The 72,089-nt window shown below is 32.8% G+C and overlaps 3 protein-coding genes across 11 annotated transcripts; 2 read left to right on the top strand and 1 right to left on the bottom strand.

Moving 5' to 3' along the window:
- The first annotated feature begins 2,993 nt into the window (after positions 1 to 2,993).
- On the top strand, positions 2,994 to 18,818 carry LOC112721349 (uncharacterized). 3 transcript variants are annotated; one of them, XR_003812834.2, is made up of 7 exons: positions 2,994 to 3,316; positions 12,977 to 13,334; positions 13,429 to 14,080; positions 14,629 to 14,828; positions 15,348 to 15,589; positions 16,555 to 18,105; positions 18,272 to 18,818. XR_003812834.2 is itself a non-coding variant. In XM_029291294.2 (6 exons), exons 2-6 carry the CDS (start codon positions 13,063 to 13,065, stop codon positions 17,733 to 17,735), a joined length of 2,547 nt encoding a protein of 848 aa, XP_029147127.1. In that variant the 5' UTR covers positions 11,150 to 11,568; positions 12,977 to 13,062; the 3' UTR covers positions 17,736 to 18,244. The 3 variants fall into 3 exon arrangements, 1 of the variants encoding a protein (XP_029147127.1); XR_003812833.2 differs by lacking the exon at positions 2,994 to 3,316 and adding an exon at positions 11,150 to 11,568; XM_029291294.2 differs by lacking the exons at positions 2,994 to 3,316; positions 18,272 to 18,818 and adding an exon at positions 11,150 to 11,568 and having other exon boundaries at positions 16,555 to 18,244.
- Positions 18,819 to 22,173: 3,355 nt separating this feature from the next.
- Positions 22,174 to 25,640, bottom strand: LOC112736497 (APO protein 3, mitochondrial). The gene is made up of 2 exons (XM_025785984.3): positions 24,608 to 25,640; positions 22,174 to 24,074 (listed from the first exon to the last, which is right to left on the bottom strand). Exons 1-2 carry the CDS (start codon positions 24,997 to 24,999, stop codon positions 23,183 to 23,185), a joined length of 1,284 nt encoding a protein of 427 aa, XP_025641769.1. The 5' UTR covers positions 25,000 to 25,640; the 3' UTR covers positions 22,174 to 23,182.
- A 23,918-nt stretch (positions 25,641 to 49,558) lies between these two features.
- LOC112736466 (uncharacterized) lies at positions 49,559 to 71,072 on the top strand. Of its 7 annotated transcripts, none has more exons than XM_029291292.2 (12): positions 49,559 to 49,770; positions 50,219 to 50,278; positions 54,891 to 57,938; positions 58,553 to 58,792; positions 62,082 to 62,840; positions 63,251 to 64,111; positions 64,305 to 65,009; positions 65,116 to 65,949; positions 66,529 to 67,275; positions 68,097 to 68,965; positions 70,111 to 70,219; positions 70,719 to 71,072. In XM_029291292.2, the coding sequence occupies exons 3-12, from the start codon at positions 54,930 to 54,932 to the stop codon at positions 70,752 to 70,754; spliced, it is 8,169 nt and encodes a 2,722-aa protein (XP_029147125.1). In that variant the 5' UTR covers positions 49,559 to 49,770; positions 50,219 to 50,278; positions 54,891 to 54,929; the 3' UTR covers positions 70,755 to 71,072. The 7 variants fall into 7 exon arrangements, with proteins under 7 accessions (XP_029147125.1, XP_029147123.1, XP_029147121.1 ...); XM_029291290.2 differs by having other exon boundaries at positions 70,713 to 71,072; XM_029291288.2 differs by having other exon boundaries at positions 70,111 to 70,228.
- The last annotated feature ends 1,017 nt before the right edge of the window (positions 71,073 to 72,089 follow it).

The following is a 72,089-nucleotide window of genomic DNA, read 5'->3' as shown; positions in this document are numbered from 1 at the left end:
TTACAAAAGCATCACTACCTTCAGTCTCAGATTTCATAAGATAACAACAAAGACAAAAAACAACATCTTTTGATATACTATACTCTAACATATTGCCATAATCATCAAACTAATTAGGATTAAATCTTCGAAAAGAAGAACCACAAGCAGTTTGCGGAAAAATCACGAGTCTTTGGTTGACAATGACCTTTTTGCAAATATGCACATCTAACTTTATCTCTGTCATTCGGATGATAACTTGAAATCTTTGGTCGTTGTCCTGGATTTGCTATGAGACTCTCTACTTTGAATTCTAAAAACCTTCTCTTATTAGAAGAAGTCGATGAATTGTTTTGGGATCCAATCTCCAATGATGAAATTCTTTTGAAATATTTCTCCATTACTAATAGAATAAAATTATAAACCTAAATTAATTAATTAATAAAATTAATTCACAATTCTACACAAATTGAAAAGTTTAGCATAAAATTATAAATACAAAATTGATCAATTAATAAAATTAATTTCTACCAGGCAACCGCAGCAAGCCAGCAACTAATAAACTGACAAATTTCTAATTCAAAATATCTCAATATATAAAAATAATTAACAAACAACTAATGAAATTAAAGTATTAATTACATCATCACAACAAATTTAATCACAAATTCACAGTTCCTAAACCAATCATATCAAATTATCAATTATCAAACAATGAAGCAAATGAGCAAAAACCTGAATGAAATAACTAACTATATGAACTATGTGCTAACTAAGTAACTATTTATTATTATTTAGTCACATAAAAATATAATACTCCAGTTGTCCAACAGCTTGAATCTCATTATCTCAATGAATATAATGAATTTGGCTAGTTGCTCATAATTTCTTGTTTTAACTTAACAAGAAAACCAATACAATACCACCTAACCAATGCCATGTTACACAAAGTCACAAAGACACAAATTATTCCTTTATTCTGAATCTTCATGACCCCATCCCAAAAGCTTATTTATTTATAATGTACATATGCTATAATTAATTGGTTACAGGTAGACTTGAGAATTGTTTAATATTTACCACTCCTGAAAGGTTAATTTGGGTTTTCAAATCCCAATTATGTACCAAAAGGCAAAGTCTAAGATTGAACTCCAGGACCAGGAGGACGACTCAGTAGCGGTACAGCGGCAGGAACAATAGAAAAGAGGATCGTACCCCAAGAAAGAAGAACCAGAAGTCCAAAAGAGATTGATGTTTGCTGAAGAAGAAGGTAGAACCGCAGAACCAGACGTCGAACTGTCGAGTGTCGAAGGAAGGAACGCAGAAGAGGAAGAGCGACAGAACCACACAAATCACAAGCAGTGACGCAGAAGAAGGCAAAACCTGAGAACCATCAGACGCGGCGCAGCGGCGATGCAAGTAGGAACCGACGGACTGGCAGAGACGCGGAGTAGTGGGCTGGCGCCTGGCGGCAGTAACTCTGAAGCCTGGAGGGTGGAGGTTGGAGGCTTGGAGCAAGGGATTTCCAATTTGGAGAGAAATGGAGAAGAAGAAGAGTTAGGGATTTGGGACTTTGGAATGGGGACAAAATTAATTATATAGTGGGACAATTATGGTATTTCATTAAGAACTACTCCCTATTTTTTAAAATCTCACTAGGGCAGTTACCCCCACTAGCTTATAAATAAATCCGTCCCTGCGAAGGAGTGAAGGATAGAAGGGATGTGGCAATATTGGTGAGTGGTGATGAACGACAGTAGTAAAAAAGGTTCAGATCTGAGGGTTGAGGGTGAAATATTCTAAGTTAAAAAAACAGACAATAACTAGTATTTTAGGAAGAGAAAACTGGGGGTAATTAAAGAGAAGAGTTTTCTTTAAAATTTTGTATTAATTTTAATAAATAAAAATACTTAATCATAATTAATTATATATAATTAAGGTATATACGTATTTATATTTATACACAAATAATATTTAATATACTTTTGAAATACATTAAATTTTAATTTTTTAAATTATTTAATTATTAATTAACTGAAATTAATGATACCACGTGTTTATATTATATTAATTCACATAAACAGGATATGAATTCTATCACAAATTTTAAAGTATGGGAGCAATCACCTTATTTTAACCCACGAAAGAATTATTATTCGTTTGTTTAAATTTTGTCTAAATGCACTTCACACTTCTTAAGTTCTTATTTCTTAGATGAATTTTAAAGTAATCATATTTGGTAGAAGCTTGTCAAGTTATGGCCGAAATTCCTGAACTACATTGTCACTTTCATCAGAAACGGATTTACAACCAACTTCTGACAGGATAGATGGGTGAAAAGAGTTGGAGTCCTTCAAAACCACGCAACTCACACTATTTTAGATAACAGGAGTGTAGTCAAAGAGGAGTTAAATTCTAAAATGATCTTTGGGATTGGTGTGGTACACTAAAATCATTTTTTAAATTTTAATTGTAATAATTACGTTTTTAAAATTGATAAAAGTGTACTATGTTAATCTCTGATCTATTTTTCATTAACGACGTGATGACATGATTTGATGACGTAAATTCTTAGTGACACGTGTCACTCTATAGTTTAACCATGTGTAATGGTATGATGATGTGTTGACTGGTGACACGTGACATGCTGATGTGGATAGTTGTGCCATGTGTCATAATGCTATTTGGCCACGTGTCACAACAGTATTCATCCACATGTCATCTATTATGTCATTATTATATATGCACCAAATTAATTCCTCATTTTTTATTAAGTGACTCATTTTAGTCTCTAAAATTAAATGTTGTACATCAAATTAGTCTCTTTCACTAGTTTTTTCTCTTTTTTTAAGAAAAAATAAATTTTTATAATATTTTGGATGCACAATTTTCAATTCTATTTTTTCATATATAGTTTAAATACAAGTGCTTTTATAAAGAGATATATGAAAATACTAAAATTCTCCCATTATATATATAACATACATGACAATGAGATTGAGTTAACCCTAGCCATCAGTGACAAAATTCAAAAACTTCAGAGTTCAGCCTCTCCTCTCCTCTCCTCAAACCCTCAGCCTCTCCTCTCCTGACTCATGAATGAAGCATGCACGGCCATCATCGCCGATTGTCACCTCCTACCCCCTCGGTCCTTCAGTGCCATCTCCCATCCCCTTAGTCTCTCACCGTACCTCTCGAGCTCACCGTCACACTCACCTTGCCATCTTGCAGTGCTCGTGTCATCGTCGGTCGTTGCATTTTTGTCGTTTTGTCACGTCTTCGCCGGTCTTCGCAGATAAATTGCCAGTCTTCATTGGTCTGCTCCTTTTTTTGTCGGGTAAGTCAATTCTGTAAAATGTGAATTCGGAAATTTTCATTATTTACTTTGATTAATTTATTATAATGTCTAGAGTTAGGTTAATTATAATTTATATTTTTTATGCTGCTTCTGATTTTTAGGGCATTTGTGATTCAATCTCTGTGGATTCTATTATTTATGTGTTTATGTTATAATTGTTTATTCTGATTCTTTGTTAATTACAGTAGCAATGTTATAATTTCTGTGAGTTAGATTAATTAAAATTATAATTATAATTTATATTTGTTAATTTATATTTATCTGTGATTTATGTGTAGTTTTTGTGATGTCTGTGATTTAATTTTTGTGATTTTCTATGAATTGTTCTCTATAATTTGATTTATGTGATTTATTGTGGATATTTGTGTGTATGTGATTATAGTTTTATTGTTCTGTAATTTTATAAAATGTTTTTCTTTGATGCATTGAGTAATACTCTTGAAAAAAGCACTCCATCGATTTATTTTTTTCATATTATTGACTTATTTTTCATATTATTGACTTATTCTTAATTTTAACCTTTAATTGTATTCTTCTTTTTGATATAAGATTCAAACAAATCGAAATTTACCATCACTACCATTACATGGTGAAGAAAGGCTTGAGAATTCTACAATGTAATAAATTATGCTTTGTTGTTTTTAGATATGTTTAGTACTTTGATAGTTTTATGGATATATTTGATATTAAATATTTGTTGTTGTTAATGTCTTTGGGGACTATGAATATAATGTTTGATATGGTTTTTCATTTTTTTTAATTTTTTTTCCAGTTTTTTAATTTTTTAAAAATTTGTGAATATCCGTGGAGTCCCTAGTGTTCAGCGAATACGGGGTCTCCTTTACTAGTTACGGGAACGGGGACTGAATATGGGGATGGAGGCAGGGGATGTCCTCGCCCCCGTGGATATTCGTTGTCATGCTTAGTTGGATGTTTATTTTATTAGGTATGTAGATGGTTATTTTTATTCTAAAAATCGACTTTCTTGATGGAGAGGAAGTTCGAGTTACCGAGACTAGTTGGTGAGGGAGGGACTCATAGCACAACAAAAGTTTGGGAAGGAGTATGTAGCAATAAAAGAGTTAGAAGGTGGACGATTAAAATATAAAAAATAAAAGTATAATTTTTGAGAGGATAATTTGTGATGGACTATTTTTTTTATCTTTTTATGAATTTAGAGTACATTTCATTATTAAAGCTCTTCATAATTTTCGTTGTTTATCTAATAAAACCTAAATATTATTTATTGTATTGGTGTTTATTCTACTTGATTATATTTGTGCTTCACTTATTACATAGGATAAATATGTAAAATCGTCTAGTGGATAGAATTAATAATCCTTGCTTAAGAAAATATAAGAGCAATGTCATTGAAGAAAAGACGTGTCTATGTTTTCTTGAGATTTGCAATTTTAAATTTGCCAATTTTATTTTGACCTACATTACCAAATTGTGAAACTAAAATTAAGTTATTAAATTTTTAATTTTTTTATCATATCAGCTGTGACTAGGATTGTTAAAATAGAATAAATTTATTGGACAAATCTGTTTATCTGTTTAAATGGACGAATTTTGTTTTTAAAATTAAGTTCATTTTAATTTTGAACTAAACGGATTAATTCTAATTAATTAAAAAAGAAATAATGAGTTAAACGAGTTAATTCACAGGTTAAATAGATGGTTTATTTTTTTATATATGTTTCAAAAAATAGTAATATTTTTTGCCAATATTTTTTTTTTGCAAAAATCTGATTTATCAATTTAAAAAATATTTGTTTAAGATTATTTTTATCTTAAATTGATATTTTTGTTAAAAAAAATTTTAGAAAAATAAAATAAACAGGTCAATTCATTTAACTAATCATACTAAACTATAAATAATTCAAACTGCAAAAATTATGGTCAATAAATAAATTAAATTTAAATGAACTAACCCGTTTAATTCGTCAACTTAAAATAAATTGAACCAAAATAAGTTGAGCAGATCAATTTAACAATTTTACCAAAATATTTATAAATAACTTGAATTTAAAAAGTACACTATACGAATCTATTAAAAAAAATAAAGAACATAACACATAATCTTCAACCATATGTATTTACTAGGTCAATATGCATTTTAGTTGAAAGAAAGTAGCAACAACAATAAATGAAGTTGTGTTCTATTTCATAAAATTAAATATTTTCATCTAATTACGTTTGAGTCATTTTAACTCGATCTAATTCAAAAAGTAAAATTTGGTTTAATAAAATTTTTTGAACACATAATTTATGCTTTTGGGTATAACTATAGTGCATAATCTTTTTCCTCATCATATGTTCTATCCTTTAATTCTTTGGTTTACTGAATTCAATTCTCGATGAAGTGAAATAAAATTATATTGTACCTTTTGAAAATTAATAATATTTTTTAAAATATTTTTTAAATTAATACCTATTTTATTAAAATAAAAAATTGAATATAATTTTATATATTAAAAAATATCTAACTTTATTATTACTGTGTTTTGTATATAGGGTAAAGTACTAATTTGGTTCCCTACGTTTGGGATGAATTCTGTTTTACTCTCCAACGTTTAAAGTGTTATATTTAAATCCAAAATAGTTTTGATTTGCATCAATCAGGTCCTACTGTTAAGTGGGTGTGAAATACTTAACGTCGTGTCCGACGTGGCAAATTGGGTATAGTGGCTACAGTTAACCGTTGGAAGCACAAAAAAAAGAAAAAGAAAATAAGGTCCAATAAATAAACCCTAATTTCCAAAATTGATGTTCTTCGTCTGTTGAGAATGGATCCTCAGTCATCTTCCCAAGGTTCGCGTAGCAGCACCAAGAGTCATGGGAGAAGGAGGACGTGCTTCTGTGGAGAGAGACCAGTGTTACGGACATCATCTACAGCGGAGAACCAGAAAGAATATTCTGGGGATGCGTTAAGTATCTAGTGAGTCTCCTTCTTTCTGTCTCTTGTTTCAAAATAGCGTTGGGTGTTAGTGTTTGGAGGATCTGAACTGTGTGGTGTCTTCGTTTTAGTTTGGTTGAGAACAGATAGGAGAAGGATGCGATTATTTTTCTTGGGTAGAGCCTAAAAGGCAAGATCCACAAATTCAAATACTGAAGAACAAAGTAAGTGTGTTGTAACAAGAACTGCAGAAAGCCGAAAGAAAATTTGCATCGGCACTTGCTGTTGGAATTCTTGGATGGACAACGACTGGGCTGCTGCTATATGTTCGACTTAATTGAGGTTTAGGGGGTTAGCAGTTATGTTTGTTTGCTTTGCCGTTGTTGTCGCTAGTTTGGAGGGAATGTTAAGTGTTTAGGGTATTGAAAAAATTGACAGACAGTTAGGGTGATAACAGTGATGTGTTAGTTGAACTTTTGGAAGTTGTATGTGTAAAGGCATTTGCTGTAAGCATGATCAAGTTTTTGAGTGAAATGAAAAGCTATGAGTTCCTGTATTTTGATATATATTATTTGGCCCTGTAAAAATTTAATTCAGTTTGATCTATCAATAAATAGAAGGCTTAATTTGCCAATTCACATAACTATGCTGCTGAAAATTCATTTAAATCATTAGATAATGGAGAAGTCTTAAAGAAGCTTCTCTTAAGCATTATAGTATCCAAACAAGCCTTAAATATAACCATGAAAAGATAACAACACAAAAGAGATCAACATGAAACTAGTAGTCTTAAAGTAGGCTATCTAAAGTATCACATAGACATCAGCCCTTGGTCATTGTCACTTTCATTACAAAACAGAAGGTAAACACTAAAATCTACTATAAATTCATCCCAATGCTTTCCAGGCCCTAGGTGGTATTTTTGCCATGAACTTCAGGGTCCTCCTTGATGGGCTAGTGACTGTTATTGTCGATGGATGGGGTTGACTGGCGCTGCTACTGCATCTAACTCTCTTATTAGAGGATGTTTATGACTCTTGGGTCCCTCCAACTTGTGTATTGCTCTTCCTCTTTGGCTGAAGTTTTGTTGCTGGTTTTGTTGTTGTCTTGGCTGGGTTCTTGCTGGGGTTTGGAGTCCTAGTTGTGTCAGCACTTTTCTTGGCTTATGGAGCTGCATTATGCTATAAACAGTAACAACAAACAGTGACATCAGGGGATTGGATTCAACAAATTGGGTTCATCAGACAGTAACAACAATCACATATAAGGAATTGTGTTCAAATTGACAACAACAACTTTACCTTTTTTGCTGAGGCCTCCACCTTACGTTTTCTAGGGCAGGTTTTTTTTTTTTGTGACCAAGTACAAAATAATAGGAGCATTTTTGTTGTTGTCCAGCCCTGGATAATTTAGCCAGTGTCCATTGTTGCGTGGCTCATCACCAGTCTTGTTTCTGCTTAGTTTTGGGTGCCCTATTGGTTTCCTAAACACTGGTGGCAGCACATCATCATTCTCAGTCTGAGCCTAGAGATTTGGTCCATTCATTGGGTAGATTACATGTTGATAGCAGTCCACGTAGGTCTCTTTCCTATAGCACTTGTTCACATAGTTCTTAACATCTAAACATATTTTCCTAATGCAACTCATGGCATGTTCACAAGGGTAACCTGTTAGTTGAAACTTTCTACAGGAGCACTCATGTAACTTTAAGTCCACAACAAATTTGTCTCTATTACCCTGACTGCTAGACACCTATACTTGTCCCTACCCGCATATATGGCTAACCACTCCCCACCTTTATCCAACTCTCTTTCAATTTTTTTTTGTTTATTTTTGGCAAAATTTCTCCAGCATATGTAACTATACTTTGTTTGTTGTCAGCCCACCTATTCATATAATATCTTCTAACATAGATACTATGGGTTTCTCTCTAAGCTCTACAATAACAGAGTTAAAACACTCATACATGTTGTTTACAAGTGTATCAACTCTAGAAAAATAATTAAACCTGGACTTGCTCCAATACTTGGCAGGGATCTCCATGAGATGATTATAAGCTCTTTAATCAACCAGTTGAATCTCCTTCATTCTTCTCTCCTACTCCTGGACATATGTTGCCTTTGCAGCCTTCCACATTATCATTTTTAGTTGAACACCTGGGAACCTTTTTCTGAAATTGCTATATAAGTGCCTGACACAAAACCTGCGATCTACGCCAGGCAGCAACTCATCAAAGGTAGGGATCAATCCTTTGGAAGTAGAATTTAAAAATAGCACAAGTCAATAAGAGCACAACATGAATTAAAGACAGAATCAATTACACAAGTTCAGGTGAGTACTGGTTAGATTGAGGGTTACCTTTTGTTGGTCGCTCATGAAAGTACATCATCTGATTTTATCAACTCCCAAATCATCACACAGATTCAACAAAAACCATCTCCACGCGTCTTTTGTCTCTACTTTAACAACAGCATAGGCAATTACCAAAATTTGATCGTTGGGACCCCCATATGGAGTCTTGATGAAGCAAGCATCCAACTAGATATAAATCCTCTCAAATCGTGGTCTCATGTCCTTACCAGGGATTGGTGTCTCTAATTGAAACTCAGGAGGTCTTTCCACTTGTATCTGAACAGTGGAACCCGGATTTGACCTCAGTAACTCAGCAGCATAGTCATAAATCCTCCTATATTGCTCTCCATAAGTACCATTAATCTCATCCAAGGCTTGCTGCTTCACTCTGGCAGCTTTGGTCTTTGTGAGATCAACATTCCACTTGCTATGAGCCTTTCTTATCAAAGTTCTCAACTTGATTTTAGGGTTCTCACAGATCTTCTTCATAAAAGCCTTACTCGGCCACTGAGAACTCATGATACCAATCTTGGTTGCCTTACTGTATGTGTGTTTTTTGTAGCAGCTGGTCATTGCCATGTATCCTCTCTCTTCATCTTATGGCAGTAAGCAAACCACTTGCAACCTTCTTTTCAAACAGCTTTGCACCTATGGCTATCACACTTTGAGAATCATATTCCTCTGCCACTGTGCACAGCATAGCTAGTTACACATTCCTTAAAAACATTTCTATCTACGTACATTGTCCCAACCTCCCATTTATACTCCTTCATATTCTTCAAACTCTTGTACAATGGGTACTTCCTCAACAAGGGATCCCATTCATCATCACTTACAGGGACATCCCACAACTCATCACTCTCATACCCAACATCTTCATCCCTAGTCCAGCAGCCACCACTTGCTCCTTTCCCTTATTAACACTGCCACTAAATTCTCCTTGTACTTTATCAGTTGGAACACTCTGTTTCATCTTTTACGAATCTTTCGTAGTTGTGATATCAACATCATACAATCCTCCATCACCATTCCAATCATCATCGCTGTCATCAAATGCAACCTCCAGATCACTATCTCCAAAGCCGTTTTCACTCTACTGTTCATCACTGTCTCCCTCATAATCATTTTCTGGCTGGTAGTCATCATCCTCAGATTCATCATCACCAGAAAAATCTGACCTCCCTGACCTCTCTTCATCATCATCCTCCAACATATCATTTTGGGCTTCTGTCACCAACTTGGGCTTCTTACCCACTTTGGCCTGAGCAGATGATTGGGCTTTGTGCAGTACAATTGGACCAAGTTCAATAGTCCCTGCAGTGGGTGCAGCAGCCTCACCACCATCTATGTCTTCAACTTCTTCAATGGTGCAGCCTTTCCTAGCAGTAGCACCCTCTTTGTGAACAACAAAAAGCTCCACCATGTTGTCCCTCATTCTAATTCTAGCCATGTCCATTGCATCCTTGTCTGTGTAAAGCATCCTCAGTCCTACATCTGTTTTATCTTTCGGAGACTTATACCACATTGCAGCGATGTTCTCTGCCACATATCCCTGTTCAACCACTATCTCTATGGCCTTGAACCTACTTCACCTATCTTCATCACAGTAGTCCACTATTGAAGTCTCACCCCCCACATAGTGTAAAGGTTCACCATCAAACCCAAACTTCCCCCCATAGTGTATCTTGATGCTAAAATAACTCATTCTTCGAACAATTTGTTAGACAAATATAATAGACTTCATAAAATTCGCAGATTGATCAATAACAACAGAAATGCATAAATGCAATCACTAGGGCAAAATAAAAACTTCCAAAACAAAACAAGAAACGAATATGAAAATATAAATCAAAACAATCAGATATCAACATGCATTAAGATGAAAACCAAATGGGTTAAGGAGATTTGATAGAGGGATACCTGATACGATCTTCTTCCGGAAAGGAAGGGTTTCAAACTAACTGCTTATGTGGACCTTTAACGTTACTGAAGGACAATGTCACCTCTCTAGTTGCGAATCGCAACTCTTGAGTGATGATCAGTAGGGTTTGTTGGTTTTCTTTACCATTCGTGCTTCACAAGAAGAAGAAGAAGAAGAAGAGTTAGGGTAAGCATGGGTTCTGTCCAAAGACAGGAACAATTACACGTCTATTAATCCGTGTCCCTTCTCCCTTGCCACGTCGGACACGGCATTAATTATTTCACACCCATTTAACGGTAGGACCTGATTGATGCAAATCAAAACTATTTTGGATTTAAATAGAACACTTTAAACGTTGGGGACTAAAACAGAATTCACCCCAAACGTAGGGGACCAAATTAGTACTTTACCTTTGTATCTATTATGAATTTCTATCTTTTAAATTTTGAATTTTTATTTTAGAGAGTAAAGTGTGATCTTTTACTCTTGAATGGTTTCTCTCTTATATTTTCTCTTAGTTCCACCTATGAAATAAATAGTAGAAAATTACATCTTACCTTCTAACATGAAATTCAAAATTTAGAGAATCTAAATCCATCTATTATAGTTATTTATTATAACTTTTTGAAGTTTCAAAAATATTTTAAAAATTATTATTATTTAATAATATTATGAAAGTGGCCATGTGAATATGTGAGTATCTGAGTAGGAGTAAACACTAAAACAGGGCAGCTACTTCCCTAACTGCCGAATTCCTCTTCTTCTTCTTCTTCTTCTTCAAACTTTCGAACGGCGGTCACTTCTTTCTCTTCACTGCGGCTTCTGCTATGTATTCTCTCTCCGTCGTCGCTATTGCTATGTAATCTCTCTCCACCGGAGCTGCAACCTTTCAGCTCGTCGCCGTCTGTTCTCCTGCTCTCTACTCACCCACTCTCTCTCGCTACCTCTCTACTTTCTCTCCCACCACCGCCGCTGTTCTATCCACTACCAGATTTCGCCGCCGCCTGCAAACTCTGCTGCCGGTACCGCAACGAACACCGCTTCCTTTTAGAAACTTAGGTATGCGTTCTCGTTCTTCATGTTCTATTAGTTGGCCTTTTCTCTTTCTGGAACTTAAATTTATCTCTTGTTTTATTTTATCCAAATATTTGTTACTTTTTTCCTCTTCCTCTGTAAATTGAATGTATTTATTTCAAACGATTGTACTTTGTATGGTGTTTTGTGTCATTTTCTGGAAGATAGAACTTTGGCTTTAGAATTTCCCTAATGGAATGGATATTGATGGTGTGTTGTGTTGTTGCTTTGATAAGTTGTGTTTCTTGTTCATGGGCTAGGTATTCATATATGCATTATTTCTATTTTCGACCCCTCAAAATTCCATACTTTTATTCCAAAAAAAAAAAGGGAGAAATTGTGATGGATAATGCGCTTGTCAGTATGTTTTTCTTTTGTTATTATGTTTTTTTAGTGAGACTTTTTGGTGATGGTGGTGGTGTGGTGTAAGATGTGCAATTTGCTGTTTGCTACCTATGAAGTCTGGTTTATTGATTGTTCTTGTTGGGGCTGGCTTAAGTGTGCAAGTGCCAGAGGTACTTTAGTTATTTCCCCTCTATATAAGTAGAGCATCACAGTTCACAAGGGTCACCAAGGTGGTGCTAACCATCATGACAACAACTTAAGCAATGCCTACAACAATGATATGACTTGCGTTAGTGAAGATTAACCTCAAACTTTTCTTAAGCATAAGGCATTTCTGTTGTATTATATCAACTCATTTGGTTCCTTAGGATAACATCATGTGCCCTGTATAATTTTTAGTTGTTTTATAAAATGTGAAACGTTTTTTTTTTCTTTTTTAATAAGAGGAGAGAAAATAAATAACACAAAAAGAGAAAACAATAGAAAAGCACAATAACTAGATGCTCAAGGCATCATCAAGAACAAGCTGACCACATAGTTGGAGGGATGGCTCATTGAAGCATGGTTTATGATGTGTTTGTAGATAGAGAATTTAAAAAAAATATTTTTATAAATTTGTAATAATGATTTTAAATTAAATTTGAATATTTTATCAATGTTCCTTCTGCTGCCCATTGCCCAGCTAAGAGATAGTCTTTGAGAAACTGAGCATTGAAATTCTGATTTTCTGCTTATTGTTATCTCATTTTCTGCATTTCTTTTTGCTATTGTTTTGGCCTGTTATTTTCTCTCATGCTGACTGATTGTTATGCTCTGCTGAAATTTTATTATTTGAACGAGCATGTGGCTGCTGATTGCTACTATTATTATTAAACTATTTAGACTTGTTTAATGCTGAAATTAATGTGTTTTCTATTTTATTATATAAAGTTTGTCAAATTTTTATAGAAACACACGCATACTTGTAGGTTGTACCCCACCGGTGATTGTTGCTGATATACACTTACATTATGATAATGCCTTTAACTGTGCTTCTAATTCTTTGCAGATTGGACAAAAATGTGAAGTCACTTGGTTGTGTCTTCCCAGTCTCATCTACATTTGTAGAAGCAAATTTGTTCGTGTTTGTTATTAATGGCCAGATGGGATGCAATTCTGTCGCTTCCCGTCCAAAATCCTCCCACATTGGAGATCTCTTCTGCTGACCTAGTATGGTCGAAAGTGGAAGGTTGGCATGATAAACTAGATAGAGTTGCCCTAATTCCATTTGCCAGAGTTGATGATTTTGTGAGAGGTGAATCAAATAATAAAGAATGTCCAACAAGATTTCATGTTGAAGCAAGGCGTCGACGTCGTCCATCAATGCCTCTCAAGCCGAAGGTTGATGGTATACTAGAGTATATACTGTAAGTTGTAAACACTTCATTTAGTGTCCACTATTTGTTGCTATTGCTTCCTGTATTTCACTGCAATGTGGATTTTTATACTATGTCAATGCAGGTATTGGTGTTCCTTTGGTCCCGATGACCACAGAAAAGGTGGTGTTGTACGGCCAAGTCGGACTACATATGTTCCAAAGAAGAAAAATGCTGGTCGGCCAAATACTAAGAGAGGTTGCACCTGTCACTTTATTGTGAAACGCCTCATAGCCGAACCTTCAGTTGCCTTGATCATATATAATGATGATAAACATATGGATAAAAAGGGTTTGCCATGCCATGGTCCACAGGACAAAAAGGCTGCTGGAACACGTGCAATGTATGCTCCATATATATCGGAAGATCTTCGACTTCGTGTTTTATCTCTCCTATATGTTGGGGTCTCTGTGGAGACTATTATGCAGAGGCACAATGAATCGGTTGAGAGACAGGGAGGTCCTAGTAACCGTGATGACCTTTTGACCCACCGATATGTTCGACGACAAGAGAGGGCGATCCGTCGATCTACATATGAACTAGATGATGATGATGCTGTTAGCATCAAGATGTGGGTTGAAAGCCACCAAAGTCACGTTTTCTTCTATGAAGATTTTTCTGATTCAAATCCATTTACTCTGGGGATTCAAACTGAGTGGCAATTGCAGCAAATGATTAGATTTGGGAATCGAGCTTTGCTTGCATCAGATTCAAGATTTGGTACAAACAAATTAAAGGTCTTTTTCTTTCCTTTTCCTTGATTTTAAATTACGGAGCACTGACACTTTGTTGAATTGCAGTATTTACACATGTCGGACGCATTTCAGACATGATACTTGTTTAACATTCGTCTAGCACGCGTGTCCAATCGTGTCTTAATAAGAATTAAAAGCTACTTCTTTGAACACACTTGAACACAGTCAAATATGATTACGTGTTAGCGTGTCCAACCTTATTCTTGACTATGTTTGAAATGAGTTTAGTAATACCAGATATTATTAATTATTAATGCAAAAGGTTATCTAAAATGACTTATATATTTAAAATGGGCATAAAAAAAATTTTAAAAAGTTAGTTTGTATTTTAATATCAATAAAATATCAAGATACTATTATAATCTCTGTGTGTGTGTGTGTGTGTGTGTGTGTCCTTGTTTACAAGGTTTGTTGTGTTGTGTCCCGTATTTGTGTACATGTTCGTGCATCATAGATTTTAAGTAACCGTGGAACATATTTGTTTGTTTCAACAAAAAGCTAATAGCAAACACATTGATTATTTTGTCCAGTACCCCATTCACAGTCTTCTTGTGTTTAACTGTGACAAGAAGGCCATTCCAGTGGCTTGGATAATAGCTCCAAGGTTTTCGAGCTTAGATGCACATCGATGGATGAGGGCTCTTTACAATCGAGTTCAAACAAAAGATCCTAACTGGAGATTGGCGGGCTTTATAGTAGATGATCCGCTTTATGATATCCTGGCAATCAGGTTAGTGCAATTTATCAATGAAGCTAATATTGTAAAATATGTAAGATTTATAAAGAATATTGTCCATTTCTACTACAATTTCAAGATTTTAAATTTCTATTGTCAAAAGTAGGATGGCTTCATTTATAATTGCCTTTATGTAGATATGAATTATTTGAAGTAATAATGTTTGAAATGTTTTTACAGAATGTACTGAATATTTTTTATATTGATGCTTCTTGGTTCACGTTTTCTATTGACATCTTCTTGTGTCTCTTTCCTTTGAAACCCAAGAATCCAAGAATAATACTATTATTTTTACTTGAGGATGATTATTTTTTTTAAAAAAATTGAATTTGATTTGTATATTAGGAGTCCTTTATCCATGTCATAAGATATGGACTGGTCCTTACAGGGTTTTAATATTTGAGCATGATGGCTCATTCAAATGTTTGATATAGAAATCTATTTTGCATTGTGAATCCAAACTACGAAACTATATTCTCAAATAATAATTATTATATTCTGTGTATTTGCCAGAGATGTTTTTCAGTGCTCAGTATTGATAAGTTTCTGGAGGGTTCGTCATCTATGGCATAAAAACATAGTGAGGAGTTTGGAGATTGACATGCAAATAAAGATATCCAAACAACTTGAGCTGATTGTGGATAATATTAGCCGCCTTCAAGGGACCATGTCACTCTTTGAAGATTTCATTGAAGACTTTATTGATGAATCCAATTTTATGGACTATTTCAAGGCTACTTGGTATCCTAGAATGGGTTAGTAGTATCTACCTATATCATGGAATGCTTGTATTTTTTATGAAATTGAGAAATAATATTATGCTCACCACCAGTTATCATTGTGCTTCATTTTTATTACCCCTATGGCTGCAGACTAGTAAAGATCAGCATCTATTTCAAACATAGTTTGCATACATAAGGCAAATGCTTGACACTGTCCAAAATTTTTCATGAATTTTTTAAAGACATTGTTTGGTACTTTTGCTAAGGGTATGGTGTGTTCAACAACATTAGGTCGGTTCCCATTGACAACTTTGTGGGTTTTGAGAAAAGAAAAGAAGCCAGACCTTTGTGGCAGTGTGTTTCTGCTAATTTTTAGTTTTTGTTACACGTGGTTTTGATACTCTTTTCTCATGTTCCTTTTCTTATAAAAGGGATATCTGTTTCTCCTATTTGTAATTTTTCCTTTTTATCCTGTAAAATGTTATAAAAAGATAACTCCACATATTTATCAGATGTTTTCTTTTAATTTGTAATTTGTAAATAAAAGTTGTTCTGTTTGTAATTTAGTAATATACTAATTTTCTTTCTATGAAAACAAAAAAGGAAAGTATTAACTCTTGATACTTTTTTCTCAATACATATAATAGTTTATTGAATAAATAAATAATTAAATTATGTTATGTGTCTTGGTTACAAATGTTCTTTAGAACGGTGCATAGATTGGGAGAGTGTATCTTCAATCAAGATGTTAATTTCTTCCCCCTCCTAAATAATAGCATTCATTATTATTCTGGTGAAGATTTGCCAACATAATAAGCCAATATATTGTCATGATGACTTACAATCACCGAATATAATAGTCTTGGAAGGCTATGTTGTTTTATCGAATGGGAAAAACATCTAATTATGATGGACTTGATACCTATTTGCGTTTGCTTTTTTATGGGCATTTATATATACGAGGTTGATGCTGTTGAAATTTTGTCCCGTTGATGTAGGAGCTTGGATCAATGCACTTAAAACTTTGCCTCTTGCTAGCCAGGAAACTTGTGCAGCAGTGGAATTTTATCACAACCAACTGAAGATCAGACTGTTCAATGAGAAGGACAACAGTGTTTTTCAGCGAGCTGATTGGTTGGTTGACAAGTTGGGTACGAAAGTCCATTCTTATTTCTGGCTTGATGAGTACTCTGGAAAAGATGATTTTGCTCGCTATTGGAAAAATGAATGGATAAGTGGTTTGACATCATGGCGCAAGGCGCTGAAAATTCCAGATACTGATGTCCTATTGGAAGATGGGTGTGCCATGGTTACTGATCAGGATAATCCAGAAAAAGCTTATGTTGTTCACAATCCCGGTTCAATGTTTAGCATATGTAATTGTAGTTGGGCACAAGGTGGGAACCTCTGCGAGCATGTCCTGAAAGTTATTAGCATCTATCAAAAGAGAAGGTCCCTTCCACCTTCTGTTGGCTTTTTTCAGTATCAGCAGGCTCTAAAGAACATTTTGCATTGCCCACCCTATGACTCTTTAATTCGCGATCATGCTGTCTCCTTGGCAGTTTCTGTTCAGCAACAGTTAAATACCCTGCTTGATAAAGAAAGTGTTGCAACTGTTATGGATCCTAATGAGAAAAGAGTAGTTGTTGATATCTGCTTAGAGACATCAAAAGTAGTCTCATGTAATCAAGATCCGAAGTTAGATAATAAACAGTTTATAATCAATGATGATATATCTCTTGATGGTGATGACTCTGATGATGGACTCAAAATTGCTGATCAAGTTGTAGATTGTCACAGGAATGAAAATGGCATCCCATCTGAGAGGGTTAGAGAAGACAGTCTATCTGCTGACATGGACGTTGATCTATCATCAATTTATATTTCCCCTCCTAGATTGTTGTCTACCGATGAGAATTTTTCAAGTAATGAGTTCCCAGATAAAGCTTTTGCTACTGAAGTGAATGAGGTTTTAGCTTCTGAGGATGGTGCTTCTAGCGATGCTAAGGATAAAGAACGCAATTTAGATAAAGACTCTAAAGAATATGCAATGGATGTTGATCCCCCACTCTTAGATGTCTCATTGGAAACAGCAACTCCGGAACACTGCGAAATCCATCCGAATGGGTTCAATGATGTTCCTGGAGTAATTTCTTGCAGAAAAGAAGCTGAGCTATAACATCCCTTTGATATATCCATGGATATTGACCTACAGGTTGCTGTCGAGAAACGAACTCTTGGTACAATTGAACCAAAAGTACAATCCAAGAGGATGCAAAATTGGGTTCAAATACGATGAAAAGAACATGAATTAAAATTCATCTATTCTTGACGGCTGTTAATGGTATGACCATATTTGAGGTTACCAGCCAGCCTGAAGTGTCAATAGCAATTAGTTATATTCACAAAACTGTATCAGGATTCAGGACGAATTGCTGATGTGATCGTATCGAGTGGTAGATAATAGTTACAACAGTTGCTATTAACTGATGGTGATTCGTAAATTGGGGATTTCTTCGGATTCTCTCCTTCCGAACAACTACTAGAGGGTAAGCATGAAACTGTATTTATTCTTCTTATTACCAAATAATAAGAGTTTGTTCTGTTTAACTTGGCTAATTTTTTTGTGGTGCTTCATATATACTGTAAATTTGAAGTCTGCTTATGTTATATGGAGTTCAGATCTAATTAACCAAGATATTCTGATCTGTCTAGGATGAAAAAGAAAAATCTCCGGATTGCTTCATTCTTTTGTTCCCTTAATTGTATGGAAGCAAAGATTTATAACCTTACTAATGTTGAGCGCATCCCATGGTTTAAATTGTAAATGTGGTGGCGGTCGTGGTTGTGGTTGTGGTGGTGGTTGCACTACGATGAAGGAATTGTGGGGAAATGTGCAACAGCCACACAATTGGCTCTATGATGCCCATATGGTGGACACTGCAGAAACATTGTAACAACTACTATAGTTTTTATTACCCTGTTATTTCTTAGGGTTTTTATTAGATCGGAGTATGTTAGATATTAAACATTCTCTCTCTTATAATCCTGATATAGTTGGTTACTTAGCATACTAGTGGATGTCTCGCATATGGTGAAAATTTAAGGACAGTTAACTTCATGTGAAGTTGACATGAAGTTGATAGCTGAAAGTTGGTAGATGATAATTTAGTCAAACTTATCAAATTATTTACCGGCTCTCAGCTATCAACTTCATATAAAATTAATTGTATCCAAGTTTCTACCATTGCATTGCACATACGTGTGGGTTGAGTGTTTAATCTTGTTTATTATACCGGTGTCTAATCTACTTTATTATATTTGTGCGTCACTTGTTACTTAAGATAAATATGTAAAATCGTTTAGTATATAGATAGAATTAATCATGCTTAAGAAAATATAATAGCAATGTCATTGAAGTAAAGACGTGTGTTTGTGTTTTCTTGAGATTTGCTACTTCAGATTTGCCAATTTTACTTTGACCTACATAATCAAATTATGAAACTAAAATTAGTTAATTGAATTTCCAATCTTTTTATCGTATCACCTCTAACACTTATAAATAACTTGGATTGTAAAAAAATACAATACACTAATCTATCAAAAAAAGTTGTTCGGTGACATCATAAAGAACATAACACAATCTTTAACAATATGTATTTTGCTAGGTTAATTTTCACTTTGGTTGAAAGAAAGTGGCAACCACATAAGCAAATAAATTAATTAAAATTTTTGTAGTTGTGTTATAATAGAGTATTTGCAAGAGGAAAAATTTTTTATACTCCAATAAAAAGTGAGGTTGTATTTGGTAAATCTTCAATGCATGGAAATTAACGTGTTTCAATTAGATTATTTTTAATTACAAAATTTTATTTTTGAATTATAAATAAATTTTATAAATTTTTTGGTATAGATAAAAAAGTGATATTACCTCCATTGAAAAAAATATTTAATTGTAATAAAATAAACTATTAAAATTTTGGCATCAATAATTTTGAAAAGAAATGTTCTCATTAAATGTGATTTCTTTTTTTTTTTTGGTTAAGTGAGATATAGAGAATGAAAAAAAGTTAAAATCTTAGAAAAATGATTAGGAGTCTTAACTTATCTTCTTGATTATTCTTCTAAGTTCATAAAAGAAAGTTTTGAATTTTTTTATTTTTTAATGCTTTCAAAAAATAACGTGTGTGTTACTAAAAATGTTTTTCATTTGTGTTTTCTTGCTTCTTTTTTTTTCTCATGTTCATCTTCTTTATAATCAAGTTAGATTTATATTTTATAATGAAATATTTATCGTGATTGAAATGCTAACGTTATATAACTACTTAAAAATAAATTTAACAATCTAGGGCGAAATTTCTATGCACTTTGCATAAAATCTAGGAACTAAGAACTTGTGTTTGATTGATCTTGTGATTGTGATTCATAATATATAATTTGAATCACATGAGTCCCATGTGCACTCAATGGGTTCCTCGTGTGTTCATGAGACATCAATTTATTTATCCAAGAATATATGTCCTTTGCAAATTTAGATATGTATAAAAATAGTATTCTCATTGTAAAATAGTATTCTCAATTTTATTAATAGCATCAATTTGAAGCAAAACATATTTTAATAGAATAAATATCTCAAAAAGAATTTTCTACATCAATCGATGACTAAAAAAGACTAAAGATCTTTCTGTCTTCTTGTATTTGTGTCTAATTACAAAGTCCATATTTACAATTTTTTTTCCTTTCTAAAGTATGCAAAACCTATGATTAACAACGGTCGCACATGCGAAGCTTATATCAATCTAGCAGTTAATTAAATTTTTCATCAATTCAATAAATAATGGTGGCACACTATTAAAACATAGAAAATATTAAAAAACAGTAATAAATAATTTACTCTTTGTATAAATGATAAGAACAGGTAAGTTCAAGTATCGAAAAATGCACACATATATATAGACAGGAAAAATAATCTTAAAGTAATAATTTTTCTAAAACTATAAGAGCAATAATGTTCCTCAGGATTTTATTTATTTATTAATATTATTTTTGAAATAAAAGAATTCAACACAATAGTGTGGAACAAACAGAACAATAAGATGGGAACTACTAAAAAACTCAGTTTCTAATAATTTCACTTTCACTTTCCAGAAGCTTTAGACATGTCATTCCTTCCACGAAACATTCAACAATTGTCAGTGTAACTACCAATATTGGAGATTGGTGTTTTTTTTTTTTTTTTTTTTACTTCTTTTCTTTTACAATAATAATAGCAATTAAAGAAAAAACAAACATAGAAATATAGAATAGCAGTCTACTAAGTTCCAAACACTCTTTTCACTCTTCAGTCTCATAATAAAAGGAGCTTATGTGACTTGAAGCAAGTTGGTTGGCTTATACTTGATCTATAAATCAACCATGATCTTGTATTGTTGTATCTCAATTCTGAGCCAAACAAAACATCTTCAATTTCAATATTATCAATCTAAAAGTGACATACTATTACACATACAGAACATATGTAAGATATTTTTGCTTTGGATAGAATATTTTAAAGAAGGAATATACTTTTTGAGAATTTTAATAATTTTTAAAAATATTATATTTGGATACTTAATTAGAAATATTTTCAAATGTCACAAAATTTTAAAAAGAACTTCAACTATTAAAAATAAGAAATTGTAATTAGGCTTGATTTTGTGTCTATAATAAAGAAATTTTAATTGTAATGATTATTGTTTTGTAGCTTAGCTTATATTTGTTGAATTTAATTATGTTACTTTTGAATTTCTAGAAGTTTTTATTTCTTTTATTTTGTTCAGTAATTCACTTTTCTGTTGGGATAGTTGTGAATTTATAATGATTCCAAAATAAAAATCCGATTCATATCCTAATTTTTTTTTGTCATAAATGTAAGCACGGTTTTTCATGCATTATTTAGTATTTTTAATAGAGTTCAATAAGCAAATATTGATTTATTCCAAACAAATATACAGAAATGTGCTTGATATGAACTCTTACTTGGGTGGATTTGCAGCTGCACTTGTTGATGATCCTGTTTGGATCATGAATGTTGTTCCTGTTGGGGGGGGGGGGGGGGGATGAGTGGTAATCAATTAGTAGGAATGTAGGATTAGTTTCATTTTATATTATTTTCTGCTAAAAATATTCCATCAAAATTTGTCCTCTATTGTAGACAAGAACCTGTTTTACAGATACACTTGATTCAGAATTAGTAATTTTATAGTAGTAAAATATGAGCCAATTCATCTTGTCATTAATATATTTTTTAGCACATGATAGTAGTTGAAATTAATTACTTACTACTCTTGTCTTCTCTTAGGTGTGAAGCCATGTCTGCCTACCCAAGAACATACGACTTCATTCATGGTGATTCCGTGTTTAGCCTCTGTCAAAACAGGTTATCTCATTGACTATGAAAAGGGAAAAACAAATGGGTGACAACATCTTCTGGTTTAGGTTAAGATTATTCTTGAAATTTCTGTAGCTTTATTCAATTTTTAGTTAGTTTTATATAATTTAATAATTTAAGTTTTCAATTAAATTATTATATTAAAACAAGGTTACAAAAACTTAATTTAAAAATGTACAAATTGACAAATTTGAACGGTACCTAAAATAAAACAAGGTTACAATTTACTACGGTGCCTATTCTCATACAGAATAAAATTGTGTAGATAATACAGAAGAGTAAAAATAAATGATCGTATATATGGATCTCATTACTCTTTTTAAATACAATATAATTTTACTATCAAATATGTCAACACTGTATTTTATGTATATATTTATTCTGTAGATGAGTATTGTCTTTTATAAAACCTTGTAAATTCTAATTCATAAAACTAATGTTGTCACATGCATACAGATGCAACATGGAGCAGATTCTGTTAGAGATGGAGAGGATTTTGAGGCCACAAGGTGGTGTCATTGCGTGATGATGTTGATGTGTTGACCAAGGTGAAGGGCTTTGCAGATGCAATGCAATGGGAAAGTAGAATCACTGACCATGAAGATGGACCTTACAACAGACAAGATTTTTGTAGCAGTTAAAGAATATTGGATTGCACCACCAACGGCTTGAAAACTCAGGTGACTTGAAAACGAGAACAACTTAATAAGCATCCTTTGGAGAAGACTATACCAATGGCATGCTTGAAGTTTGTCACCGAAGATGAAAGTTCGGATTTATTTTGATGGTTGCTGCTAGAATCTTTACTTATGTGCATTCAAGTTTGGATTATATGCTGCTTGGTCTTTCATTAGTATCGATTCCAGTGTCGATAGTCAACACTTCTTCACAAAAAACTGCAGAGTTTGATGAGCTGAAAGCATACCAATTTGAGACCCACATGATAATGAAGTATCTTATATCTGTTATACCTCCCTTTAAGCTATGTATCTTTTTCCGAAGATAGAATATGCTGGTAACTCATTTATTATGTATGAAGATCAAGAATTTTGACCTATAGAAGTCACAACAGAAAAAATAGCAACGGGGACCAAACCTCAGCTTTGATGAAACTCAATACTCCAAGATCTTATCTGATTGAATTTCAAATCTTGATTGAAAATATATCGTCTAACTTCAAAGGGGGTTATGATGTATCAGGCAACAAGGTCAACTTCGTCTCGATCTGGGGAGACAACATCTAATCTCATCATGCTCTTATACAGATTTGGAATATGAGCCCCTCCATGCACACAGAGTTCCACCACAGCCGGAGCCTTGCCATAATATCTCTTCAAATTGTTATTCAGAGGAGATCCATTCAGATCGTCGACATGCCAGACATAATTCGGACCCACAAGATCATCTATTGTTGCCTCTTGCCACGCGTGTAAACCATTCCGAGACTGATGCTTTGAAGCCTTGCACATTCTCAACTTATGTCCCTTCGGACCAACCTGGACCTCGGGACAATATCCACAAGTATGCACACTGTACTTCTCCATCATCTTCTTTGCACCTGATATCATCTCAAACCATGCCTCTAGGGTATGACTACTTAAAACCCTTACTTTGTTCCGTTCTTCCTCACTCAACCAATCCAGATTGCTATTGTTCATCACTAAAATTGGGAAATTCTCTACATGCCTTGCCAGCACAGGAGATGCATTGGGAAGAGCTTTGATATTTTCAGAAGAAAGTTTTATTTTATTTTCAATATCTTCTGCAACTGATTCAAAATCAACAATTCTTCCCTCAATACAGTATACGGGTTTCGTTCTCCTTTTTGTGGGATACTTTGCAAGATCTACACCGGCCTGTATACAGAGTTCAACAATGGCAGGGATGCGAGGGACACTGAACCTCTCATCATGTCCGACTCTTGGCTTACCAACACGGTCATAAAGATGAAAGCATTTTGGGAAGAAGACCACATCTCGTGCCCCTCCCCTTCTCCAAACATGCATTGCGCTCCTGGAACCACTCCTTGGTCCAGTACATGTTCGAATTTCATGACCAACATAACCAATGTGAACCTCATTGCATAACCTGATATGGAGAAACCAGTAAAAGTGAAGTCTAGTTCGGACGAAGAAAAAAATTAATAAATAAAGAAGCACATACAATCCATAAGACCACAACACCATCAATAATAATAATAATAATAAATCACACTCTTTTTTCTCTCTCCATCTCTCTAAATGTTAAATGATAACAACCAGAAAGCCTAGAATGCAACTCAAAATACATAATTTCCTTATAACATATCCATCACACAGTGAAAATCCAGACAAAAATATACACTTCCTAACTTATTCGCCAATGTCAGCAAGTGCAACGTGTTCTCCACTTTAGGGCAAACAGAAAAATATATCATTACCATAAGTTCTTCACAATCCATAACCAAAGTTTGAAGATTGAATATTATGTAAAAGGGAAAAAAATTTAAACTCTTACTGCATCAAAAATCAGTTTTAACAGAAACCTAATTAACTGGTTCCTCAATTTTGCAACATTTGCCAAATTTTCTAGCTTAGAAATTTCAGAATCAACGTAAAGATCAAATATGCATAGCAACTTACTCGCAGCGCAGCACGGGAATGACTCGGATGAGTTGACTCAGACCAGATACGAGTGAATTTCGAGCTAGATATACTCGGTGAGACACCTCAACAAGTTCCGGAACCAGCAACCCGTTATCCGGTGGTTCCTCCAGAACCCTACATGGCTGTGCCTTACGCGCTTCTCTCTCCTTCTTCGCCCTCTCTATCAGCACCTTCATCGGCGTCACATACGGCTTCCTCTGTGATTTCCTCCGGCAAGGCTTCGGCACGTCAGAGTACGTGGATTCTCTGTCGTCCCCGAACGCCACCAGCGGTGAAGTCTCCGACGAGAAGGAGAAGGTTGCGTTGAAGCGGTGTGGTAGTCGCTTAAGATGAGAAATTATCTCCGAAGAGATGACAATGGCGCGCATCCCCGTTAAGAATGGTCGACAGTGGAAATGGTGGGAACCGCCGTACTGGGAGATGGAGCATGCGATCGGAGCTAGTAAGCTTTCTTTTTTTTTTTTGGTGGTCAGGGGAGCTAGTAAGCTTTTATTTTTGTTCGTGACCTTTTTTCCAGTTTTGTTTTTGGACGTGTCCGGTTCGGAAAAACCAACCCGAACCAAACCCAAGCCCAGAAACAATGATCCCGCAGCCCACTACCTCCTCTAACCCCAATTGAAATGATTCCCTCCACTGTAGCTAGCAAGTAGCAAGGCAATTGGATTTCCTTGTTCTTGGTTCGTGTATATCAAGGGAGGAGCCAACACGGAAGACAACCTTGATGCAGGAGGAGCACAGCGGTCGGAGCGGAGAAGTAAGGCAAGACAGCATACATGGTCTGAGCCTGACCTTTTTTTCAGTTTAGGTGTCAGGTGCTCAATATTGGGCCTAGTTTGGGCGTCGAACCTGTAATATCTAATAATAATATGATAAGCCTGTGGAAAAGAAAAATTATTTAGGTTTCTAGAAGTGATAAATCAATATAAACACGGGTGGGCATGATTTGTATTTTTAAAAATCTAAACTGCATCTACTTTAGAACCATTTTTGTGGTGTATAAAACCAAATTGAAACCAGATTAAAAAGAAAAATCGATTTTAAATTGGTTTGAAAAAATAAAACCGATTTTAAACCAATTTTAATATTTAAATCCAATTTTATATACAAACCAATTTTGAATTCACTTTTTTTGTAAATCCAGTTTTAAAATTATATTTTTAACCTTAAAACCAGATTTTTAACTAAAAATCCAATTTTAAAACTAATTTTTAGAAATCTAACTTTTAAACCAGATTTTTTAAACCAAAAAGCCAATTTTAAAACCAATTTTTAGAAATCAAATTTTCAAAAAATAGATTTTTTAATCAGTTTTTAAAAATCCAATTTTTAAATCATATTTTTTTAAAAGTAAAATTAATACTAAAGTCTTTTTGAACTGGTAATAGTAGACATCTTTGCTACTTTAATATTACCATTATCAGTTATCTTGTTCTGCATATAAAGTAAGGTATATAATTCAAAATTTGATGTCAAACATATTAAAATTAACACAAACTTATCCAACAAGCTAAATTGAGTAGCAATCAATTTATGTGACAAAGTTCTGCCTAGATTAAATGTTCTGTTAGTAAATTGGATAATCGCATAATGAAATTGTCCAAAGTTAAGAGAAAACTTAATCAACACTAAAATGAAAATGGACACAAAATAGGCCTCAGATTCCACAATTTACTCTCATTCAATCATTTGATACAATAAAATTTACAAGCAAAGACAACATGTAATTCAATTATTGACAACACACTTAAGAAAGAAGTAAATCCATGGAATTTCTTGTGCTATAGGAATCAAAGTTATTAAACAGTTGGCGTCAAATAAACGCTCCAAATCCAAAGATTATAAGGAGCAAGGATCATGGGAATAATGGAGGGTCTATATTTACAAATAAGGTTCTTGGAGATAGCAGTAAGGTTTACTTTGATACAACAACAACAACAAAGTCTTGTCGCACTAAGCGGAGTCGGCTACATGAATCAAACGATGCCATTGTGCTCTGTCATGTATCATGTCTACAGAGAGACCGTTTACATGTAGATCTCGTTTGACCACCTCATGGATAGTCTTCTTATGTCTTCTTCTGCCTTTCGCTCTTTGTCCATCTTCCATCTCATCCACCCTCCTGACTGGATGTTTTACCGGTCTTCTTCTCACATGTCCAAACCACCTGAGACGCGATTCAACCATCTTTTCCACAATGGGTGCTACTCCAACTCTCTCCCTTATATCTTCATTCCTTATTTTATCCAATCGCGTATGACCACTCATCCATCTCAACATCTTCATCTCTGCCACACTCAACTTATGTTCGTGCTCCCCTTTAGCCGCCCAACACTCCGTACCATACAGCATAGCCGGTCTTATAGCGGTGCGATAGAATTTACCTTTAAGTTTTAGAGGCATTTTTTGTCGTATATAAAACCAGATGCACTCCGCCATTTTGACCAACCTGCTTGGATCCTATGATTTACATCATGTTCAATCTCTCCATTATCCTGTATGATGCACCCAATATACTTAAAACTTTTAACTTTTCGTAGGATGTTTTCTCCAATCTTCACCTCTATATTGGGGTTTTTCCTTCTCAGACTGAACTTACATTCCATATATTCCGTCTTGCTACGGCTTATGCACAGACCATACACTTCTAAAGCTTCTCTCCATAACTCCAACTTCTTATTTAGGTCTTCCATTGACTCTTCCATAAGGACGATATCATCGGCAAAAAGCATGCACCATGGCACAGGCTCTTGGATGTGCTCTGTGAGTACTTCCAAGACTAATATGAAAAGGTATGGACTTAAGGATGATCCCTAGTGCAATCCTATACCAATAGGAAATTCCTCTGTCACACCACTTTGAGTCTTCACACTAGTTGTGGCCCCATCATACATGTCTTTAATTGTCCGAATATATGCGATCATTACTCTCCTCTTTTCTAAAACCTTCCATAAGACCTCCCTTGGTACCCTATCATACGCTTTTTCCAAATCAATAAACATCATATGTAGATCCCTTTTATTACTACGATACCTCTTCATCATCCTTCTTAATAGGTATATCGCTTCAGTGGTAGACTGCCTGGCATAAATCCAAATTGGTTCTCTGTTACTTATGTCTCTTTTCTCAACCTACGTTCTATCACCCTTTCCCATAACTTCATAGTATGACTCATAAGCTTAATCCCTTTATAATTTCTGCAACTTTGTATATCCCCTTATTCTTGTAAATAGGTACCAATGTGCTCTTTCTCCACTCATCAGGCATCTTCTTGACCTTAAAATCTCATTAAAAAGCTTGGTTAACCAGTTGATGCATTTTTCTCCAAAACCCTTCCAAACCTCAATTGGGATATTATCAGGTCCTACTGCCCTGCCATTTTTCATCTGCTTTAGAGCCTCTTTTACCTCAAAGTCTCGAATCATTCGATAGTAGTCAAAGTTTTGATCTTCTTCCCTTGTGCATAATCGACCAAGGCTCGGAAGAGTCTTCTGTCCCTTATTAAATAACTCGTAGAAGTAGCTCTTCCACCTTTCATTAATCTTCTCCTCTTGAGCCAACATCTCTCCATCCTTATCCTTTATGCACTTAACCTGATCCAAATCTCTCGTTCTTCTTTCCCGGCTCTTTGCGATTCTATATATACATTTTTCTCCTTCTTTCGTGCCCAAAGACTGGTAGAGACCCTCATATGCTCTTGTTCTTGCTTCACTTACAGCCACTTTTGTCTCTTTCTTAGCCACCTTATATTTTTCCCAGTTATCTGCATTGCGGCATAAAGACCACTCTTTAAAGCATTCCCTTTTTATCTTTATCTTTTCTTGTATACTCGCATTCCACCACCAGGACTCCTTGTCTCTTGGTCCTATTCCTTTAGATTCACCAAAACTTTCTTTTGTTGTTCTTCTAATAACTTCTGCCATCTCCCTCCACATCTCTTCTGCGCTTCCATTCCCATCCTACTTTGCCTCTTCTCCTACCCGTCTTAGGAAGCTTCTTTGTTCCTCACCTTTCATCCGCCACCACCTCGTCCTTGGGTTTTTCGTATGATGTCTTTTCCTCAACTTTTGCTCAACGTGAAAATTCATGACGAGCACCATATGTTGTGTTGTCAAACTCTCCCGAGATAATTATATAGTTAATGCAAAATTTTCGGTCGACTCTCCTCAACAAGAAGAAGTCGATTTGAGAGCTTGTCATGCCACTCTTATAGGTTATAAGATGTTCATCTCTCTTTTTAAAACATGTATTTGCGATGAGAATATCAAAGGTTGAGGAAAAGTCCAAAATAGTTTTACCATCGGCATTGATCACCCTGAAACCATGGCCTCCGTGAATACTCCCATATCCAGTCACTTCTCTCCCAACATGGCCATTTAAATCTCCTCCTAAGAAAATCTTATCTCCTAAAGGTATGCCTTGAACCAAACTCTCTAGATCCTCCCAAAACCTTATCTTGTGTTGTTTGTCCGAACCCACTTGCGGTGCATAGGTGCTAATCACATGGAAAGCACCTCCCTCCACCATAAGTTTGATAGAGATGATCCGATCTCCCACTCTCTTGACATCCACTACGTCCTTCTTCCACTGCTTATCCATAATTATTCCAACCCCATTCATATTCTTCACCTTTCCTGTATACCAAAGTTTGAAACTAGAAGTATCTAACTCCCTAGCCTTTGTACCAACCCATTTCGTTTCTTGTAGGCACATAATGTTAATCTTCCTCCTTGTCATGGTGTCCACCACCTCCATAGACTTTCCTGTTAGAGTGCCTATGTTCCATGTCCCAAATCTCAACCTTCTGTCGCTTCGACCTTTACCTTTTACTTTGTGAACTAGCTTATTTACCCTCATCCGTTCACTTGCTCATTTAACACTACATCTGGGCACCGATGCAGCGGCTCTTGCTTTAACACCGTACTCGAGCCATACGGTGCGTTGCTTCTGGACAACGACCTAGCTTTAGCGCAATAATGTATTTGATTCATGTCATGGGGATTCGGCTATATTTTTATGTTGGTTGCCGAAGACCTAACACAACCCTCCTCCTTTATCTGGGCTTGGGACCGGCTATGTACCGCAAGTGTAACATAGGCGGAGTTAAGGTTTACTTTGATAACTTTTCAAAATTATTAGGAACTATATTTAATTTACAAATAATAATAGCAGAGTCATCATTCAAATGCAATAAAATTAGATCATCCGTGTATAGAAGATGATATACTATAAGTCTATAATTAAAGCAAAGTAAATAAATTAGATGATCATTTAAAAAATAATACCAATCTAGAACAATCAGTAACATGGCATTATAGCAATATAAATATCTCCACAGTTACTTATTTCAGGAACTATATATGTTACCAGTTTATCATTTCTGACTAATTTCACAAAGCTAAGCAATTAAGCATTATTGAACCATTCATAAGGATTCTTGATTCATAAACTAATATCACAGATGCAAACTCAAATTCTCTACACCCTTAGAATGGTAGAACCCATAAAGAAAATGCAAAGAACAGAAGACGGCGGAACAGAGAACAGAGAAGAACCTTGAGGAAAGGCGAGGGTACCTAGAGAACAGAGAAGAACAGAGCTGGTCATGACGAGGAAAGGCGGACGGCAGAACAAAGGACCGCAGAACAGAACGGCGGTGCGACGACGATCCAAAGAGGCGAAAGCTACGACCAGAGATGGGACGCGCTTGTGGTGGCGGCGGAAGATACGAAACTGCAGTGCCAGCTGCCTGTTCCGGTGCCAGCTGCGGCGGAGACAATAAGCGCCGACAGCTGAATTTAGATGATGAGAAGAGCCAGAAAATGAGAAGATCAAGCGGGAAGAGATTATGTGACTTCAGATTAAGGTTTTTCCAATCTTGGATCTTAATTCGGATTTGGATCCGAATTTAAATCGGTTAAATAATTTAAATTAAAAAATCAAACTATAAAATTGATGTAATTTGGTTTGAATTTTTTTTTTGTTTAAAATTGACTTTTTCTCAAATGATTTGATTTAGATTGGATTTAAAATTCATAATCTGGATTTTTTTTTTTTTTGCACAGCACTCATACCATTCAACTAACACTTATTGGTAGTCACCAAAAAAACTAACACTTATTGGGCATTAGTCCATTAGTCCCGTTCGTATAAAAAAAAAAAAAAAAACTAACACTTATAAATCATAGCAGTATATGGCCAAAAATATTAATTAATTAATAAATCATAGGAGTAGCAAAATGAACACTGATAAGTTATAGGCTGAATTTTTTTAATATAGTGGATTATTGGGAAATGTTAGGGGTTGATTGGTTCGCATTATTTTCAGTTTCAGTTTTGTACTCTTTTTTAACAATATTTTTCCTAAATTAAAATTACCTTGAATTATCTAATCAACTATTAGGAATTCTCAAAAAACTCCCAATTTAGGTCGTCATCTTCATGAGGCAAATTTTTATTTGCATTCAATTTGATTTATCATTTTTTTAAGATTTTTTTTCGTTTTTCGACCACGCACCATTGGATGAATATATTTAGTGTAGTGTTTTTGGGAAATTCACACTTTTTATTATGCTGTCCTGCTTTTGGACATCTTTGTATTTCATTTTTTAATAACTAATGAAATATAATCTACTATTTTTGGAAAAAAAACTATTAGGAGTGTTCGTAGTACCGTTTGAATTAGTTTTAAGTTAAAAACTTATCCGATCTGAGCACTAAGTTTACTTGCGATACAATTTGGATTAGATAATTTTTTTAAAAAACATATGATTCGAATCTGATTCAATTTTCAACGGTTTGGATTGGATTGAATTTGCGGTTTTGTAAATTAAAAAAATTAAATATATATAATAAACTTTAACATTAAATTTTAAATAACCAATAATGATATAGTAAGTCTCAACAATATCTTAAAAACCCAACAATAACATAACAATAGAAATAAAATTATAGGTTAGTTAAAATAAATAAATAAATCATATTTTGAACATAAGACATTTATTAAATAATAATAATACATGAAAAATATAAAAATGTATAATAAATTGAATATGTTATAAGTATAATTGTAAACACAATAATAAAATAATAATATTATAACACATTGTGCGGTTTGGATTGAATTGGATTAGTTGTGAAAAATAGATCTGAAATCTGATATGATCAAGCAGTTTGCAAAAAATAAAATCCAAAAAAATCTAAATTAGTGCATTTTTAATTGATTTTCGATTTAAATTAAATTAAATAAATAGTTTAATTTAGATCGATTTGGATTTGAACGCTATATCAACTATAATAATCTTTTTCACTATAATTATGATTTCCTTATCCTATAACCTATGAAGAACATCAATTCATTCTTTCAAAACCAATATAACATCATAGAATATAAGCAGACACGGATGCATAAATTTTAATATAGAGCGGCCGAATTTTAGATAATCTTTTTTATTTTATAAAAATAATTAATATATAATTATTAGAGTTAACTTTTTAAAATATTTATCAAAATAGATATATATTTATAAATTTTTTCAAAATTTTATTTTTAATATTACATAAAAAAATATAACAATATTAATAGCATATTATAAAATTAGTGGATTATATGGTAAAGATATAAGTTTACAGATCTTTTTTTGTATGGGATAAAAGAGAAATTAAAAAAGATAGAACTCACACTTTAAATAACAATAAAAGAATAAAAAATAATTATAAAAAAATTATTTTCTCTCTCTATACCACCTCAATCTGTATAGTAGAGTACCCCTATAAAATTATAAAATACCATTAAGTTATAGTGTGTTTAGTTAAAAATTATCACATATTTGAAAATAAATTATAAACTGAGTGTGGCAGAGATGAAGATGTTGAGATAGATGAGTGGTCATACGCGATTGGATAAAATAAGGAACGAAGATATAAGGGAGAGAGTTGGAGTAGCACCCATTGTGAAAAAGATGGTTGAATCGCATCTTAGGTGGTTTAGACATATGAGAAGAAGACCGATAGAACATCCAGTCAGGAGGGTAAATGAGATGGAAGATGGACAAGGGAAGAAAGGCATAGGAAGAACTAAGAAAACCATCCATGAGGTGGTCAAACGAGATCTACATGTAAACGGTCTCTCTGTAGACATGATACATGACAGAACACAATGGCGTTGTTTGAGTCATGTACCGATCTCACTTAGTGGGACAAGGCTTTGTTGTTGTTGTTGTTTTGTTGAAAATAAATTATAAATTATTAATTGTTTGAAAGACACTTATAGAATACAAGATATAAGATATCTTTATAAAATTTTTTGTTTTAATAACCGTAAATTTAGAAGAAAAATAAATATTTTTACAAGAAAAGAATATCTAAAGTATATAATGTGATTACTAAAATATAACTACGTAAGTCATTATTAATATAGTAATATAAATATTAAATATATTAATATAAAAAATAAATGATTTTTAAAAAAAATAAATATAAAGATTATTTTTTAAAAACTAATTTAAAAGGTATAAAGACTCGAGAGTATGATATTAAATTAGTTAAGTAAAAAATATTAATGAATTAAACAATTAAAAAATAAATTTATCACATAATAAAAAATAATACATATAAAATTATTAAATTATATAATATTTTTTTATTTTTAAAACACATATTTTATATATAAGTATAATTTTTTAAATTTTTTGAAAGCTAAAACCACTACCCATCCCTTTTTAGCTCCTTCCTGAATATAAGGATCCAATTAAAACATAAAATACCAAATACCTAGATAATATACCTACAGGTTAATCAATATTGGCACTTCAAAGCTTTAATTTATATATGATTTATCAGCGGGCAGAATTTTATTAGCATGAGTGTCATAATTATCCTAAGAATCTTGCTAGGAAGCCAATAAAATATTTGTATAATGTGTATAATAGGTTATTTATTTGACCTAATATGAATTAAAAAATAAATAGAATAAAATATTACTAATTTTTTAAACACAATACACTCATACTATCCAGAATAACCATCTAGGTACCAAGGATAATAAACATCTGATATCCTACTAAATCGAATATTTTTATACCCGTATTGTACACATTATATAGATACTCTATTGGCTCCCTATACTTCCTCTTATACTAAACATATGTAAATGTGCTATATGAGTGATTGATTTTCTTTTTTTTTTAATTTAATTTCATATAAAACAATAAAATAAGTTGGGCAATATCGATTGACATCTATAATATCTATTTTGAATTGTTGTGCATCCATATAACAAATGATTAAAGTAGACAGTGTTCGTGCAAATTAAAAGAACGAATCAAAAGAGTTCCAGACCGAGAGAGAGAAAAGAGCCGAAGAGGGGGCAGAGCAGCAAACAACAGGAGAGATGGAGGCAACAGTTGAAATCGAAGGGATAAGAGAACAAGAGACTACACAACTGCAAGGGTGTGGCCTGTAATGGGGTGGCAGAAGAATAGATTATTTGTGCGAACAGACTTCTCACTTCTCAAGGTTCGGAAGGAAATGAGAGGGTTGAATGATAGATTAACTTGTTTTATTGTGTAAATAGAATAAAGGTTTGGTTTGGTAAAGTTTTGCGAAGAGGTGTTTGTACTTTTTAAAAGTTTAAACTCTTTATTTTGTGTTTGGTAAATCAAAGAGACTATGTGCTTGTACTTGCAGCAATTAAATGATTGGGATACTTTTGAAGGCATCTCAGATAGAACTTTTTAAAGTTGACTTGTGCTTTTCAAAATTTAAAAGTCTAATATAACCTCATATGTTAAATAATTTTCAAATTTAATACTTACATTTATCTCTATTATAGTATTTTTAAAATTTAAAAACTATTTTACCAAGCACAATTGATGTTGCTTGTGAAGTGCTCTGTTAGAGTTAAAAGTACTCTGTTAGGGTTTTCTCAAACGGAGCCTCTCTGCCGTCAAGGCTTATAATGATCAAAGTGATTAGCTTTCCACTCTTTCCTTGTGAGCATCTGGTTGACCAAGTCTTTTCCACGTAACTTTGTATGGCATAAACAAGGAAAACTAAAGACCAACACGGAGAATCAAGTGAAGAGGAATTAGAGGAGATTGTCTTTTTGGACGAAGAAGATATATCAAAAGGTGTGAATGCTTGCACTAACAATCTCTGTTGTAAAATTTTTGCTGCCAAAATATTTTCGATTGGAACCATGGAGAATGCACTAAAGGCAATCTGGGTAAACCAGAGGGATTCAAAGTCTGCAACATGGGCGATAATAAATTCTAATTTTTCTTCTTTTATGAAGTGGATGTAATCCGTATTGAACGTGGAGCACCGTAGCTGTTCAAAGATTATGTGCTTCATGTCAAATGGCGGAATAAATAGTATAGCCCTAATGTGGAGATCATAACTAGTTTCCCGGTTTGGACACAATTTTAGGGATTGTCAGAGCCATATAAAACGCTAGAAGTTGCCAGGAAGTTGGGGGAGCGGATTGGCCCAGTGCTAGAGGTTGGACTCTTTCAGATGCGGGGTAGAGAAACAAGGATTCTCAAAGCGAAAGTCAGTATGGAGGCAAATCAAAAAGTTAAAGATAACTTAAAAATTGCTGGATCGAAGAGGAAGGAGATGGTGATTGGCATTTGATATAAGAGACTTGGGATATGTTGTCCTTATTGTGCTCGCATGGAGCATGATGCAAAACACTGTCATGACCAAATAAGAGACATGGAGGCTGATAAAGTTACACAAGACAGAAAAGGAGAATGGGTGAAAGCCAGCTAAGTTGGTGTGCGTATATTAATAGAAGGGAAAAATAACCATAACCATTCCAATCAGACGCAGAACAGCAGAACACAGAGGAAGAAGAAGCCCATTCTAAGTTCTCTTTTAGAGGAGTTTACTGGGATGAACAAGTAGGATAAAGTGGAAGAAGAGAAAGCAAAGACACATTCTGTATTACCAGCATTTCCCTTACCCCAAAATCGTGAAGATGAGACTGATAAGATGGAGGTTGTTGTAATTGCGGAACCATCTCCTATGGCTGCCCAGGACAAGTACCCGCAGAGTGACCCTAAATAGAACCCGAAGATTGAAAATGGTAAAAAGTGGAAGAGCTTCGCTAGACAAGGACTATACTCAACAGAAGCCTAGTTAGGAATAAAGAGACGACTGAAGAATGGGGGGACGGATGAGTCTCCGAAAAGGGCCAGATTCGAAGAAGAACAGCTAACATGTTTAATGGTGGAGGGTACCAGCCTTCAAATGGTACCCAAGGCACCACGAAAGTTTTAGTGTGGAATTGTCGGGATTTAGGGAGACCCCTAACTATCCACAACCTTAAAGGGATGAGTAAGTCCCACTCCCCTTGAGATTATTTTTCTTAGTGAGACAAAGAATCAATCTTGACAAGTGGATGCAAGACTTCGTTAATGTGGCTATAGTAATTAGAACATTGTGGACCTGGTTGGGGTGGCTGGTGGCTTAGTTTTAGGATGGAGAGATACTATCAATCTTCGTATCCGAAATAGTAGTGATAACTTTATAGCAACAGAGGTTCATGACACAAGCAAGAACGAGATTTGGGGACTCATTGGAGTTCACCTAAATAGCTTGGACACTATTCGAGACTCTCAGTATAATGAGCTCTTCTCTATTATTCAGCAATTCCAAGGTAGAGTGGTTATTATAGGTGACTTTAATGCTATAGCCGAACAAGCAGAAAAATAGGGTGGTAGTAAAAAATCAGCAACCTCAATTCTAGCATTTAATAACTTCATTAATGTTAATGAGTTATTGGACATTGGAATGGTGGGTCGCCCTTTCACATGGACAAATAGAAGGCAAGGTTTAGAATTAGTACAAGAGCGACTGGATCGTAGGTTAGTTGGATTGAGTTGGAAAACACAATACCCGCGTGGTATACTAAACAGGCTTTTAGAATCAGGCTAAGATCATGCCCCCTTCTCTTGGAAACTGATCCCCAAATCTGGTGCAGTAAACGAAGGTTTAAATTCCAAGAGCGGTGGTGTTATGAAAGAGAAGTTAGACAGATTGTAGTGGAGGCCTGGGGGTTGGGAGTAGAAGGACCAGCAATGTATTCTTTGGCCCAAAAACTAAAGCGTTGTAGACACGGGATAGTCCAATGGCAGATTCACCACAAAACTAACTCAAAATGAGAGATTGAAGAGTTACAATAAGCCATAGAGGAACTTCAGGCAAGGGGAGTTCATGGTGGTCACGAGCTAAATGGATTGGAAAAAAGTTAGAATTGGCGTTTAATAAGGAAAAAAGCTATTGGAGAGAGAAATCTTGTGTTAAATGGCTTAAAGAAGGGGACCAGAATACAAGATTCTTTCATCAGAAATTCCAGTCTCGGATGCGGAAGAATAGAATTTGGAGATTGATTGGTCGAAATGGTGAAGTCGCATCCTAACCAGAACAAATAGCAAGAATGGCAGAGGAGTACTTTTGAGATATATTCACATCCAACGATGCGACTGATCCAAACCGGTTCCTTGAGGATTTGGAGCCTATGGTTATAGCTTCCATGAACTGGAGGCTCCAAAGACCAGTTTCTATGAAGGAGATCAAACGTGCAACTTTCAGTGTCTATCCTCAAAGTGCTCCGGGTAATGACGGTTTCACTGCAAAATTCTTCCATTCCTTTTGGGATATTGTAGGGGGCGATGTGTTTGAAGCTGTTAGAAGTTTCTTCCATAATGGTCGAATCCTAAGAAGTTTTAACCATACTCATATCTGTCTTATCCCTAAAATTCCTTATGCCAGCACTATAAACCAAGTGAGACCTATTAGCTTATCTTTTGTTATATGCAAAATTATTTTTAAGGTTATGGTGCATAGAATGCAGAGCCGTCACGACCCAAAATGAGTCATGACCGGCGCTCAGAAAAATAATCCTATAGCAAGCCTAACATAGTCAAATATAAGTTGAATAAGCAAGTTACAAATATTTTACAAGTTCTAAAATAAATAGTTATATATTTTTAACAAAAAATTATAATAACTAAGAATGGTTGGATCCTGCCTGTGACATATAGAGCATACACTTCTAGAAATTCGACAAAGAATAAGTACTCATTGCAGACTGTTACTCTTGAATAGAAAGTCTCACATAGTCAAATATTTGTTCCTGAAAAATATTTTTAGAAAAACGGGATGAGTTTTGCAACTCACTGACTAGACAATACATCTATAATTGACATGAGACTATACAAACATTATCATCAAAGTAATTTTAATTAGAAAATAATAGTTGATTATAATAAGTGAATCAATAAGGGAGTTCTCATACAGAAATCAAATCAAAAGTCCACACTTGGGCGGCTTCACCTCTATGGGTAGCCCTTTCCTCTTGTGTGTCCTAACAGAATAACAGATCTAACGTGTGGCCTATACGTTAGGCTAGCAACACCCCTGCTAGTTGGAGTCTGAGTTACATGCATCTAAGTTAACATCATAACCGCCGTTAACTACGGTTTTCTAATATGAGCCTCCCAAACCAATTCAAAACATATAATTTCAAATACAACTAATCTTTGATCTCTCAAATATATACAATATCAAATCAAATCAATAATACTTTCTAATAAAAAATCTTTTTCAATCATATGAAATGTCGAATATACTTTACAAATTCAAAGCATATAAGTGAGTATCCATAATACTTTAATGTTACAAAAACACATATTCAAATAAAATCGAATATTCTGAAACAATACAAAACTTCATCAAACATATATACAGTCTTATATGCAGATTAAAAATTTAAATTTCACAAAAATAAATATTTAGTTCTAATAAATCCATTATTAAAATCAAATTCAAATCCTTGGTTAATAGCTTAAGTATAGTCATAAATTTAAGCAGCATATATCAAAATAATTATAGATGTAAAGCCAAATAATTATAAATGTAAAGCCTACTCACAACGTGGTCCTAAGGGATCGAAGAGACCAAACACGAAGTGTGGAATTAACGGGTGAGGAGGATCAATGTAAAATGAAATGAAAAGACACAGGATTTGGACCGGGGCAGCGGAAAGTTGCGGCTGTAACAACAGCAGCATCCATTTCTTATTGCAACGTCAATGACCATAGCACCCAGAGAAAATATTGGATTCAAATTGAATGGAAGACAACAAGAAATAGTGCTGGAAAATCCAAGGTAAAGCAGAGGTTCAATAGAATCAGAATGGCAGAATACTGAAGTGAAACAGATTCAAGGAAAAAGAGCGAACCAGAATGGCAACAATGGCAACGGACAGCTCGATGGCAGCAAGGAGGTACGGCGGCAAGGTTGCAGCGCTGCTTCTTTTCCCTCACAAACTTTCCTCCTTCTCCCTCATCTATTCGCGGCTCACGGTAGCGGCAACAGCTTCATCAATGGTGACGCAGCAGTAGTGAGGGAACGGCGGTCTCCGACAGCGTGCTAAGCAGCAACCAGGCGCGACAGAGCTGGCGGCGTCCTCTCCTCCATTGCGTTTCCCGCAGCGGCAGCTCTTTGCCTCAACGTCTCACTCTCTCCCCTTTTCGTTAGCGCCGACGGAGACGCGTGGGACAGCGGCTCCACGGCAGTGAGGCACGACGTCGGCGTGCTCCAAGGCGACGGCAGTGACGGCGGACAGCCTCCCATTATCTTCTCTTCTCTGTTCTGTCACTCTCCCCTTTCTCTTTTCTTTGCTTCCATTCCTTCTCCCTCTCTCTGAAATGTGTGTGTATGCGTGTAAGAAGGAGGGTGTGAGTTTTATTTTGAGATTAGGGTTAGGGTTTGATAAAAGGGATAATAGTAGAATGGGTATTTTCATAAAATTAGAGGGTAAATGTAAAACGTTTCAAAAAAAACCATGGGATATTATAAGAGCATTATGAATAAAGTCATTAGTCCCAATCAGAGTGCTTTTTTAAAGGGGAGACTTATTTCAGACAATATCCTTATTGCACATGAATGCATGCATTATTTGAAAAATAAAAAAAGTGGTTTGGACTCTGAAATGGCTATTAATCTTGATATGAGCAAGGCATATGATAGGGTTGAATGGTAATTTCTTTGGTTTATTATGAAAAAGCTAGGCTTTGATTCAAAATGGATTAACTGGACAAAAGAACTAGTAACGTCTGTTTCTTACTCTGTAGTTGTGAAAGGACAGCCTTTTGGTTTTTTTAGACCAAACAGGGGTCTTCGCCATGGCGATCCTCTATCTCAGATTAATCGGAGATGTCCATCAATTAATCACCTGCTTTTTGCGGATGACTCTATTTTATTTTGTAAGAGTTCAACTGAGGCAACCCAAAGGATTTTGGAGCTCTTAAACAATTATGAGAGTTTCAGTGGTCAAAAGGTGAACTTGGATAAGTCTATAGTTTTCTTTAGCCATAACACCCCTAAAAAACTAGACTTAACATTGCTCACAACCTCAATATTAATCATATCAGAGCCCAAGATAAATATTTGGGACTCCCCTCTATTGTTTAGAAATCAAAGAAAGCCACGTTCGGAGACATTAAAGATAAAATTCAAAAGAAGATATAGGGTTGGAAAAGAATTTTGTTATCATCTGGTGGGAGGCATACTCAGATTAAGGGCAGTTGGTGAAGCAATTCTCATCTACTCATTGTCTTGTATTAGACTCCCGAATACTTTAATCGATGAGATTCATAGAATGCTGTCTCAATTTTGGTGGGGCCAACGAGGCTCAGAAAGGAGGATCGTATGGATTAAGTGGGATACTATGACAGGACCCAAAAAGGAAGGTGGGCTCAGAATAAAAGATTTACGGGCACAGAACCTAGCTCTACTCGGAAAACAATGCTAGCGAATTGCTAAATACCCTAATTCAAATATTTCCAGATTACTAAAGGGCAAATACTTCAGATATAGTGATATACTGAGAGTTGAGTTAGGTAATGTACCTTCTTGGGGCTGGTGCAACATCTTAGAGGGCCGAAAAGTAGTTGAAAAGGGCTTGTTATGAAGAATAGGCTCTGGAACGTCAATCAGAATTATCCAAGATCCTTGGTTGCCTCCCCTGGTGCCATTCATTGTTCCCTTATCAGGCTTCCAGCAGCAACCTAACCACTCTCTATTCTATGTCAGCGATCTAATGACTCCTTATCGAAGATGAAACCAAACGCTAATAGAGTCCACCTTCACTGCGGCTATTAGCTTGAGAATCCTGTCAATAACACCAACAGAAAGGGAAGATAAAACTAGTTAGATCTAGTCCAAATCAGGAACATACAAGGTAAATTCAGGTTATAAAATTGCTTATTCTTTCTACCATCCACCACTTTTTCAATGCCCCCAATCTTTTTAAAATCACAAAGTCTGGGATAGTCTATAAAAAATGAAGTTGCCTCATAGGATAAAGATTTTTCTGTGGAAATGCTTACATGAAAAACTCCTGGTGATGAGCTTATTGCATAGCAAATTCTCTGGCACTCCTGGTACTTGTCCTCGCTGTCTAGTTCAAGAAGAAACCATCTGCCACTGTCTCTTTCAATGCCCCCTTTCTGTAGCAATTTGGAGATCAGTGTTGATTAATGAAAATATGTAGAGCAATTGCTTAGAGTCCTTCGTTCATTGGTGGCAAAAAATTTGCATACGTGGGGCTGGGAATTCGGATGGACGCTGACTAAACACAATTCTGGTAATGCTTTGCTGGAATTGCTAGAAGGCAAGGAACCGGTACGTATTTGACAAGGAAATGTGCTCTGCAGATAAATTGACTCAAGATTCTCACAAGCTAACCAACAAGATTCTTGAAGGAAGTCTTGCTCAATTTGTTTGGTTTCCGTGCTTGAGTGCTTCACCACATACCTTTACTCTTTCGTTTCCCCTTATCTTTAAATCCTTTTGCTCTGACACCTGCATTAGTGTCATTTGAGAGGCCTCAATTTCTTGTATTATTTTGTTGTGATAAGAATGAGTATGTGGATGCCATTTATTATGGGCGGCTCATGCTCTCAAGGATGAATGCATTAAAGAAATTTGAAAATGTAAATATTCATTCGCCTATAAATAGTAGAAGCAACGATTGAAATAATACACAACAATAAACAAATCAATTTTCTCTCTCTCTCTTTACGTTCCAATTTTACTGAATACTTATATATATATATATATATATATATATATATATATATATATATATATATATATATATATATTACAACATATAATATTAGTAAATACATATATGAATTATTGTTATTGAACTAATTATATTAATACTAGAGTCTTCTATTTATGCATCTTTATTTTATATTTAGTATATCTTTTATTTATTTCACAACACGTTATCAGCATGAGACTCTGATCAAATTTTAGGAAGACTCCAGGTAACAAATTTTTATTACGTCGAAGCACTCTCATCTTGAATTTAATGCTCTTGATATATGTGAAAACAATTATTTATCATGGATACTTGATACTAAAATCCATCTTGATTTAATGAATCTTGGAGATACCATTAAGGCTGAAAATAATGTATCCCAGAAGGATAAGCCAAAAGCCATGATTTTCCTTCGGCGTCATCTTGACGTATGATTGAAAAATGAATATCTCACCAGAAGTGGGATAAAGAAAGAAACAATGGATAAAGTAAATCAATTGAGGATAAATGCTTCCGTTGTGGTGGAAAGGGTCATTGGACACGTATCTGTCGTACCCCAAGGTACCTAGTTGATCCTTATCAAGCATCCTTGAAAAAGGATGACAAAGCAAAGAAAACGAATTGTGTTTCAAATAATGCTGAAAATTCCACCACTCATTATGATGTATCTGATTTCTTTGAGGAACCTAAGAAAATATTGGCTATTTGATAAATGATGGAATAGTTTAATATGTGTGTTTGTTAAGTATTCATGTGAATAAATAATGTAAGAAACTTCTTGTTAAGTTTTATGCATTTGAATTTCAAAATTACTGAATGTACCAAGATAATAATAATAATGAAATTTTTAGTATATACTATTCTTCTTAGAAAAATATTTTCAATCAAGGAAATAATTTTACTGCGTAAATATTTCTACTCATTTTATTATTATTATTTGTCTTTGAAGAAAATTGCAAGGATATATAATGAAGATGTATGCCTTGCGAATAGTGCAAGTTCGCACACTATTCTAAAAAGTGATATATATTTTACCCATCTTGTGCCAAAAGAAGAATATATTAATACTATTATTGGCTCAGGCAATGTGATTGAAGGCTCTGGAAAAGCTATAATTTTGTTTTCCAAAAAAACAAAATTCGTAATAAATAATGCACTATTGTCTACTAAGTCTCTAAGAAAATTGTTGAGTTTCAAAAATATTCGCAGAAATGGATATCATACTGAGACAATGAATGAAAAAAATCATGAGTACTTATATATCACAACCCGTGATTTAAATAAAAAGGTTATATTAGAAAAGTTATGCTCACTTTCATCTGGGCCATTCTAAACCAGAAGTTTACTAGCCCAAATGATTTCATAACTTGGCACGACCGATTGGGTCATCCGGGAACAACCATGATGAGGAGAATTATTGAAAACTCCCATGGACATTCACTAAAGAACCAGAAGATTCTTAAATCTAGTGAATTTTGTTGTGCTGCATGTTCTCAGAGAAAGTTAATTTTAAGGCCATCACCAGTAAAGATTGGATTTGAGTCCCCTGAATTCCTAAAAAGGATTCAAGGCGATATATGTAGACATATTCATCCACCATGTAGATCTTTTAGATATTTTATGGTCCTAATAGACGCATCTTCGATATGGTCACATGTGTGCTTATTATCTTCTCGCAACCTGGCGTTTGCGAGATTACTGGCTCAAATTATTCGATTAAAAGCACAATTTTCAGAAAATTCAATCAAAGCAATTCATCTTGATAATGTTGGTGAATTTACCTCCCAACCTTTGATGCTTATTGTATGGCTAATAAAATAAGTGTTGAACATCCAGTAGCTTATGTTCACACACAAAATAGGTTAGCAGAATCACTTATTAAATGCCTCCAATTAATTGCTAGATCTTTACTTATGAGAACAAATCTCCCAACCTCGGTTAGGGGCATGCTATTTTACATGCCGCAACACTTATTCGACGAGTTACCATCAATTCTCTCCTATGTAATTAGCTTTTGGCCAACAGCCAAATATTCTCATTTAAGAATATTCGGGTGTGCAATATATGTTCCCATTGCACCACCTAATCGCACCAAAATGGGACCTCAAAGAAAATTTGGGATATATGTTGGATATGATTCTCCCTCTATAGTGAGGTATCTTGAGATACAAACTGGAGATGTATTTAAAGTCGGTTTGCGGATTATCATTTTGATGAATCAAAATTTCCAACACTAGGGGGAGAGAATAAGCTTCCTGAAAAGGAATTTAATTGGAATGCATCATCCTTGATTCATTTAGATCCTTGATCAGGGTAATGTGAACTAGAAGTTCAAAAGATTATACATTTGCAAAGAATAACAAATAAATTGCCTAATGTATTTTCCGATACAAAGAGGATAACCAAACCTTATATACCAGCAGAAAATATCCCAATTTGAATTGATGTTCCAGTTGGACAAGTAGCCACCGAAGCAAATTCACGCCAGAAGCGTGGCAGGTCTGTCAGTTCCAAAGACAAAAAATTCTCGAAAGAGAAAAGAGGTAAATACTATTCCTGTTGAAAAAGACATAGTAGAGACACCTGCAGTTGTCCAAAATTCTGATATAGTTTTAACGTCAAAAGACGTTCAAGTACCTGAAAATTGTGAAAATGATGAGATCTCGATAAATTATGTCATTACAAGAGAGAAATAGAACCAAAATAAGACAATTGTCAATAAAATATTTGTATATAATGTGGCATTAAATATCATGCATGAAAATAAGGATCTTGAGCCAAGATCAGTCGAAGAATGTTGACTAAGGAATGATTGGCCAAAATGGAAAGAAGTCATGAAGGCTGAATTAGACTCACTTGCAAAACGTGAAGTCTTTGGACTTGTAGTCCGTACACCTGAAGATGTAAAACCTATTGGATACTGATGGATATTTGTGAGAAAATAAAATGAGAAAAATGAAGTTGTGTGCTACAAAGCCTGACTTGTGGCACAAGGTTTTTCACAAAGACCCGGTATAGATTATGAAGAAACGTATTTCCCTGTATTGGATGTGATAACATTGCGTTATTTGGTCAGTTTGTTTGCATATCATAAACTGTATATGCATTTAATAGATCTGGTAACAACCTACTTATACGGCCCATTAGGTAGACATATCTATATGAAAGTCCCTGAAGGACTAAAGATATCTAAACCATCCAATGAATATTCACAAGGATTATACTCAGTCAAATTGCAAAGATATTTATATAGTCTGAACCAATCTGGACGAATGTGGTATAATCGTCTTACTGATTATCTGGCAAAAAATGGATTCAAGAATAATGATATTTGTCCATGTGTCTTCATAAAAAAATATGCATCTGGATTCATTATAATTGCTGTGTACATTGGCGATTTAAATATCATTGGAACTCCTGAAGAGATTCCAACAATTATAAAAACTCTAAAAAAAGAGTTTAAGACGAAAGATCTTAGAAGGAATAAATTTGTCTCGGTCTGCAGATCGAGCATATGAAAAATGAGATCTTTATTCATCAAACAACATACACAGAGAAGATCTTGAAAAGATTTTATATGGATAAGTCACATCCCTTGAGTACCCCAATGATCGTAAGATCTTTGGATGTGAAAAAGAATCAATTTCGTCCTAAAAAAGAAAATGAAGATATCCTTGGTCCTAAAGTACCATATCTTAGTGACATTGGAGCGCTAATATATCTTGCTAATAATACACGACCCGATATATCATTTGCTGTGAACTTACTAGCAAAGTATAGTTCCTCCCCAACCAGAAGACATTGGGGTAGAATCAAACAAATCTTTCGATATCTTCATGGAACAGTGGATATGTGATTATTTTATCCACATAGATCCAAGTCACAATTAGTTGGCTATGCATATGTTAGATACTTGTCTGATCCGCATAAAGGGAGATCTCAAATAGGATACCTGTTCACATATGGTGGAACAACTATATCATGGAGGTCCACGAAACAGACAATTGTAGCAACATCCTTTAATCATGATGAAATACTAGCAATTCATGAAGCAAGTCGCGAGTATTTTTGGCTCAGGAGTTTGATCAAATATATTCTTTCATTATATGGACTGATTGATCAAAAGATAGCTCCAACTGTCCTGTTTGAAGATAATGAAGCATGCGTTGCTCAACTTAAAGGTGGATACATCAAAGATCCGTTCAAGTGATAATCTGGCAGATTTATTTATAAAGTCACTCCCAAAATCTTCATTTGAAAAATTTGTACATCATATTGAGATGTGTCGATTTCGAGATGTTAAATAATGTCGACAAGAGGGGGAGACTGTTCTCTTTTTTCCTTGGTCAGATTTTTTCCCATTAAGTTTTTCTTGACAAGGTTTTTAATGAGGCAGTTCCCATCACAAAGGATTTTGTACTCTTTTTCCTTCACTAAAATTTTTTCCCATTAAATTTTCTTTAGTAAGGTTTTAACGAGTCATAATCCTAAATGGGCATCTAAGGGAGAGTGTTGTGATAAGAATGAGTATGTGGATGCCATTTATTATGGGCGGCTCATGCTCTCAAGGATGAATGCATTAAAGAAATTTGAAAATATAAATCTTTCTTCGTCTATAAATAGTAGAAGCAACGATTGAAACAATACACAACAATAAACAAATCAATTCTCTCTCTTTACGTTCCAATTTTACTGAATACTTCTCTCTCTTTATATATATATATATATATATATATATATATATATATATTAATAAATACATATATGAATTATTATTATTGAGCTAATTATATTAATAGAGTCTTCTATTTATATATTTTTATTTTATATTTAGTATATCTTTTATTTATTTCACAACATGTTTCCAATTTTTGGAATATATATATATATATATATATATATATATATATATATATATATATATATATATGTTTGGAAAAAAAATTGATGTTGCTTATGTTTATTAAAAGCTATTTTTTAATTTGATTTACCAAACATAAATGTTACAACTTTTAAAAAATCATCTTTTAAAAATTAACTTTTATAAATTACTTTTAAAAAATAAAAATTTTACCTAACTAAGCTAAAGTATATTTTTTGTCTATAAAATTCTTAAAAAATTTTAAAAATATTCTTTAACGTTTAATTTGTTTTAGTTTTGTGCTTAATATTTATTTTTAAAACACAAAAGGAGAATATAATGAGAGGAGAAGAGTTAAGAATTGAGAGAAGAGGAACAAGAAAGATTTGCTAACTGTGTTAAGAGCTGTATATATATAAAAGCCTACAAATCTGTTGGTTCCATTTGCATGCATTTAGACATTTTAAATTTTTTTAATTCAAATCGGACGATTTGATTTGTTCTTTCTTAAAAAAAAAAAAAAAAGTGAACACACTCAAATCGAATCTACCGATTAATGTTATGCAGATTTTGAAAAGTTATTTCTCAAAGAAATTGGATCTTTGTATCAATTTTCAGTAATAAAGAAATCAAATGGTATGATTTTTGCTCCATAAATTTTTAAAAATACAGTTGCCACATCACCGTATAACATACTCCAGTTTCATAACGATGCACAATAATACACATACAATTTTCGTATCGAAAAGAATGAGTCTATCCATACTCGTTTACATCGTTAATTTTCACTGCAATTTTTTATTTTCATGCATTTATAAATGTCACTGAGCCGGTCAATATAACGTGAAGCATGTGGTACATTCTTAATTCTTTAATGAAATTTTATTGATTAAGAGCAAATGATAGTGGGGGAGTTAGCAAGTGGGGTTGATGTACACAAAGCTTTATTGACTAATAATCAATCGGGTGAATTGTGAATAAGAATAAAAAACCAAATATAAAACATATAATATAAAATAGAATATTAATATAAATCAAGACTTCGTGCTTCTAGTCCTTTTGAATAATTTTAAAGGTAATATATCCACATATTTTATATAGAATTAATACTTATGAATCATTTTAATATAAATAAAAAATATTAAAAATAAAATTAATGCAACTAAACGTTTAGAATAATTAAAAAAATATTATAAACATTAGGAACAAAAAAATATATATTTTACCTATAAAACATATAATATAGAGTACAATTATATTAATATAAATCAAGACTGGTGTTTCTAATCCTTTTGTTTAAGCATCATTTTCAAACCCACAACTTGAGTAACATAAAAATAGACTAAATTAATTTTGTAAGACGACTTCAGAGTCGTTTCAAGTAAAATCCAAATGGAGAAGAAATTAAAGATACATACTTGAAACACCACGTCAAAAAAATAGTATTAAATTAAATAATAGTAACACTTGCAATAATTGGCATATATATATAGTATAATTTTTAAGAATCACACTGTAAACAACATTAATTAACAACTTATTTTATTCGAAAACTTTAGTAAAATTCACGTTTTGAAAAAAAAAAATGCCAGATCAATAAAAAACTAATAGTCAATAATTTTTTAATAAAAAATTTAGTTACAACTGCTTTTACATAATAAAATGAGAGGAAAGAGTTTAGAGTGAAATAAGAGTAAAGTTGGCTAAAGATTACCGAAGAAAGGTTAATTTCTATTTTTCACCTTTAGTTAATTTTTATTATAAAATTATTCTTTATTTTAATCCTCACGTTTAGAGAGTTTAGAATTTAAAGTTAAAAGTTAGAATTTAAAGTTTAGAATTTAGGATGGTTGATAATAAGAAGATATAAAAGAAAAAAAGAGAAGAGAAATGGAGAATATAAAAATAAGAAAATAATTTTAAAAATAATATTGCGTAAAATAAAAATTAATATAATTTAATGTTATTACGTAAAATTCTTATGATCGGACTTATTTAATTTGTAAAAGTATAAAACATAAGTTTTGTTATTTTTACTACTTTTAATTTCTTTTCAAAAGTTTTAAAACAAAAAATAAAATTACAAACCAAACATACCCTTATTTAAAAGAAAAATCTCATGTTATATCTTTAACTATCAAATCTCTTTTAGAAAAATAGTTTAAAAAAAATCAATGACGTATTTTTGAAAATAGTTTCTTTATTTAAATAAAACATTTTTATAATATAGTATAACAATTTTTTACATACACAAAAGATTGCTCACTATTTTATATTGTTATATTTTTATTCTTATTTCGATGATAAATATAAATCTAATTAATTGAATTATATTCATTATAAAATTTAATTATAACTGTGAATCAAGTTCAATTATGTAATTTATAAAATTTGTGAATACGTGGATATATATGGTAAATTATTGATTGATTTTTTAGCATTCAACTCCAACAAATTTGCAATATCATACATATATCATGTGAGTTAATATATAATTGGATCGTAATAGTTGCATATTTATCTATTATATTATGAGAACACAAAAAATAATCACCTTATAGAATTTAGAAATATATATTTGGTGTTTCATCAAATGTTTTATTATATGTATATATTTTACTGTAGAAATTTTTTATTATTCTCCTATAATATATTTAATCATTTATTAATGTAGATTTTAATTATTTTAGTAATTAATTATTAATTAAAATATATGTGAATCAATATGTATAAATATATATAACTACATAATAGTTAATATGATGGTTGATTTTATTTTAAATATGTAGAATTTTTTTATAAAATAATAATGATAATGAAGGGCGCGCGCCAATATTGACTCCTAGAAAAGAAAACCCTACCAGTTTTTTAATATTTACCGTACATATCTCCAGTTAAATATTGAATTATTGATACTTAAAAAATGTACAACAACCCAGATAAGTCCACAATTTAACCATAAAGATTAATAATTAATAGAGAGCATTTAAGTGCTTTTGGATGCTATATATTGACACCACTTAGTAATCTCCATCCGCAACTATTTTAGAGCAAAAAATTGAAACACACCATATTAGAGCTTCTTGTTTGTTATAGAACTCTCTTAAAGGTCAAAGAACGACTCATCAAAGCTTGATATCCAAATTATTGGAATCGGAGGTTTGTTTACTCACTATAAATTAGTTGTTATGCAGGTTTTTTTTATTTTTATTTTTATGTTTGCACTAGTGTAACAATTTATATTTTTTTTCTTAAAACACTTATTAACAAAAATTCTTTATACATTCATTGTTATTGGAAAATTAAATTTCTTACCTTAAAAAAAAACGTTATGTTTCGGCTTGAATTTTTTTTTTTTACCAAAGATAAAGAGACTTAAATTCATTATCTTTTAAGTGAGTATGGAGAGACTATATCATTGGATCTGAATTTTTTTTTGTCTTAATTTGACAGAAGAAATTTATATGTATTGATGTGGTGACTAAGTTTTTTTTTTTTTGGTAATGTGTTGATGACTTTTGCTAACCTGAAAGTAGTGATAATTTTGAAGTCTTTTTTATTTATTTATTTATTTTTCAAGTTTTTTCCATTTTGGTTTGTTCTTTAGGCTGTTTATTGTGGCCACTCTTTTCTTCAAAGTTCAAAGTAAGAAGTTGTTCACGAGAAGGTAATGTTTTCTTTATCCTGATGAAATTTTATATATATAAGAATTTTGTTAGTTAGTGTGAAAAAAAATACAAATTTAAAAAAGAGGGTTTCATATTAACAAACGAAAAAGTGTTTTCAGAGCACTCATCAAAGAAACAATAACAAAATATATCGTCTTGTGGAAAATGAATACACTTTTGTTAGGAGAGGGAGACAGCTCACACAAGTTGTTTGCTGATCATACAATTTTCTTCTAAAATAAAAGAAAAAGTTTAGGGACAGCAATTTTTGTATTTTCTTGTCAGCATTTAACTATTAAAATAAAAGTGATAGATCTCTCATTATTAAATACCATTAGATATAATTTCACACCATTAAAAACACTATTAATAATTAATTAATGATTACAAAACACCAAAATTACTGGCTCCTAACATTCCTCAAAATAAAATATACATTACTTTTGACAAGAGTTGTCCCCACTCGAGTGGAATGGAAGATCTCGACCTCTTAAAGTGAGTAAATCACAAAAATTCTCATCTAATTATTAATGATTTGAATTTTTTTATTTTTGAATTTTATTTTAAAAAATAAAATATAATTTTTTATCATTTATTTTATAGATTAAATAAAAAAATATAAGAAAAAATCGCTCAAAAATAAAAAGTTATATTTTATTTTTTAAAATAAAAATTAAAAATTTAAAGAATCCAAATTTAATTATTAACTTTTTGATAAAAATATCTTTTAAATATGTTAATATTAAAAATATTCACAAAATATCTAAATATATGTAAAATATATATATTTTTAAAATAAAATTTTAATAAAATAAAATATATTTTTTTGTCAATAACGTTTTCAAATTTTTTTAAAAATTATTTTTAACGTTTATTTAATTAAATTTAATTTTATCTTTTTTTTATGATTTTTTATGAGTCAACTCTAAGTTAAAAAAATTTCCTATTTCACCCTGTTAATTTTATCCCCAAGATCCAATTCTTCCGGCATCCATAACCCAACCTTCAACTTCCATGGCTCCACCTTCACCTCTACCTCCACTCCACCCCACTTCACTTGACCCACCGACACACCCTTCACCTCACCTTACTAGTGTCATTGCCGCACCACTGCCGTCTTCCCTCCGCGACCTCACCCCACATACAAACACAACCGCAATCAGGGGCGGAGCTACATAGTGCTAAAGGGGGGGTAACGGCCTCCTTAATTTTGATTTTTTACATGTAAATTATATGTAAATTTTAGTTTAGCCCTCTTCAAAAATTTATTTTAATACTATTTTATTGTGTAAATATTTTTAGTTCCCCTCTAATATTTCTTCTAGCTCCACCCCTGACCGCAACAACCTCAACATTATCAACCTCACCACCATCAACAACAACACAACAATCAGAATCAAAATTTGTAGCAAAAAAGAAAAAAAGAGAGTGCAAATAGCACAAAGAGAAAGGGGGAGAGAGAAAGCGGCGATCGATGTTAAAGAAGTAAAGGAGAAGGACAGAGGCAAAATCGAAAGGGAAGCTCACGGATAACGCGACAACAACAACAAATGGAGAGAGAAGTAGGAGATGAAGTGAGGGAGAGGGTGTAGAAATTGGAAAAATAACAGAGAAAAAAGAGAAAGGTCAATGTTTGGAAATTGGAATAAAATTAAAAGGATAAAATTGAAAAAATAATTTGATGAAGAGTTAATTGTCAAAAGATTAATAATAAAGATAAAATTAATTTTTTTTTAAAATATTGTGGATAAAATTAAATAATTTAATTTAAAAAAATTAGGAACAAAAACATACTTTATTTGATTTTAATATATTTTTGCAAAAATAATTTAAAATATAAAATATTTTTATTTTTAAAATCTAATAATTTGATACTAAGTAGATAATTTTTTTGTTTTTTTTTTAAATAATAAAAAACTTAAAAAAATATTTAAAAATTAAAGTTTGATCCAAATTTTGAATAATGAAACAATTAGAAATAGAGAACAAAAATGAAAGACAATCAAAGTCAAATTTATGGATGTTAATCTCAAGGTGAAAACTCAAGTGCAGTCGATTTCACGTGAAGTTGATAGCTAAAAACCGTTAAATGATTTGATTGATTTGATTAAATTTTCATCGAACGGTTCTCGGTTATCAACTTCATGTAAAGTTGATTGCATCTGAATTTTCACCTAATCTCAATAATACCTTCTATGCTCAAATACACACACGTACTTTTTATTTTGTACTTAAAATATAAAAATTAATAGTTACTTACACAAAAAATATTTTAATATGAAGATGATAGTTCGAATATTCATGCGTTATATTAAGTAATTTAGTTCATTTTTAAAATTATTTAATAATTTTTAATTATATTTTATTAATTATGATAGGTATATATTAAAATTGGTTATTAAAATAAAATACATATTAAAATATAAAATATATATTAAAAATAAATTAAACTACACATGTATTTATATATAAATATATAAAAGTTATAGAAAACTTAGAGGAGGGGTTGAATTTGAGGTCTTTTTTATTTTAATTTATTAAGCCTTTAAAATTAGAATTCAGTCTAAATTGTGCAGCGGAATATTTAGGAAAAAAAATTTTTTGTCTCATAAAATTTTAAAAATAGAACAGAATAGAAAGGAAAAAGATGATACAGTCATGTATTCTGGTTCTGCCTTGTGTAATGGAACTTACGTCTAGTCTCTACCACAACATTAGTGAAATTTTCACTATAATCAAAGTATTACATACACCAATTTTCTAGAACTCAATTCAATCCTATCTAGACACATAAGTTTCAACATAAACTTGACTTGATCATGCTAATACCAGACTCATCATACTAAGTGCTTACACAACTTAGCAAGGGATACCTCTCAAATATATGACACAAGACAGAAAATACAACAAAAAAATCTAAAATTACTCTTGACTTTTTTCTCAAGTGTTTCTCTCAGTCTTTTTTTTTTTTTTTGGCTTATTCTTGATACCTCTCTTTCTAGCCTTTTACCTCTAAAAGAAAATATAGAAAAGATATACATTGAAACTAAAATATAAAACAGTAAAACATAAAGGAGATGATGAATAACAGTTTTGATTCTATGAATTGCATTTGAACTCATAACCTTGTTCTTTATCTTGGTAGAGTGCTCCCTTTAGTGTATGTGCAATGCTTCTAAGACTTCAAATTTAGTAGTAAGGTTTCACTCGTTGTTCTTCCTCTCGGGTTCTCTCTCCTTGAGTTCTAGCCCCAAATAATTTTTCTTTTGTACTTTCTTCTGAGTCACAGCTAGAATTTCTCTCAAGTCAACTTCTTGAATTTTGAGTTTTGTGAAATTATTCCTTATTTTTTTTTCAATAACCCCTAAATTAGAGATTTTAAATCTAATTTTCTTACTTGACCGAGGTCAATAAAGTGGCAGAAATAATCTTTTTCAGTGATAATCGCAAATTCAGACTTTTGAAAATATGCTTTGGCTCTAAATAACTTTGTAAGCCATTGATTTTCAGCAGAAATAGTCAGACACCACTTATAGTGTTGTAGAAAGTTGGAGAAAGAGTGAAGAAATTAACATTGATGTAAATAGAAATAAATCACCTTTATCTTCTGAGTTAGCTTAACATGTTTTGATTAGGACGATTAGACCTTTGCTTTCTTGATTTACTTTTCTCTTTTATTTTTTCTCTGGTGAATGAACGAGAAAAAAAGAAGCAACTTCTCTCTTTCTTCTTTTTTTTTTTGGTTGATCTCTCTCTTTCTTCTTGAATCTATCCGAAGAAAGTTTGTCGCTATTGGCTTTGGTTTGATTCATCTTGGATGAGTCAACTTGGATTTAGATTGGCTTGACTTCTCGCTCAGCCCAATTGATTTGTTTGTTTCCATTAGGTTTGGGCTTTTGTTCTATCACGTGGGCCTACAACACTTTTAAATGAAACATTCAAAACTCAATTGGATTGACAAAAAAAATTCAATTAAGTGTTTAACCCAATAACTCAATGTTTATCATCATCATTTAAGTTAATTTTATTCTTAGCTCAACAATATATAATAGTTAATTTTAGTAGTTAATTTTAGTATACAATTAACATTTTTATATCTTTATATAAAGACATTTTCATGTGAATAATCATCATATAAAAATTTTTTGTCACATAAAAATAAAAATAGTCTTATGTTTTACAATATCCAAAATACTATTTGTATACTAAAATTAACTTTCATGTATCTGTGTATAAATACATGTGTTATTTAGTTTATTTTCAATTTGTATTTTATATTTGAACATATATTTTATACTAGTGGTTAATTTTTGTGGCTGATTTTAATATACACGTAACACAGTCAATTACAATAATGCACAAAAATCTACTTTTAACTAAACATCAATTTAAATACAAAAATATTACTTATATATTAAAATTAGTCATTATATATTTATGCATAAATACATATACTATTTAATTTACTTTTTAATATGTATTTTATATTTTAATATATATTTTATATTAGTAGATAATTTTAGTATTAAGTTATCACGGTTGATTTAAATATGCAAATTAAATCAAATTTTTTATACGATTGAATTTGCAATTTCATGTGCATACACGCAGAAGAAAGAAGATGTAGCTACACAAGATCAAGAATGAAGCATGGCTCTTCCTACACCTCCTTTACCAGATTGGCTTGTTCAATGGGCAACAAAGCTCTTAAAACAAGAGCTGAACTACCTCCTGTACTATGAAAGAAACATTAAAGATCTAGAAAATCAAGTTAACAAGCTCAAGCTAGAGCGACAGAAACTGGGTGATAGGGTTGCAGAGGATGAAGACCGCCATGGGAGAGAAATATACGATGACGTGTCAAAATGGCTGGACGGGGCTGATACAATTATTGATGCCTATGAAAAGTTCGAAAAAGAAGAAGAAGAAGCCCATGCGAGATGTTTAGCTGGCTTTCCTCCTAATTTGTCAGCAAGATATTTTCTTAGCAAAAAATCAATAGAAATTAAAGGAAAAGCTGAGAGTCAGTTACAGAATGCAAAGTTTGATATCATATCACGTAGTCGAGGGCCACCTTCCGTGGCTCTTGTTTTGTCTAATGTTGATTATCAAAGCCTTCCTTCGAGAGTTACGGCCATGGAAGACATCACAAATGTATTGAAAGACACAAGTGCTAGAATGATCGGTGTTCACGGGCCATCTGGTGTGGGGAAGACCACTCTAGTCATGGAAGCGGTTAACAGAGTTCAAAACGATCAAGAAAAGCCGAAGCTATTCGATGTGGTGATCATGGCGAATGTGACGAAAAGTCCAAACATCAGAAAGATTCAAGGGCAGATTGCCGACATGCTGTGGATGAAACTTGACGAAGAAAGTGAAGAAGGAAGAGCAAGTCGAATAAGAGAGAGATTGAAGAAAGAGAAGGAGAGCACTCTTATAATCCTCGATGATTTTTACGGTAAAGTTGATTTGAACATATTGGGGATTCCATGGCAGAATGGTGATGGAAATCAGAAGAATCCAAAAGGAAAGAAGTCCCTTGGCTCAAGCACAGCCAATGAGGAGACAAAGCAACAAGCCCTAGCAGATGGTGTGATGATGAATGCTCAGAAATCCTCCGATGCTTCCTCTTCTTCAGCTTCAACTTCCATAATAGCGTTGACAACAGAAGAGCGCTATAAAGGGTGCAAGGTTTTGCTTATCTCAGAGGTGAGGCAAGTGCTTAACCAAATGGATGTAAGGCCAAAACTAATTGTCCCTCTGGAACTCTTGAACGAGAAGGACGCAAGGATATTGTTCAATAAAATAGCAGGAATAGGTGACAAAAACACTGAATTCGGAGAATTGCCAGCTCAGATTGTCGAAAAATGTGATGGATTACCGATGTCGTTAGTTACAACTGCAAAGGCTTTGAAAGGCCGAAGTCGGTTGGTTTGGCAGGATACTTATCAGAAGTTTGAAACGCAGACAATGACAGGAACACCTGAGCATTCTACTCGGGTGATTTACAACCTATTAGAAAACGAGGAGCTTAGGATAACCTTCTTGCTTTGTGCCTGTATGGATAACGATGCATTAGTTTCAGATCTGGTGAGAGCATGCATTGGATTGGGTTTTCTTCGTGGGATCTACACAGTAAGGGACACCAGAACCAGAGTGCAAGTGATGCTTATGAAGCTCAGAGAGTCAGGGTTGTTGTCCGACAGCTATTCGAGTGACCGTTACACGATGCAAAATCTTGTTCGCAATGCAGCTTTGTCGATAGCATTCAAGGAGAGGCACATGTTCATGTTGAACAAAGTAAGAGTAGATGAATGGCCAGATGATGATGAGGTTAGAAGGTATGTTGCTATTTCCTTGCGGCATTGTGATATCATTGATGCGATTACTAAGAGAATGACATGTGCTAGACTTAAAATCTTGGAAGTTATCAATAATGATCCACAATTGAAACTTCCAACGAAATTCTTCGAACAAATGAAAGAGCTCAAAGTGTTGATCTTAACTGGCATTAATCTGTCACCGTCCGATTCATCGGTTGGTTGTTTAACCAAACTCAGAATGCTCTGTTTGGAGCATTGCACGCTAAGTTCATCCAAAGAAGAATTAAGTTTGAGTGAGGAATTAAGCATCATAAAAAACCTGGAGAATCTAAGAATTCTTAGCTTTTCAGGGTCTAATATTGATTGCTTGCCTGTTGAATTAGGGGATTTGTCTAAGTTGCAAACCCTAGACATAAGTAATTGCCCTAAACTTAGAGTTATTCCACCCGATGTAATCTCACGTCTTACTTCTTTGGAGGAGTTGTACATGAGAAAGACTCAAATTCAATGGCCAAAGGTTATTAATGGAGCCGAAAATGATGAGAGGAAAAATGCTAGCCTATTAGAATTGGGGGAGTTGAATCAATTGACAAATCTTGACATACAAATACAAAGTGTGGACCAATTGCCAGAGAACTTGTTCTTTGACAAGTTGTCTAGTTATAAAATTGTCATTGGCTCTTCAAATAGATATTATTTGGAGGGAGATTTCAAAATGCCAGAAAAGCATGAATTGTCGAGGTTTTTGGCAATTCATCAAAAAGGTGGCATTCACATTCATTCTCATAAGGGAATCAAAATGCTATTCGAAAGAGTTGAGTATCTTTTGCTGGGAAAACTCAACGGTGTTCAAGATCTGTTTTATGAGTTGAATTTGAAAGGTTTTCCCCATCTCAAATATCTGGCCATTCAAAATAATCATGATATCCAATTTCTTATTTACCCAAAGGACAGGCAGGAGCATCATGAGAAGGCTTTTGAGAAACTAGAGACTCTTGAACTCAATAAAGTGACGCAAATCGAGGGACTATGCTTCTCTTCATGTCCACTTTCCGAGTCCTCCTTTGTAAACTTGAAAGTCATCAAAATCAATTTTTGTGAAAATTTGAAGTATCTCTTCTCGCCTTCTTTGTTTAAGCATCTAGAAGCTCTTGAGACAATACAAGTTTTTGATTGTGACTCTTTAAAGGAGATTGTTCCTGTAGAGAGGCCTGATGAAGGTGAGATACTTAAGCTCCTTAAATTACATACTCTGACACTACAATCTTTAAAAGACTTCATTGGATTCTATCCCATATCAACAACAAAAAGCACCAAAATATTATTTCATGAAAAGGTATGATCTAATTCTAAGCTATCTTGCATATTTTTATTTATTTCTTTTTAACTTTTTAAAGTATTCACACCTTCATGCAGATATTAATTGTAACACACATTTTTATTGAGAAAAAAAAATTGATTCTACTCATAATTTTGTTTTATGATAACTGAATTCTTTTTGTACACTTAGTATTTTTAATTTTAGTTATATTATTGTTAATACGTGAAATAGTAACAAATGAAATTAGTCCGGATAACTTGAGATACAAAGAGTAATGTTAAGTATCTCAATCCCTCTTTATACACACTATTGAAGTGTCTATAATCTATTTTTTCAAATTTATGTTCTAATTTAAATAATGAATATTGCAATATTGACCAATTAAATATGAAGAAGATAATAAGAGTTTTGCTTCTATATTTAATGATTGTGGTTTTAAATTTTACACCAAGTGAGCATATCAAATTTTAGAAAATTTGAACATTAATAAATATGTAACTTAATAATAATTGATATTTATATTTGCAAAATTATATTTGCGAAAAAATAAAATAATACGATGAAATATCACACGCTTGAGAGCTGAGAAAATCAATTTGATAAATTTTTTGTTTTATTAAACTTGGTAGGTTGAAGTTAAAGAGTTAGAGAGACTGGAGTTGAGGTGGATCCAAATAGACCAAATATGGAATGACCAAAGTTGTAAATTTGAAAATTTGATCCATTTGGATGTGAGTGGTTGTCACTATTTGAAATATTTGTTGCCATTCTCGGTGGCCAAGAATCTCAAGAAGCTTCAAAGCCTTTATGTTAGTGAATGCTACCAGATGGAGAACATCTTCCCTGATGGACCCGTAAAAGTTGCTAAGGTATGTAAGTAAAATTTGTGATTTTCATTTTTATTGTTGTTTTTTTATTACACATTTGTTGACTTTGATCCAACTTGTATAATCTTTTGATGGCCCTTACTTCCAAAAATTAAATTCAACTAATATTAACGTAAAAAAATATTTAAAATATGTAAAACCCCATGAAGTAGGAGAATTTTATATTTTGATTTAACTATTTCGCCGGCTAAAATAGTTTTATTAAATTTTTAATTATATATATATATATATTTAATTGAGTCTCTATAATATATATTCAATTTTATATATATTTAATTTTATCTATTATTCTTTTTCTATTTTATTTATTTCCATCAACTTCTCTTCATAATTGACAAACGGTTATTTTTCACTCTTTATTTTTTTTTTGTTTTATTTATCGTGGATCAACTTCACATTTTTTATCTTTCAATTTATAGGAGTAGGCATAATTACCGTATTTATTCTCATCATAGAATTTGAACATGGTACAAATTTTTTATTTTTCAAATTTAAATCAATCTAATTGAATTTATAATTTAATCTAAAATTTTTTATGTACTCTTTTTGAGTACTAATTGATCAAATATATCTATTTTAATCTCTTTTACCAATCTTTACAAGTATTAATTACATGCTAAAAATTTGGATTATTAATATTATTGATATTATTAGTATTTTTTATAATTTTCAAAAAATATATTTTTATTTTTACAAATACATGTATTTAGTTTAATATACGTGTCACGTCTACCTCATTTACACTATAAATGAGATAAGATAGGAAAACGAATTTCGGTAATAATTTTTTAAATTTTTTATTTTGATAATTATTATATTTATTTAATTTATTAAAATAAAAAATCCTATTTTTAATGTATAATAATAATATAAAATTTTACAGATTAAATATTATTTTGGGTAGATGGTTAAATTTATTTTTAAAAGATATTTGTTTTTTATATTAATTTTTGAAAAAAAAATTTAACTAATGTGACATTTAAAGATTTTAAGTTCATCGTATTAATTTTTTTCATCACATTTATTACTTATGATATGAAAGTTTGTTAATATGAGATATTAAGTGACATTATATTACACACTTAACAAGTTTAATTAGATATTAATATGTTAAATTTATAAAATTAGATCAAATTATTTTTAAATTGAAAAATTTTAATGCCTTAAATTTTTTTTAATTTGTCAATTATAACAACTAAGTATGTATTATAATCAATGTGGTATTATTTAGCGTTGACATTAACAAATTTTAATGTTATTAACAATAGAAATAACAAAAAAAAATAACATGATTAATTTAAAATATTTAAAAAATAAATTTAATTAAAAAAATATTTCAATAAATAATTTAGAAAACGAATAATCTGTAAAAAACGAATTTGACCAAACTTTTTGGTACTAACCCCTCTTTTTTTAACCGTCAAAATCCTTCTTAGTTAGATTTTCGTTTAAAATAATCCTTTTTAATTTCCGGATAAAATTGCCCTTGAACTCCACAGCATAGGCGCGCACTCATTTACAATCTCCTCTAATCTCATTCAACTCTTGCATTGATTCTTAGTAGTGGTACTTTTCAAGTTTTCATTAATCCACAATCGACAGATCAAACGAGTCAACTCTGTTAAGCTAGAACGTAGTGGTGTTGGCATTGTTCCTGCCACCACTGTCGCTAACTCGGTACCTCATCCGAGTCAACCCGCCGTTTTCCAAATCCCATCATGCTCCGACGCATCATCATCATCCCCATCCTTTTGGCCTTCTCCCTCACCCTCTCAGTTCCTGAGTTGACTCCGAGTCCAACTCGTTCTCCCTCCACAACCCCACAAAACACTCCACGGCATCAGCATCCAGCATGAAGGAGGAGACGGAGGACGATGACGAGAAGGACGTCGGTCGAACGGTGAACGGAAGCGGAGTATCTGGACTCGCGCCACCGATGACGACGGACTCCTCGCAGGATGCGGATTGCCGAGTAATAAGGTGTGCCAATCTCCACAAACCAAGTAATCGTCATCCCCAATATACCTTTGAACACGAACTAGGGTTCACGAACATAAGGGGTAATTTTGTCCGCAAAAAAAAGTTGGCAACAAAAGGATGATTTTAAACCAGAATGAAACCTTAGAGAGATGATTTTGATTTTTACTGATACTCAGATTCTGGACACTATATTGGTCCTAGTCTATAAGTATTGAATTGGCTCTGAGTTAATATGTTGGATATATGACTAAACACAGTCGTTAGTTTTAACTCAAAAAATGAGAAGAGTTTATATAATGTGCAAATCATTATATTTTTTTTTATTTTTTCAAACAATATTTTTTTTATTTTATTTAAAAGTTAAAATAAAATAATACTATTTAACTATATGTCTAACGTGACAAGTAAGAGTTAGCTCAGTATTTAGCCATGGTGTCTGGAAACTGGAAATGGATCTCGAGGACCAACACAATGAAGTGTGAATTTTGAATATAGGGACTAAAATAATAAAAATTGTGAATTTTGAAGGACCACTATGAAGATTTAAGATTTAGTCTCCAAAGTCCTAATTCTAAAGACTGAAATAGTATTTGACTCCAATTTTATATATATGTATAATTTTTATATATAATTATAATAGATGATATAAAATTTATTTTATTTTTATCTCAAATTCTAAAAACTGAAACAATACTTTACTCCAATTTTACATATACGTATAATTTTTATATATAATTATGATAGATGATATAAAATTCTAAACACATATAATTGATAGGTTTTCTATATCTAAGTTATAATTTATTTATGGAAAAGTATAGAATTATGAATTATATTCATTATATTTGAGTCGGCTCATGAGTTCATGATAAAAGTTGAATTTGAGCTTTTAGTTTTATAAATAGGTTCGATTGATCATGAGTCGAGCTTAATTTTTGTGAGTGCTCTCTGCTCGAGCTTGACCTGGCTCGCATTAGCTCGACTTACTTCCAATACTAATATAACATAAAGCGACATCCACATCAGCACTATATTCATTGGTACGCGTGCAGGACTAATAGTTGTGAGATGAAAGCCTTTCTGAAGTTAACGAAGTTACATTTCTAAAGTAAAAAGCTCATTTTGAAAAATTAAGTTCAATTTTGAGTGACCAAAATCAACATACCTCCTTTTTATAATAATTAATCAAGTTACCCTCTTTTCGCAGTGGATTTGCTCGTCTATAGTTCGTCCAATCTAGCAGTGTTCTTCTGTTAATTTGATTATTTCTTGTTACGGTAAATCAATGCAGGATGCTACTTTTCCAAATTTGAAGAATATAAAACTGAGCAGGATGGGCAGTTTGAGAAAGATATGGAATCTTAATGTGGCGGTTGAGAAACTGGACACACTGGTCATTGAAAAGTGCAATCAATTGGTGAGTGTTTTCACTCATGACATGGAGGGAATATTTCAAGGACTAAGCAGCTTGACAGTTACTGATTGCAAGTCAATGAAAACTATATTTGACCTAACCGCCGATCAGAACTGGTTTGCTCGTCACTACGAAACTTTATTGCGGGATGTTCATTTGGAATCACTACGAGAACTGGAAGAGATAGTGAGATGCGAGCAAGACCAAGAAGGGACACTTCAACTGAAATCTCTGCAGAACATAACAGTTCATGGTTGTGGCAAGTTGCAAAATATATTTCCATTTTCCATTGCTAAACACCAGCTTGAAAATCTGAAATGTTTAGTTGTATCGAATTGCTCCGAATTAAAGGAAATTGTAGCAGTGCAAAATGGTACCAGCGACAACGGCGGCAGCAGCACAAGCAATCCTGTTCCCTTGGTGTTTCCTGAGCTAACCTCCATTAAATTTTCTAAGCTACCAAACTTCAAGAATTTCTGTCCAGGAAGTGAATTACAGTGTGAAAAATTAGATGAGGTGTCTATTGAACTTTGTGGCAAGCTCGAACTATTTAGAGAAAGCCAACTCTTTCATGAAACATTTCCGTCCTCTCAAGCCGGAACATCTGACCAAGGAACGCCACTCTTTCATGAAAAGGTAATATCAAGCAGCCTTTCAAAAAATTTATTTGAATTTACGTAAATATCTCGGTCAATAAGAAATAACTACAAAAAATTTCCGTCACCAAATCAGCCACTCTTATATAATGCCAGTTGAAATACAAAATACATTAAAAATGAGTTAAATTATATATTCAAATATATGGTGACTGATTTAGTGATTGATTTTTTATGTGCCCATAGCATTTATGAGTAAGAAATTATATTAACTTGTATGTTAGATGTCATGTGTTGATCCAAACCTTATAAAAGAAATTATGACTCGTTTATGTTAATATACCTCACCACAGTATTCATGTTTAACTACTTGCAAAACATTTGAAATCAGAACAAATTCAATTTATAGTAACGGAAAACCATCAAATTATATATTTATTTCCTATATAGGTAATGAATAAGTTGAGGTCGATGCATATTGAGTTACAGCATACAAGTTCGTCAACTCGCTATCGACGAGACAAGTTAGAAGTTCTTCGCTTGTCCCGGTTAAAGGACACTGAGATTCTATTTCGTTTCCTTCACAGCAATCCTAATTTGAAGAGCCTATGGCTGGACAATTGTCTCTTTGACAAGTTGGTGGAGTCTCAAGAAAAGTCCTCTTCCGATGGAAATGAAAACATAGGAGTTGTTCCAAAGCTAAAAACCTTGAGGTTAACCAACTTGTCTTGTCTTAAGGAGATTGGCTTTGAACATGACGCAATTCTTCAAAGAATAGAGTCATTGCTTTTAGAGAATTGTCCTAAATTGGATACTATAGTGCCTTCAAAGGAGGGAATACGTTTCAATTTCTTGACCAATTTGGAAGTAGTAGATTGTAGATGCATGAAATATGTAATGCCACTTTCAACAGCTAAAAGCTTGGGTCAACTCGTCACAATGAAGGTAACCAATTGTGAATCTCTGAAGGAAATTATTGTATCAGATGATCAAATAGTAGATAAAGATAAAGAAGTCAATGAACAGAGCAGGACTAATAATAAGATAGTTTTTAAACAAATGAAAGCTCTTGAACTTGTATCTTTGAAGAATCTTGAAAGTTTCTGCAGTTCCGAGATTTGTTCTCTTGAGTTTCCATTATTGGAGAAATTCGTGGTGAGTGCTTGCCCCACAATGGAAAAGTTCTCTGAAAAAGAAATCAAAACCATGCCAACAATTATGCAGAAAGTGTACGTTGTACGTGATGAAGAGAAGAGATTGTGCTGGGATGGTGATTTACGAGCCACAGTAAAACATATATACGACAAGCAGGTAAATTGTCCTTCATTCAGCTTCTTTTCTCTTTTTTGTTTGAATAAGGTAAAATCGAGTTACTTTCATCACGCTTCATTTTCGATTATTGCACTCGATTTAAGAGTTATTTACATACATATATTATGGATAGAAAGTTGATTGTGTTTTGGTATGTGCTTGAATCATAACTTTATTTGCAATATGTTGGCAGAAATATTATGAAGGTATGGACAAAATAAGTGTTTCCGAGCATTCGGTACTTGAAGAAGGCTGGAAGACTGAAAAAGCTCTTGACAAAGGTTGGTTTTACAGTTTGAAGACTTTGACGTTGGAAAGGTGTAAATTTGAATCATTTGCAATTCCATCGTTTGTTCTTCGATGTTTGAAGAGCCTAAAAGAATTGGAAGTGCGAAATTGTAAAAACATCACATGCATATTTGAAATGAATGACATCAAGGGAACATTCCAGTTGGAGAAGCTCACTTTGGAAGAGCTACCAAATGTGACTCACGTGTGGCCCCAACAGGATAAACAAAATGACAGCCGCTTTCGAAATCTGCAGCAGGTGTTTGTCAAGTCTTGTAGAAAACTGAAAGCCTTGTTTCCTGTAGCCATAGCTACAAATCTTAAGATGCTTGAGCAACTTGAAGTACATTTTTGTGATGAGTTGCTAGAAATTGTTGAGAAAGATAGGGTTGGAGGTGGTGAAACAAAAAAATTTGTGTTTCTTTATCTAACACGGTTGAGATTGTATAACTTGCCACAACTCGAACACTTCTATGATGGAATGTTCACTTTGGAGTGTCCAGAGTTAAACTATTTGTATCCGTTCAACTGCATCAAATTTGAACTATTTCAGACACCACAAGAAAATAGCCCTCCAATTACTAGACCAGGCCTTTTCTCAAATATAAAGGTGATTATTCTCTTAATTTCCTATCTATTAAAATCTAAATTAAACACAAACTGAGGCAAGTAATAAGCATGTCCTTTATTTTTCTTCTTTTTTTTGCCTTTAACAGGGCATTTCCAAGGTGAAAACTTTGAGCATGAAATCGAAGGATACTTCGGTGCTAAAGTCATGGTTACAGCAGTCCGAGGATCTTGAACTTAAATATTTAAGGGGACTAATGTTAACCTTTGATGATGATGTGAATAATGAGTACTCTACTTTGCAGTGTGAAATACTTGGGAGGCGGACACCCAAGTTAGAGAGAATGGGCATTATGAATTCCACAAGCCTCAGGAAGATATTGTTCCCCTCTCAAAATCACAAGTTCCTTGAACACTTAGATTACATGGGCCTAGAAAGCCTACTTGAGCTAAGCTCCATTGGCGGGTTAGAGTACTTGTCAAAGCTCCAGAAATTCGGTGTTTTTCAATGTCCACTTTTGAGGACAATAGAACAATATCCCTCCAGTTTGAAAAAATTGAATGTGGCAGGATGTCATGGATTACAGTGTTTATTCACATCCTCAGCAGCTAAAAGCTTAAAGCACCTTAAGGAGTTGTACGTTTATGATTGTAAATCATTGAAAGACATAGTGCGAAAAGAGCAAGGTGATGAAACAGCCACAGAAGAGATCATTTTTCAGCAGCTAAAAAGCATAAGTCTTCAATATTTGGAATGCCTGGAATGCTTTTATCAAGGCAATGCTGCCTTAAAGTTACCCTCTCTGGCTCAGGCGAAGATATGGAAGTGCCCCAAGATGATCATTTTCTCTCAACAATTGAGACAAGAAGATCCTTCAGAAAAAGTCAGCGTTTCTTTCCACAGCGGAGCTGACAAATCGGAGGTCCAACTAACTCATTATCATCAACTCAACCTTGCAGTAGGAGCCCAGTTCTTAAATCAGGTGTGGCACTAATTTAATCATGGAATAACTGAGACGTGGATAATTATTTACCTTACTTCAAAGATGTACATTATTGTTTACTAATTTTTTGCCAAATATTATATCTCGGTGCATGCTTAACATGTTTCATTTAGGATAATTTGTCAAATGAAATAATTTTTCTTTTGAAGATTAAATTAGTATAAATGTTTCAACTTTTTTAAGATGCTAAAATAGTAATTAAAATTCTGAATATATTCACGTGATAAATATTGTGAATAAAAAGATAATATATAACGTGCTTAGTTGTATTATAGTGCAAATTGATCAAAAGGACTTGATTTATGCACCAACAAAAGGGATCCGATTTCATAATTTATAATTATTTGTTACATATAATTTAAAGATTTATATTTTTAGAAATCATATAAAATTTTCCTTTTGGTGAATAAATTAAATTTAAATTCTAACATTATTTCAGTTTCCACTTTCCATTATGGAATTACTTTGACTGTACAATACCTTAGTCGTAGTTGATCAATTATACTTTTCTATCGATCAGCTGACAATAATATTAATATTTTTCTTCAATTATTTCAGACACGTTTATTTCTGAATGATTATCCTGAAATGCAAGGAAAATGGGTTGGCGCATCAGGAATCCCAGTTGAGTGGTCTTTTAACTATTTAAAATATTTGGAGGTGGAAGGTTGTGACTTTTTGACAAATGCAGTGCTCCCATCTCATTTGCTTCCCCTTCTAAGAAATTTGGAAAATCTGACAGTAAAGAAATGTAAACTTGTTGCGGCAATATTTGATGTGAAAGACACACCACCAGAACACGATGATCCAAACAAAATTGTTATGATTCCCCTGAAGAAAATCATTTTGAAGGAGCTTCCAACTCTGACTCATGTTTGGAACAATGATTCTAAAGCAAGTCTCAGCTTTCCATCTCTGGAGAAAGTCATTGTTGAGGAATGTAAAAGCATAAAAAGTTTATTTCCAGCATCAGTTCCCAGAGACAACCTACAGCATTTACATGTGAGAAACTGTGGGGAGTTAGAGGAGATTGTTACAATTCCCCAAGATGCAAATAATAAAGAGATTAGTATGTTATTCCCCAAATTGACCTGGCTGGTGCTATGGGCTTTGCCAGAGCTGAGATGCATTTGTTCTGGAATGCACAGTTTGTTAGATCAGTCCGTTGTCTTAACAAGATTATACGTTTTTGGTTGTCCAAGGCTCACAGTTTTTCCAGCAGATATTCAGAATTCAGATCCACGGGGTGAAGATTGTTTTGCAAATGATGATGACAAACACAGCTTTGTTTCTTCTGCACAAAAGGTATGAAATTAGTCAAAATGATAGGTATCAAGTATTATACATTTTAATTAAAAATCTTTGGGTTGGATACATAAAATAAAGGTCATTAAATAAAAAATCTCATTTCATTATATACAAATACAATAGATATATAGCCTCCTCCTTTCATTCTACATGTACACCAAAAATCAGCCACCAGTATAAAATACATATTGAAATGCGAAATAAATATTGAAAATGACTTAAACAATACATGTATTTATATACAAATGTATGATAGCTGATTTGGTGACTGATTTTTGTGTGCATATAGCATTTTTGTTAAAATTTTCCTATTATAAATCAGATTGGTAAAAGTAAATTCGAATAATTACAATTAGCTTATGTTATTTTAACATATAATATGTTCGAAAATTATAAACAAATTCCAAATTACACATATATTATTGTCACAGAAGACATCTTGGCCTCTTGGGTTTCTTCCTTTATGATTAGAAAGTCACGTAACTGAACCCAACTTTCAGACAATTAACAGCAATTTATTGCAATGTTTTGCCAAGGATACTTTTAATTTCAAAGATACTATAAATATAAATGTAGTTAAAACATAAATTTAGTGTCATGAATTTTTTACTAAAAAGTAAAAACCACATTAAATTATTGATTATGATATGTTTAAACAATAATCTAATAACAGTAGTCCGACATATCATACAGTCTGCTTATTTTTCTAACTCCACAAACAAAGAGTCAATAATAGGATCATTGGTTTTATTTCATATCTTAAGAAAGAAAGGAAGATTCTCAATTACCTTGTCTTTATTATTGATTTCACATCCTAGGTTATTACATCCAATTTTGTGGAACTAGTGCTGAGTAAGGAAGATGTTAGAATGATTGAGAAAGGACTACTTCATGTGGACCTCCAAAACTTAAATTACTTGGGACTGGATAGCTTCAATGATAATGAATCAGATGAATTTCCAGATGTTTTCTTTTCCAAGGTGTCACTACCGAAATTAACGGAGATTCAGCTGGTAGATTGCGCCTTTAAAGATATATTCCGTCCAAAAGGGCCTGACATTGATTATTCCAAAATCCTCTCGCAGCTTAAATATTTGGAGATTAACAAACTACACAACCTCTATTCGATGGGGTTTGAGCACCCCTGGATGGCCCCCCTTCTTGAAATGCTAGAAACGTTGAACGTTTCAGAATGCAACTTGTTGAAAAATTTGGCAGCATCATCTGCCGTGTCTTTCTTCTATCTCACTCGACTGAAGGTAGAGAATTGCGCAGGATTGAAATATTTGTTCACATCTTCAACTGCCAAAAGTTTGGGTGCACTGCGAGAATTGTCCATTACCAAGTGTGAATTATTGGAGGCAGTAGTGGCTCATGAAGAGGGAGATAAACCAGAAGATATGATACTATTAAGTAACCTTGGTACTTTGTCTCTCAATGAGTTACCACAACTTGAAAGCTTTTACACGGGGAATTCAACTTTGTATTTCCCGAGGCTATATAGTAGTTTATTGTGCACGATCACTAAGTGCAATAAGATGAAGACTTTCTCTCATGGCGACGTGCTACCCAAGTTTATGCAAGGGAAAATAGATGAAGACCCTTGGCATGGTGATCTGAATGCCGCAGTCCAGAAACAGTTTCAGAAAGCAAGCATGATCACAACTACTGCCCCCTGGACTTATATGTGAGTGTTTATATCAAATGATGTGCTGAATTAGTTAATTCTAAGAAAAGATCTTTCAAGTTATTCTTTTTCAAAATATCTTATACAAAACTAAAAGTAATTTTATGTTTGAATTATACAAAAAGATATTTTTATTTATCAATTATATTTGGGTATAACCATATAAAAATACTTTTTTGTTTATTTATTACGTGAAAAATATATTTCTTTAAAGAAAAAAAGATCTTTTAGGGCTTGTTTGGGTGAACTTCTAAAAAAAATCTTTTTTCGAGTTATCTTTTTTTAAAAGATCTTATGCAAAAGTAAAAGTAATTTTATGTTGGGATATCTCGTACAAAAATATATTTTTATCTATCAATTATGTTTAGGTATAACGATATAAAAGTACTCTTTTATTTATTTATTACATGAAAAACATTTTTTTATTTTTCTAGCGTTTTTACTTTTACTACTAGAAATTTGCCAAACATGCTAAAAAAATAAAAAAAAGATCTTTTTTTATCAAAATAATGACGCCCAAACAAGCACTTTAAAAATAAGATGTAAATTGTAACTTCTCAAAAAAGATTTTTTTTAGTGTTTTTACTTTTACTATTAGAAATTTACAAAACAGGCTAAAAAATAAAAAAATGGATTTTTTTTTGTTAACTTAATAGCGCCCAAACAAGCACTTAATGTGCTCATCTTGGGTGTTTTCCTTTTGATTATATCTTGGGTCATTTTCTTATTTGGTATGTAGTGATGAACTGTTTGGAATCACTTTATATATACTGAATGGAATTTGTACCTAAGACATGGTGCATTCTTCCCAACCCCTAGTACTAAACGAATTGTAGTGGTTTACTATTAGAAGGTAAACAAACCAGAAAAATTGATAAGCTTTTTAAACCCCCAAAAAAAAGAGAAGAAAAGAAAGCTGGGCTTTATTTCTTTAAAAAGAAATGTTTATTTTTCATTTCGTTAATATTCTTACAAGTCTAGGCAAGTCTGTTTGGATAAAACAAGAAAAAGAGAGAGAGAGAAAAAAGAAAAGAGATCAGAGAAGTGTACCCTTTTTATAATGAGAAAAAGAGAAGGCAATACACGGTTTGTATCATTTCACCATTTAACAATAGTCCTTTGTTGAAACGATAATAATGTTTCAGGGACTTGTTGCCTACTGAGAGAAGCTTATTGTTGCTTTCATTCATCACGCTGGCCCAAAGTGCTAATAGTACAATCAAGAAGAAACAGCGTAGAACACTTGAATTGCCAGTGAGTACGGTAATTTTCCTGCTATTTTCCCCTTCAATTTTATGAAAATAAGGAAATGAAGAAAGTACATAGATATAGCATATATAACAAGTTAATTTTGTGAAATAGAAAGGCTCGAGTTTGACATAATATAATAGGTACAATTTTATTTTTGAACACTAACCGAAGAATCAAGGTTATTGTAGTTTTGTAAACTTATTTGAAAACGCTACTTGATGCCACCTCAGCTCTAAAATATGCTTAGGGTTCTTTTATTTGTGTCTGTTTGGGGTGCTACTTAGCTTGTGATTTGTCCATGTTATAATATGAGGTCAATAAGAAATAAAGGAAGGAAAGCTTTCAACTTGTGCTTGAGAGTGAAGTATCATGTTTCTAAGGACTCTATATGTTTGTGATAACAGATAGAACTAGAAAATGTTCAACATAATTGTCTTAATGTCCAATCATTTTGATCCAAACTAACATAATTGTTTCCAAAATTTTCTTTGTGGAGGCTCAGTGTCCCCCGGAATACAACGAGAATGTAACTGGATAGCACCATGGTGGCAACTGGCAACTACTAATGGAAGGATTTTCTTTTTCGGCTGGAGTGTAGTGTGCATGAATAAATTACCTGTGTTTCTGCAGGAAGTGTGAAAGGAATAATCTTGTATTACAGTAGCTAGATGTGTGTGATCTTTTTAATTGCAGAAAGGATTGTCATAAATAAATTGTACCTGTAATTTTACAGGAGGTGTTTATGTTTTTTTAGAATAAAGATGATATGTATGTTCACATACATGAAGTTTGTATTGTTTTAAAACTGGAGGTGTGTTTTAATTTCAGCAATAAAGTTCACGTGTTATTTCCTCAACTTATATGTATTCTTTATATTTTGTTGTCGATTTTTTGGGTTATTTCAAAATAAAAAATGGTTTTCATGAATAAAACTGGGAAAGAGGAGGGTCATTTATTGTAGACACCATGCACATACACACAAGTACCAGCAGACAGCACCTTTTTACACCCTTATTCCTCTCATTTCTAGTTCAAGGACTCTTTTTGTTTTAAATTTAAATGAATTTCAGAGTAAATTATACAAATAAAATAATCTGACCCTAATATTACTCAATTATCTTAAATAGAATTTTTTTAAAAAATTTATGTAAATCTATGTAAATTGTGTTGCAGAGTAATGTTTTATTAGGATTAAAGACATAAATCGTGCTTGAATGCCATGATTTAATTTGGATGAGACTACTTTATAATTTCATTAGAAGCAACCATAATTTAGGTGGACATGGGCGTCTAAATCATCTATTTATTCTTATTCTTATTTATATAGTTGATACCAACTTTTTGTATATTGAATTTAAGTTATGTTTCTTCTTCTAATGATGTCACGTATTAACCAATAAACTTTTAGTAAAATATTAAAAAAAAATTAAAACCATAACTCCCATATATAATTAATTCATTTATTACTATTATTATTCAATAAAAATATAAAATATTAATTAAATATAATAAACATCTACATTAAAAGTATCATAATAATAATATTATTATAATAAATTTGAAGTTACAAAATATTCAAATTCTATTATATTTGACATATTTATATATTATACATAAGACTTTTATCATTATTATTTTATTTTACAATTCGTAATTTGCCTATAAAAAATATTTATACTAATAAATGAAGAGGAATCTATCTATTTAAAAATGATTCTATTAAATGATTACAAAATAAAAATATTTATGGTATTTTTAAAACAAATTTACGAAAAAAAAACACTCTTATTACTTTTATTATTTTTTAAGATTTTGCAATACTTTACATATAATTATATTTGATCCTTATAAATTATAATTATACTTATTCCAA

The sequence above is a fragment of the Arachis hypogaea genome, chromosome 2 (assembly GCF_003086295.3).
Source record: "Arachis hypogaea cultivar Tifrunner chromosome 2, arahy.Tifrunner.gnm2.J5K5, whole genome shotgun sequence".
In the NCBI taxonomy this organism is placed as follows: Eukaryota; Viridiplantae; Streptophyta; class Magnoliopsida; order Fabales; family Fabaceae; genus Arachis; species Arachis hypogaea.
This window is presented reverse-complemented; position numbering and strand designations above follow the sequence as displayed.

Bases quoted from the DNA above. Each gene is read 5' to 3' on its own strand.
- LOC112721349 (XM_029291294.2), top strand. From the start codon at position 13,063: ATGGCCAGATGGGATGCAATTCTGTCGCTTCCCGTCCAAAATCCTCCC. The intron at 14,829-15,347 runs GTTAGTGCAATT...TGTATTTGCCAG, and splicing joins TATGATATCCTGGCAATCAG to AGATGTTTTTCAGTGCTCAG. The intron at 15,590-16,554 runs GTTAGTAGTATC...CCGTTGATGTAG, and splicing joins TACTTGGTATCCTAGAATGG to GAGCTTGGATCAATGCACTT.
- LOC112736497 (XM_025785984.3), bottom strand. From the start codon at position 24,999: ATGCGCGCCATTGTCATCTCTTCGGAGATAATTTCTCATCTTAAGCGA. The intron at 24,075-24,607 runs GTAAGTTGCTAT...TCTCCATATCAG, and splicing joins ATTCCCGTGCTGCGCTGCGA to GTTATGCAATGAGGTTCACA.
- LOC112736466 (XM_029291284.2), top strand. From the start codon at position 54,930: ATGGCTCTTCCTACACCTCCTTTACCAGATTGGCTTGTTCAATGGGCA. The intron at 68,966-70,110 runs GTGAGTGTTTAT...ATAATGTTTCAG, and splicing joins ACTGCCCCCTGGACTTATAT to GGACTTGTTGCCTACTGAGA. The intron at 70,229-70,712 runs GTAATTTTCCTG...TTCTTTGTGGAG, and splicing joins TTGAATTGCCAGTGAGTACG to GCTCAGTGTCCCCCGGAATA.